The sequence below is a fragment of the Protopterus annectens genome, chromosome 2.part1 (genome assembly GCF_019279795.1).
Source record: "Protopterus annectens isolate FY-2018-M chromosome 2.part1, PAN1.0, whole genome shotgun sequence".
Lineage (NCBI taxonomy): Eukaryota > Metazoa > Chordata > Ceratodontiformes > Protopteridae > Protopterus > Protopterus annectens.
The window spans coordinates 411,060,172-411,132,260 of record NC_056729.1 but is presented as its reverse complement, the minus strand read 5'-3'; positions in this window follow the sequence as shown (position 1 = coordinate 411,132,260).

The following is a 72,089-nucleotide window of genomic DNA, read 5'->3' as shown; positions in this document are numbered from 1 at the left end:
AAACCTCCTAAGAATGTCTTTAACTCAGATATTCACTTTGAAGGTGTTACATTTTACAAAGCTAAGACAGTTGGGCATCATACTTTGGTATCATACTTTATGATAAAGAATACTAGCTGCCATTGAGATTTATTTCTTCTTAGACTGTGGATACTCTTTTGTGCACTGTTGCCTCATTATAAATGCAGCCCACTGAGAAGTTCATAGTGCCCAGACAAAAATCCATCTTTTACATATATTTTTGTATGTATTTCTGGGCAGTGCAAGATAAATGTCATTTTCATATAAAGCACCTGTGTGTATATGTATTATATGGGGACAGTCTGTCATTGGAAAATTCTTTTTCCATGTTTTTGTTTAATTAACTCAACATTTTTTATTTGGATCTAGGTCATTTCCTCAAAGGAAACATAATTAACACTGAAATATATTATACTGGCTGGGAAAACTACGTGGCAACTGATTCAAATGTCACTGACTTCAGTGATGGAAATGCCAGTGTAAAAAATCATACTCCAACCCATATAATTTTTAAGGACACCACCTGCTCCCTTAGATAACAATGCTATTCATAATGTATCTTACAAATTTTGCTCAAATACAGGCATTTATTCAAATTTGAGAGACATCATCCAGACTCACAATACAATAAGTTTGCCACTTAAAGTCACACTTTCCTAAGCCTATACAGATTTTCTTTTTATACTTCCATTAGCTGATTTTCCACAATCAATAATAATGTATCTGCTGCAACTCATGTAGTTTAACTTATAGGAAACTCAAACCAATAAACATTTTTTTAAAAATTGCTATTTTGTAAGGAGAACAAGCCTAGTACACCCTCCACCTCCACCCATAATGTATATATATCAAAACAATTGTCATACAAACAGTGAAGAAAGGAGAAATTCTGAAAACAAAAGTAATTACTGCTCTGTTGCACACTTCAAAACTGTATTAGCAGGGATTTGCTATGGAAAAGAAGAGATCATAGAGTTGAACAGTGGAGACTTGAACTCAAACCCAATGAATCTTGTCTGTTTACACAAAATGAGGTTAAGGGAAGCCACAGTAAAATAGTATGCACAAGACATGTATGACCTATTTTATCCTCACAGGTTTTTTTTTTTCTAAACACAGTGACAGTCAGCTTTACCCATTCACGAGCTTATTAGAATCAACTTTTAGGTCACTGCCAGTTTTGAGAAAAATAATATTCCAGCTGCAGAAAATGGCTTCAGGGTACACATTTGCTCAGTGTGATTGAAAAAGTCATTCCTGTTTTTGGTCACTGAGCTGGTTAATCAGAAACAATATTTTAAGTTCTACTAATGGCACTATTCTAGAGAGTAGCATTATTGTGGAATTGAATGACTACTGTGTTAATATATCTGTTGTTACAATGTCTAAAACGGGATGTCAAAATTAGAGGCAAAACTAGAGGAAAAAATAAACTAAAATTGAGCTAAATTGAATGGTTTGCCCAAGTGCTAAAAAATGTGAACTTTACTTAGTCATGTCCACATAACAACTAACTTTAGGGCAAAGTGTGAACTGTAGATTTAACACCACACATTGATTTGGTTAGAAGTACAAACTTTAAAAGTGTACATTTTTAAGGAAACACCACCTCTAGACTGATTTTCATTGTAAATGTATTACTAGTTTTCTGAGTGAATGCCAAAAAAAAGGTTGGTTTGAAAGAAAGCCAGCCACAAGACCAGATGATAGTGGCATTTTACAAAAGTAATGTTGCATGATTGTTTAGAGGTAGATTCAAATTAGTAGCAGTACTTTGAAGTTGTTCTGCAGTTTTTTTTTTGACAGGAGAATCTATCAGAAATTAATCCAAAATACCACAAAAAACAACATTCACTGAACCAAAATATCATAAACAAACAACATAGAAGGCAATGCACCACTTTATTTCCTGGTACCACTGCCTTTCGCCTTCAAGAGATAAATCACACAAAACCCAACGACCTCAAATACACTCTATAATTGAATAATTAAAAGCTTATATAACACAATTTTTGTGTGATTTATCCTTTGAAGGCGAAAGGCAGAGGGACCAGGAAATAAAGTGGTGCATTGGCTTCTACATTGTTTGTTTACTAATCCAAAATAATTTTACCTTGGATTATACTACTAGTCACAACTTGGATTATTTTTTAACAAATAACCTAGGAATTTTTTTGCATTTTTCTGTTTAACGTGGATATTTGGATACCTAAGAAAAATAAGGTCTTCAAAGCCAACTTCACAGGAATCTTCACTAAGAAAGGACATTTGTCCATTGCTTAACACAGGAATCATCTTAAAAACTGATAATTTGATCAATAACATGGAATTTGATCCAGATTAATAATACTGAGCCTTCTCTAAATGAGATTGAAGGCAGGTTGGTAGAAGAAGAAAAAAATAGTTTTGCTAAAGTAAAATGATTGTCTGTTAAAGAAAGTAGACAATCTGAACAACAGGAAATGCAGAAAGAAACAACCTTAGTACATTTTGTTTTTTTTTTAATTTCACATTTGTTAACCGGGTTAGTCCAGCTGAGTTTGCAAACAAACCCATTTTCAGTGGAGACCCAAGGGGAAAAGCCCCAGCAAACATAAGTAAAGATAAAGTGACAATATACAAATATTAGACAACTACAATATAAAATAATTGTAAAACAGAAAAGGTTATTTACTATTTGCATTGCATTGATAGTAAGCAATCAATTTTCAGTGGAGACCCAAGGGGAAAGAGCCCCAGCAAACATAAGCAAAGATAAACATACAGGACTAAAACTATTAAAAATAACACTGCAAATACGAAATTAATTATAAAGAGAAAAACAAAAGAAAAAATTATGAACATTAAGGGCTGCACTGAGAGCAGTGGTCTAAAATTTACTACATATGAGAGTAAAAAAAAAAAAAGATAATCGTTCAAAAGAAGGACAATGTATAGACATTGATAGGAAGTGGAGGGAAAAAAGATAAATAGTGTGGAGAATGGGAGGCGGGAGAGAAAGGAGGGGCTATAGTCAGGCTATAGTAGTACAGCTGAGGGTTTAGGAGGTTCTGGAGAATTTGGAAAGAGAATATAATTAATTTTCTCACTACCTGGATTCCAAAAATACAAAAGTTCAAGAGACTTTTCCAAATGACACCAGATGATCTGACATATCATTTATAAATCAACCTACCAAACATTATGGTTTAAATGTGTATTCTACTTAGGCAAACAGCATATTCTAAGAGCTAGTTGGTTAAACCATCCGCCTAAAGTGGAATCTAGTGTTATACAATTTAACAATGATTATTCAGTCAAAATAATGGAAAGAGAAAGGCTTGCTGGTCACTAGTTCAAATTATTTTCAGTAGTTTAAAACATTACAGAATGTTTGGGAAGATAGAGCATCTACTGACAATCTGTTTCCTAATAAGAAGGAGATAAAGAATATTGTTGTTCCTATCCATTATAAGAATGGGCAAAGCAGTAAACAGTTATAGAGATTAAGAATCAAAACAAGTAGAAGATAAAATAATTAGCACAGACACTACAAAAGAGACTGAAATCTGGTTATGAGTAGAAAGTAAAAAGGATGCGTTTGTTGCATGCAATTTGTTTCAGCAACGGTTTATAATACATGCATAATGTTCGTTTGTTTACTATTGCCCTCATGGTACAGGCCTTACTCAAAAAGAATTCTTGGTCCATTGACCAATAACGAAATGGTAAGTAAGTTAGTAAATGAATAAATAAATAAATTCAGGCTCAGACAGGTAGAAAAAGAGAATACATAATGACTTACTGTCTTTTCCAGCTGTACATTTCATGTTTGAGTAAGAAGTATGGTTTTTGATGATGAATAATTTATTTTTCTAGTAAGTGGGAGCCCAGAGGATGTCAGGGCCCTGATTAGTTGCTCAGATTACACCCCCCCAGCAACGTCTCTGAGAGTGTACAGTGTTAAATTTTGTCTAAGCCCATGTCTAATACTCCACACATTTAAAGTGCCAAGTTTATATATTGCACAGATGGTTTCCACTTAAATTCTTCTCTTCTCCCTGCTCTCTACACACACGTATCTTGTTCTTCAGGACTTTTATCAATTTCATTTTTTAAGATAGCATACTTAATTTCCTAATCAGTTTGTCTTTCCAGTTTCACTTCAAAATTTTTGTTCTTACCTTTTCGTTTTTTAGGAAAATAAATGTTCGATCCTTCTGTAATATGCCATACTGACTTATAACCATTTCCCATTTTTTCTGTTTGTGCAGATTCATTCATATTCCCCTAATTATCTGCATTCTCAAGAACATTTTTCCTTTCTTTTGTACAAGCATTTCCTTTGAGATCTCATATACCTTGTTGCTTAAAATATAATTATTTCTACCTTTTTAGTATTTTTTCATTTCATCCTTATTAAACATTTTAATACCAGAAGTACATGTCCCATGTCTGTAATCCATGTATGCTGCAAAAATAAATTAACCAATACCACTTTGCTCTTTACTAGCATTCACTAAACTCCCAAAACATATATTTAATATTCTGAAACATACAATTTCATCACCAAATTTCAAACATCTACTGCTGCCTAGTGCACAGACTGGTTCCTGTTCTTACCCAATAAATATTATAGTCAGAAAATTTGTATTTATTTATATGTGTGACTAGTTATTCATGTCTGTTAGCCATATGCAGTTTAAAGGTAAACTTCATCCCATGCCTATCTTCTGAAACCAACAGCTAACTTAGACTTAATTAAAAAGAATATATTTTAATTAGCTAAATTAGATTATTAATATCTGTCCTTTCACTGTAAAACAGGACAGGAATCATTTTACTGAAAGGTCATGACAGGAAAAAAGGCATAAAATGTATAATCACATTATCACTTTTCATTTCTTCCCACATCTGCAAGAAATAGTTACAACAACTGTAAAGACAACATACTTATTTTAGATAATGTCCATTGGCACACCTGCATATGCATAAAGGTCATTACATCTAAACTAAATAAAAAAGTTGAAAAGCTCTGTCTGAAACAGCTGTATAACAAGTCAGCTATTTCTAGTGAAAAGCATTAACTATTGCTGCTGTTATGATTGTTCACTTTAGCTTTAAATTTGATTCTTCAACAACCTGCTCAAATGTCCAGTGTGTGTTGATCACATTCACTAGCCTAGGTCATAATCTAGTCTGCCTCTTTAATGCTGTTGCTATGAGTCATTCTACTTCATTTTGTCCTCTGAATCAAAAACCACAGTGTTGATGCCATTGCAACTATTTATTATATACAATAGACAACATTAAAGATGCCACAGTATTTGTCATATAACCATAATATAAAAATAACCAAATAACCATTAACTCAGAGCCAGTTAGTGTGACCAAGCCTAATCTGCTTATGCTTTACAAGTCTGAGTGCCTAACCCAAGATACCTCAGACCTGGTTGTAAGGTCCTTTAAGTCTTGTCTACCAACATAAACAGCTCTCACCATGACCAATGGTTAAAATGAATCCAGCTGCTGTGAGTGATGAGAGCAAGGGGTGGGGGGGGGGGTGGGGGGGCACAAGGCAGCCACCAACCCAGCATGCCCACATACTATTCCCCCCAGTGGCCTCATTTCCATTGTACCCATGAATACTAAGGCGGTCAGAGCAGTTGTATATTAAAAATTTCCTGGCTGGCCAGGGAAATGTCAGAATTAAATAAACCTAAATTACTGAAATGTACCCTGTTACTACTTTAAAAATCACAGTCTAACATGTCAAGATATTTGTAATGGGTGACTTGAAATCTAATCTGGCTGGCCACACATGACACTCTATGGCTGATAAAATGCCCGGGCCTCTCGATTGCTCCTAAACTCCTGGCACCTTCCCAATGGATTACTGTCACAATCATTGATCAAAATAAAACCAGCTCTGGATATAGTGTGTGGAGACTGTGTAGATCAGAGAGGATTCTAGCTAGCAAAATTTTTTTAGGGACCATCGTCAAGTCATTTCCCCTGAGGAGGATCATGAGTGCCTTGGACAAAAAAAATCTGTTGTAAGCTGCTGCTAAATCTCTCAAAACTGATGCCATAACAACCCTGAAAAACCAAATGAATGAACTAACTAATTGTCCTGAATTAAAGAACTAATGAACCTGGCTGGGCAAACCAAAGTTTGGACTGCAGATCTCTTGATGAAAGAATGTCCCACCATCCTTATAACCTCTTTCCTTGAAACAAGAATGAAGTGAGAGTTAATTCCTGATGTAAGACAAGAAGGAGTCAGACAGCCACCTTCCTGTTCTTTACAAGACCTTGGCTGAATGACCATCCCTAGCTAAATCAGAGGCGCAGCCTATTCTAAAGGGGTGGGATGAATACCGCTAGGGATGTATGACTTGCCCATAAATAGACTTACATATTAGCAGATTGACCTCTGGCAACCTAAAAAGTTTACCGCCCTCGCAAATAAAATCTAAGCCTTTCTGGGAAACCCTGGGCGGATCATGTGGAGTGACCTGAACCAATAAACTGGAGAAGTGGCTAGGATCTGGGACTTATATAAGCATACTTGTTGCCCCTTGCGCCTTTGATCTGTTTTGGATTTCTTAACCCATATCAAAATGAATTAATTGTGAATCACAATGTCATCCCAGCAAATAGAATTTAATAGCTTGATAATATGAAAGGCACCGGAATATAAAGTAGCGAGCAAAGCAGCCAAACTAGAGAATGTACAAAAATCAGTAACTGTGTTAAACAACAGCTTAGCAATGATGATAAGGAAGTCCTATCCTATCAGCTTCCTGGCATCCTTTGTAGCCTCTCTCATATTCTCCCAACCTTTGATCATCCTGCCAGACAACCAATGAGTGGAGAAGTTCCTAAGACCAAATAACTATGCCACCCAGCCTAAAGCCAGTGAGTGGACCCAAAAGGTGTTTGGGGAATCTCCTATTGAGCACCTGAAAACCAGAAAATGCAAAACCAAGTGCAGCCCCCAGGCTCTACTGCCAATGGGCAATGACATATGAAATCTCTTGAAAATCTACACAGATGATGAATAAGCCTTCCCAGTGCTTCAGGCCCATTTGTCAGTAATAATGCTGCTATTCTTGCCCAATCAACCAGACTTCAAGTGGAATTGAGGTACCACTCAGTTCTACATTCTTGGCCAAGTGCTAAAACCTGGTGAACTGAAAAAGGGAAAGGCTAACAGCCATGTAATTGCAGTGGCTAGGAACATGCAAGCTAGAAAAAGACAAATTAATCCACAAGATCAGTAAAACTAGGAGCCTAATAATTGAATGGACCTATTTGGACTTAGAAGTACATTTGTTGAGTGCATGGACAAACCATAAAGTTGTCCAAACATGATGAAACCTTGCTATTATGTAATTTGTCCTTCCACACTAAAGTAGCTACCCATATAGGAAAGATTTCCAGGAAGGTGATGTCTTTCCTCCTATCTGCTGACCAAGACTCAGGCCATTTTTTCATGAACCAGCTGCCTTAGAAGTAAGCTCCCATGTTGATTCCCCAACCACATCAGTAAAAAGTTTGATATCACTGCAGGAAGCTCACAGTGACTGCCATAAGGGTACGTCATTGAATTGGTTCAAAAATGTGAACCAAAGATGGAGGTCTTTCTTGACCATTGTGGTCAGGTGAACCCAATGGTGCTTATATTTGTTAGCTTTCAGTAAGTTGGAAACAGACCAAAAAGAAGGTCCTGCCCAGCAAAATTGTCCTGTAAGCAAAATTCAGCAGGCCATGAAGATGCATGATACCCCTCCTTTGCTGCTATCCATTTTTTTTTACATTTTTTTAATATCTCCTTAGTTGAGGCCTTTTTCCCAGTGGCTGTAAGAGCTGCCATCAAATCCTTATTGGCCAAATTATCAGCACCCATAATGCACCAGATTCCTTCAGTATATACCAAGTCAAATATCTCCATAAATTCTCCTTTGCTAATCTTTTAACACTGGTGAGCACATGAGCCGTAATGTGGGACTCACGGGAGATGGGGACTGCAAGGGTTAGAGATGCCATGGGCAAAAAGAACTGAGTAACACTAATGTCCAGGTCAGCTGCAATGATGTCCTTAGTAGCAGCAACCATCTTGGAACCACTCTGTAGGTTGTGTAGTGGTGAAGATGAAGCCTAACCCATGTTAACCCCTCCTGGCCACCCAGACTAAATCAAATAATCAATACCTCTCTTCATCTGGTAAAGAATTAATAAACTCCTCCCGGTACTCCTCAGCATTATTACCTTCACTTTCTGGTGAAGTCTCTGTTGGGTTGCTGGGTTATCCATCAGACTGAAGACATCCCTTTCTGTCTTCCTTCTTGACCTCTTGGAAGGAGTGGGGCTATTAGCTTGCTCTTCCTTGGGATATGCCAGAACTCTCTTGTTGGTGTTCAGCCCTGGCTCATTGGACTGGGCCACCTCCAAGTCAGAAAGTAAACCTTGGGCTTCTTGTGAAAACCAAAGCCATCTATCCTTAAAAATCTGCAATGAAGAGTGACCTGCAAAATAAAAAAGAAAATGAAAAAGAAAATGATTAGTGCCATATTTACCAAACTGAAGCAATTGAGAAAAAAATATATATATATATATATATATATATATATATATATATATATATATATATATATATATGGGTCTACTTCATATGACCTAAATTTCATTTGACTGAAATTCATTTGACTGAGACCAAAACACTGAAATTTCAAAAGACTGAAAACTCATTTGACTGAAACTCATAACACTGACACATTAAAGTAAAAGGTATATGTCCCTTTCCCCACTATAGTGCGATCCTGGAGTTAGTATATATATATATATATATATATATATATATATATATATATATATAGTTGGGGGGTGGGGGGCACAGCCACCAACATTGGGGGTGTGGGGGAGAAGACCCCCACATAGTTTAGGTAAATATTGTTTTCTGCAAAGAGTTATTAATTGCAGTTATAAATATCCATGTGTATGGTTTAAAATGTATAAAGTATGTGGGGGGCTTCGCCCAGATTTTTGCTTGATATTTTTGGTCCATTTCTCATAAAATTATGGTTTTCTAGCAAATAGTTGGCAAATCATTGAGTATTTAAGTCAGAAAATATTGATAGAGATTTGAGTTTCAGACTTAACACTGTTCAGAAAATCTGTGTTAATGTAAAACTCGTTATTTTATCAACTTTCTAAGTTTGTAAAAATAATATTTAAAAAGTGTCCCTATTTTTGGTCCTTTGCCCCACCCCCATTATTTACTACTCTGTGACCTTTCCTCACCCAGTATCACACCATGTGGATTCCATGGAATGTGTTCTGTGTAACAGACACACTGGTAATGAACACAGAAGAAAATGATTTTCTCAGCAAATTATCAATATAGTCAATTCCCTTGGTGCATAGCATACCTCTCAACTGTCCAGAATGCCCAGGTTTTTGTCTCATATTTTTGGGATGCGTATGATCCTCATAAAAATTATGGTTTTCTGATAAATCACTGAGGAGTAAACAAACTAAATAATGTCATACTTTTGAGTTGTAGGCTTCATATCCTTCAGAAAATGCATGCTAACACAAAATACTGTCATTCTAACAACTTTCTAAGGTTAGAAAAGGAATTTTTTAAATCTGTGCCTATTTTTGTAAAGATGTCCCCCAGAATCTTTGACTTTAGTGTTGCAAGGCATGTTCCACATATAGGGTGCAGGGATTAGTGTAGGGCTGTAGGCCTATAAATAGGCTGCAGCTTAAGTTTCCCGGTTTAGGTCATGTAACAAAATGGCCACCTTGCCTTACCTAGTCCCAAGCAACCCCACTGCACCACTGATGGAAAAGCCAACAAGGTCCATTTGTAAAGGAAATACACGACTCCTTAATAAAACTGAACTGTTTTATTATGCAAACTGTCTTATAAAGTGCTTTTCATCTCACTTAAAAGTGAGGCTTCTTCAGATAAAATACAAGCATAGTAAAACCATGTATATACTAAGATGTCACACATAATTAACCAATCATCTCCCCTCCCTTATCCTGACTAGTCTTTAACCCTTACTAGTCCATGAATCTTAAGTAAAAAATATATAAGTATATATGTGCAAGTAGTACATACTTAAAAACTAGAAACACATTGCATCCTATACTTCTACATCCTCAATAAAAACTCAAATATGTATTGGGGAAAATATTTTTACCAAATGTGAAGAAAGTATTTGTAAAAGTATGCCTGCAGAGATCTTTTCCATTCCACACACATACTTTGTGCTATATGTACATATGTACTGCTTGCACATATCTGAAGAAGTCTGACTATTAAGTGAGATGAAAAGTGCTTTTTAAGACAGTTTGCATAATAAAACAGTTCGGTTTTATTAAGGAGTTGTGTATTTCCTTTACAAGTGGACCTTGTTGGCTTTTCCATCAGTGGTGCACAGTGTTCATGGTTCTTGATATTCCATTTAATTGTCCATTTGCCAAAATTCAGTCTTGTATACTAATGGAAAAGGTTGATATGAGTTCACCATCGTTTCTTCAAATACAGTAGCCATCCACAAAAAGAATTAGATCTTGATTCTGCAATGCGACATCTTTTAATCTAACCTAGCAGGAAGCATAGTGTTAAAACCAACTACACAGTTATGAGGGTCCTCTTCATACTCTGGAGGTATTAAAGAACAGCTCTGGAGAAGCTCTATTCTCCTACAAGGTTGCAAAAACATGGAACGCCCTCCCTCCCAACCTCAGGCTACAAAATCGCACAACCATATTTAAAGACCTTCTTAAATCATACCTTTATGCTAACCCTCTTTGCAACTGCAAAGACCCCACCTGAATCCTCACCCCACTGTTGGCAGCTTAACCCAAAGCCTCTGATGGTCACCCTACACTATCACCTATATGCATTGTACAATTTTTGTACATATTGTTAATATGTACTTATTTTTGAATGCCTTACATACACCTGCTGTACTAGTGCTGTATGGTATGTGATCTCCTGATTGTACTATTTAGATTGTTATTCAGTTAACTGTTTTCTGCCTTATATGTTAGCAGTCAGTCTTATGTAAGCCAACTCCTTATCTGCAATCAACTGTCACTCCATAATAACCTATGTATTCACACTGTAACGTCCTGGAGCTTTTCTCCTCAGGACTCCACTGAAAATGGACACCTGCTGTCCAGTCAGATTTATCCTGGTAAAATAAATGTTAAATAAAAATAAAATAAATAAAATAAAGAAGCAGGTTTGAGTGGTGGACATTAGTCAATCTGTAAAGTAGGGTTATTAAGTAAAACAATGCATATTTAGACAGTTGCATTGCAGATAAATATTGCATGTTTATCTTTAATAGCAGTACCTGTTTGGAATGTAGAAATGTCACATAAGTCTTGAGCCAGAGAGTTAGAACAGCCATCATTACCACTAAGTGCACCATCGCAGCCACCACTCTAAGGCAGTGGAGGAGAGCTGCTGCTACAGGATTAACGTTCGCCCTGAAATAAGCAATAGATCTATAACCATCATTTCATCATTTTGTTAATAGTCATAATGCTAATTTATTCCATTCACTGCAGAACAAGAAAATATCTTTTAGAATAGTCGGGTAACCCAAGTGCAGGAGGGTTTAAGAGTAATGTTTTTAATTGTATGAAAGCTTGTTCATGACAGTCCTGGCAGACTAAAGATTTAGGAGTTCTAATAAAGGTTTCCGTTGTCAACATTAACCTTTAGTGTCAAGAAGGCTCACACGTGTTTTAATGTAGTCGGGTGTGGTGCAGTTGGTATCACAACAAAGCATGAAGGCAAGATCTGTCTACCACCTTCTGAAATAAGATACTTCAGTTATTGAACCTGCTATTTCCATAACTGCAATTTGTTTTTGTTAATCGTAAACTCTAACTCTGATAACTTTGTCAGAAGGAAAGTAGTATCATGTTTGCAGTCACTTTGGTTTTTTGAAGCCAGAAGCAATTCATCTATATGTTGAATTAGAATAGAACCACACAGAAATTTAATCTTATGCAGTTATTTTTTTCCTTTCTATACAGAAAAGAGTAGGTAATTCCATATATCCCTGCAGTAATCCAGTCCAAGTGTACTGTTGCCCTCTATATGTACATGCAAACAGATATTGGATGTATAGGCAATTAGGGATAGAAAAGAATGCAGATGAAATATCTATCACTGAGAAGGATGTGGCATTTGATGGAATTGAAATTAGTATTGTTGTAGGATTGTAGAGGTGGCAAAGGTGGATGAGTTTAAATACTTGGGATCAACAGTTCAGAGTAATGGTGAGTGTGGAAGAGAGGTGAAGAAGAGAGTACAGACAGGATGGATTGGCTGGAGAAGAGTGTCAGAAGTGATTTGTGACAGATGAGTACCAGTAAGAGTGAAAGGGAAGGTCTACAAGATGGTAGTGAGACCAGCTGTTATATGGGTTGGAGACAGTGGCATTGACAAAAAGGCAGGAGTCAGAGCTTGACATGGCAGAGTTGAAGATGTTAAGATTTGCACTGGGTGTGATGAGGATGGACAGGATTAGGAATAAGTATATTAGAGGGTCAGCTCAGGTTGGAAGGTTTGGAGACAAAGCCAGAGAGGCAAGATTACGTTGGTTTGGACATGTGCTGAGGAGGGATGCAGAGTATATTGGGAAAAATATGCTAAGGATGAATCTGCCAGGTAACAGGAAAAGAGGAAGGCCTAAGATAAGGTTTGTGGATGTGGTAAGAGAGGAGATGCAGGTGGTTGGTGTGACAGAGCAAGATGCAGAGGACAGAAAGAAATGGAAACAGTTGATCTGCTGTGGTGACCCCTGACTGGAGCAGCCGAAAGAAGAAGAAGATTGTTGAAGGATTAAGTACTATAGGAAATGTTAGTACTACTATTACTGCATCCACTGCTTGTAAATCTTGTATAATCTTTGTATAAATTTTGTTGCTCATAAAGTGGAAGGTGTTCAGCATTTGCTGATGTAATCATAGATTTAGTAGCTCCTGTATTGAGGAGAAATAGGTTAGATGAATTTTGCACTGTAATATTAACAAAAGGATTGTTCCAATCAGTTGGTACCAAGTGAAATACCTGTGGTTCCTGCTCATGAATGGCTGTCCTAATGGTTTGGTTGCCATTCTGATGGCTGCCAATCAGTATTCTATATAGGAGGATTTATTTCAACTTGCTGTGGTGCCTGAATATTTGCTGAATGTGTTTGTTGTACAGACAATGGACACTCACTTCATCAATGTCCAGTATGGCCGCAATTAAAACAAGTACTTAAATGTTGTACACCTTGCAGTGGGTCAATATTAGCATGTCGACAGGGCAGAACAGTGAACACCCTTACATTGACACATATTAAACGAAATGCTTAAATCTGGAATGTCCAGAACAGCGATTTTTTTTTTCCAGGGAAAAAATCTCTGGGCCGTTGTCAGGAATTTGCCATTTCCTCCACTGTAGTGCAATCTCGGAGTTGGTATATTTAAGTAGGGGGGGTATGGGGGGCATAGTCCCCCCATTTTATTTTGTCTGTTTTTTTTTTTTTGGCCAAGTGATTTTTTTCCCTGGGAAAAAAAAAATCACTGTTCTGGCCATTCGAGATATTGACATTCCGTTTAATATATGTCGACATTAGGGTGTTTGCTGTTTTGCCCTGTCAACTTGCTAATATAGACCCCCTTGTGGTGACCATGGTGGTGCAGGGAAATAACTTTCTTGATATTGTCTTGTGGGTTTTTGGAGAAACTGGTATCTGCCTCTTCCACCACGATTTCTTCTTCCCTTTCCCATCCCAGTGAGTTGGTATCAAACTGTTGGAGCTGAATGTCAACTAACTTTTTCTTTTGTTCCTTTTCTTCACTAAGTATATTGTCATCTGCTACATATTGTGCCTGAGTCACAGTTTCATGAATGCTCAGACTTGGCCAGTTTAAACAAAGCTTTTTAATTTGTTCTTGTATGGAAGGTAGCAAGCCCTCTATAAAAGCTGCTGACAACCAACTGGTTACTGCACCTTTTGCAGATTCTGGATGTCCAGAAAAGGCTTCAAATGCATATATAATGTGCTGCAAATATGTGTCAATAGATGCATTTTCATTTTGTACAATAGTTTAATTCTGACCAAATTAGGGTTGGAGGGACATGCTGTGGTAATGTCTTTTAATAAGTTATTCCTGGCATCCAGAAATCCATCATCTGTGTGTTTTGGGATGTTATCACCTATATTCGATTTTTCTCACATTTTTCTGAAAATATCAGGTAGTGTAGAGGCTTTTAATACTGCTCTCAAGTCTTCAGTAGCTGAATTTTGTAATTGTATATGTTCTTCTAAGATCTTTGCATATTTAGCTGTGTGTCTCTAAACAGGAGGGAGAGAATATACAATGATTTCAAAATCTACTGCAGTCCATGGGTGTACTACCATTATGGTGGGTTCAGTGTAGTTATCTCTTGCGGTTGCTGGATTTGGTACTTTTCATAATGGGTGCATTTGTACAGAATGTATATCAAAATCAGTGGAAGAATCAGAATCTGTTTTCTCCTCTGTAATTTGTTTGGCAGGGGATGTCCACTGATATTCTTCCCCATCTATGACAATTGGAAATTGAGTAATGATTTGTCAAATCTTTTTCAGAGAGTTAGCTTTTGATGAAGAACTTTTATAAAAGAATCTTGTTAATTTTTCCTCATAATTAGCTCTAGTTCTGTATTTATGTTGTGAAACATTTGTTTTTCTTTCTTAGTTATTCATATTAACATTTGATCTGCTGGTGTTATGATGGGTACTGAGTGTCACTGTTGAGGAATCTAGTGTTATAAACCAACCCAAAGGGATGGTTAGAAGGGCTGAAAGTAACATGGGTTGTATCTCGGGAAGTGGTAGTTATTTCTCCCACATTTACCTCTGCCAGCCCTCTCAGAGAGGGAGAACCATTAGCTTCTTGAGGCATAGGTGGGGTCATAAGGTGGACAGGGCTGCAGAAAGCAACAGAAGCCAGACATCATCTGATGATTTTGTCTGTGTAACTGATAACTTTTCTAATTGTCGTAACCAAGTTATACCCCAGGAATGGGATTTCTCACTTGCACATTTTTGTGGGTCTATATCACTTAATCTTTTTAATTTTTAATTTAAGTTTTTCCAAGGGAAAATCAACAGCTGGCACCATATGGAATTGGTTCTTTTCCCCACTGTAGTGTGATCTTGGAGTTGGTATATTTAGTTAGGGGGTGTGTGGGGTAGGTTTTAAGTTTTCTGATTTTTCTGCTGTCGCTAGGATGGCCTACTGTTGGTTTGCCTTAGGAATAATTTTGATTAAAAGTCTGTTCATTTATTTGAGAGTACACTTAAAAGGTATTCAATGAAAAGGTGTTCAATGATGTGAGATTTGATAAAGTGATATAGACCCCATATTTGTATTGAGTTTACTGTTCTATTAGCTGCCTGCAGCTGTGACTTTAATCTAGCTGAGTTATATTTTAGACTTCTAACTACAGATTCCTTTTCCTTATTTTTAGCTACTTTCTGACAGTCATTAAATACTGATCATCAAGAAGCTGGTATCCTATTACCTTTTTGTTTCAGTTTATTTCTTTAGATTTTCTAAAATTTTCTTATTAAAAGTTCTCTTTTCTGGAAACTGTAAAACACTATGATTTTAATGAGTTCAGACCAATTTACCAAATAACTACAGCTGTCTCCTCCAAATGTATTAAACATATACCTGCTGGGAGTCCCATACTCTGGCTCTTTTAAACCACTTTTACTGGCACCCATTACAAAAACCCACTGTCATACCAAAAGGATAGATATGTGACTATAATTATAAATTCAGTCTGATTCTCCATTAAAGAATTCTCTCTGTTCCTTTTCTTTGTATTCAATTAAAACCCCACTTTTTTATTTGACAAGGATACTCTGTCCTTGTGTTTTATTGATTATAGTCCACTAACACACAATTAAATAACCCTAATCCCCTATTCCTACTCACCCCTGACATCATTTCCTTTATAGTTAATCAGTTGCTCCAACCTACACCAGGTCACTCCCCCTATTTCTCATTATAGCAATACAGTCATCTACACTTTGTTTCACTACCCTTGTCCCCATTACCTTTCAACCAACCAAAGTCTCTCACTGCACTCTTCCTATACTTACTTTCCATATTGTACTACCTTACTTTAATTGAACATAGCCTCAAGCCACAACTGTCTCCTACCTGTACTTTAACCTGTCAACCCTCATTTAACCCAGACTACTTTACTATCCAACCTATCCAGCCTCCTCCCTATACCTACATCCTCCTAACCTGCATTACTTCATCCACCACCTCCTACCCTTACCTCATCTACTATCTGTGCAACTCTCACTTACTCCACTACTCTATCCTCTACACCTCCAAATACTACTATTCTACACTTCATCTACCCTGCTCTCATATTACTTCCTCTCACCTCACATAATTCATTTTGACTTACTCCTATAATCCTATCTAACTCTACTCAATACTCTACCTATCCTATCCACAGCTACCTATAACACCATCACTGCCACTCACCTTATTAGTCCTACAAAATTCATATTCACACATATAAGAATGCACAGCCCTATAAAAGGTCTCTTACCTCCAAAAGTATTCTATTTTTGCTCTGTCTATACTTCTATCTCCTTCTACAACTAACATCTCATCACACAACCCACATACCTTACAAACCTACTTCTACAACAACAATACTTATACAATCTCTTCCCAGCTATTCCTCAGTAGGCCCTACTTTATATGCCACAAACTTAATCTTACAAATAAAACTAAAAATCCTCTCCCATCTAAGCCACCACAACAAAAACTCAATTCAAAACAATCTCTTCAATATTAAAAAGAAACTGCAACCTGTAAATCTCCCCACCCACCGCAACCTAAGTCAATGCGGCAATATACATCCAAACTCTGGTCCCCCTCTAGCCTGTTATAACCACCCAACCTCCTTAAAGTCCCTAACCTTCACCACCATCAATCTCCAAAGCATTAGAAATAAAATACCACACTTACATGCCTGGTTAGACAAAAACAAACCAGACTTCACTGCCATTACTGAGACATGGTTAAAACCTTATATCAAAGATGCCACATTCCTACCCCCTAATTACAACTGCCTCAGAATAGATAGACCACATAAAAAGGGGGAGGTATCACCTTGATATACCCAAACACCTTCACTGTAGTTCAATGCACAAAACCTGTCCCACAGTTCCCAGCAGCAGATATACTAGTATCCATTCTAAAAATGAATTACAGTAAAAACCTTTGTATCATAGTCATATACATCCCCCAGGCAACAACGTTCCTATACTTGAAGACATTCTTGCTTGATCAACTAATAACATTACAAACAAAACCATCATCCAAGGGCACGTTAACATTAACTGGCTTGATATTTCTAATCAGGACCCTTCCACCAGCATAAGTCTATATAACTATAAGCAACTAATAACCAATATAACCGGAGACAACAATAAAACAGGCAGAGGCTCAATTCTGGATTGGATATTCATCTCCGATCCTAACAAAATCTCCTCCTCCAGCACACTACCTTACAGTATTAGTGACCACGTACCAGGCTTTATAACTCGTAAGACCACATCAGTCCTAAGCACACACCAAGTTAAGCAAACCAGATATTTATCTCACTTCTCCCCCAACACCTTTAATGAAATCTTACAAAGGATCAACTGGACCCCATTCAAATATCTCCCTCTCCATGAGGCTGTTGAATTCTTCAATTCAACATTTCTTAGAATTTTAAATAGTTTAGCCCCACCTCGACTAAAAAGAGTAAAAGCTAAACAGGCAACCTGGCTTACCAAACACAAAAAGCAAATTATGTCTGCTAGGGATAAAGCTTGGAAAACTGGCAAAAAAATAAAAATCCTAATGACTTCATTCAATATAAACAATTACACAACCAGGCAAAATTACTAGTGATTAAAAATAAAAAAGAACACTTCCTAAGCCTTCAAGACCAACACAAAATAAACCCAAAGACATTTTGGAGCACAATCAATTCCCTGCTCCATCCAGGTAAAAATAACAATCCTTGCCCTAATCCAGATAAAACTCCCACTGAGATAGCCTTGATCTTCAATTCATATTTTATCAACACCATAGCTAAACTCACCACTACCTTCCCACCTATGGACCCCTGCCCGCCTGAACCTCCAACTTTACACTCCTCTACTAGTCCTCTGTTCTCATTCTCACCTATATCAACTTCCACTATAAAAAACTACTTCATAAACTCAAACCTTGTACTAATGGACCAGACACCAGACAATTTACCTGCTGAATTTCTATAACTATCTGCAAACTCAATTGCCTAGCCTATCAGCATACTCCTCAATATATCTATTCAGGAGTCCAGTATGCTAAACATATGGAAGAAAGCATTTGTTCCTCCACTACATAAATGTGGCAACAACTCTGATATCTCTAATTTCCAACCCATCACTATGCTCTCTCCCATCTCTAAAATATTAGAAAAAATGTATTCATACTCTCTTAAAGTACAACTGCAAAAGATGGGTTATCAAAGTTCTACACTGTCATGGGAATTTATGATTCTACACATTCCTCCAAGAGAGCTTTCCAGATCGCAAACTATTATTTGTATGAATATTTTTTTGCTGATGAAACTCTATATAGCCACAAATTGGCTAGAACCACATAAGACGTCATGGAATAATTTTAAGTTTGTGGCTATAAAACATATACTAGCACATAAATTACTTCTGAAACAAACTAACAAAAATATTAATAACCCGAAAATATGGGAAAAGGTTTTCAATATTATGTTAGCATGATACTGATTTTAGGAATATATTAAATATAGGAAGCATTTCATGTAGATATTGTATAAATGGTTTGTAGTAGTTATAGTGTATTATGTGTGTGATGGTTATTGTATTTTTGTAATGTTTTTGGAAAATATATTTCAATAAAAATTTATTATGGAAAAAAAAAAGAAAAAATGTATTCACACTCAACTTTTTAATTATCTTGTCCATAACCAGATACTTTCCCCCATGCAGCACAGCTTCAGGCCAGGTCATAGTACCTGCACTGCTCTCATATCCTTTATGTATACAGTAAACAGAGTTTGTGATGCTGGTTACATAGTCTCCTCACTGTTCCTAGATCTCTCTAAGGCCTTTGACACAGTTTCACATCCCATTCTGCTCACAAAACTCACCAATGTAGGTCTCTCACCCCATACCTTAAACTGATTCTCAGACTATCTCACCAATAGGCAACAATCCACCAAATGGCAACACTCCTTTTCACCTTTTCTTAACACAACTACAGGTGTACCTCAAGGATCTATACTAGGTCCCCTCCTTTACAGTATATTCATTAACAACTTCCACACCACCCTTACCCATGGCACAGTTATCCAATATGCAGATGATTCTACAATCATCTGTACTGCCAAATCTATATCTGAGTTACAACGTCTTACCCAAAATGCTTTCACTTCAACCGAAACTTGGATGTCAAATAACCATCTCACTCTAAATCCCAATAAAACCAAACTTCTAATATTCTCCCCCAAATAACTACCACTCTGAACGAGAAAGATTTTTCTGTCCAATCCCATAATAATACTCTCACTGAAGTTGTTCCAGATACCAAACTGCTAGAAGTTATTATAGATGAAAATCTAACACTTGACTTCCATATCCATAGCAACATCAAAAAAACACATCAAAAATTTGGTGCCCTCTATAGGCACAAATCCTACCTTAATATTACTGCTAAAAAACCTCTGGCATCATCCTTCCTGCTACCATCTCTACTATACGGTGACCTAGTCCTCGCCAATATCCAGTCCTCCCTGAAAACCAAACTGGACTCATGTTACAACAAGATTTCCAAATTTGTAACAAATTCAAAAAACACAGCACACCACTGCTTTTCTCTACAATAGCTAAACTGGCTCGAACTCCCACACTACCTCACTTACTCACAATTAACCACTGCACATAAACTCATATACGAGCCTTCAACTTGCCCCCTCCCTCTCCTCCTTATTGACTACATACCACCCTAATAGGCCACTAAGATCCAAAAACACAATGATGCTGAAAGTTGAAAAACCTAACCTTGCAGCTGGTCAAATACTGTACTCTTTTACTGTCTGAAAACTATGGAATGCCCTCCCACCTTCTATCAGAGCAATCAGTAATCCTGGTGTCTTTAAGAAGTCTGTCAGATCACACCTCTCGTCTCTCTGGCAATGTACTTGTGCCAAAATAGCACCTCCTAACACCTGATCCACAACTATATCCTGCTACAATATCACTACTTAGGAGCTCTGTCAAAGTAGTACCTCCTAACACCTGATCCACTGTTATATCCCTCTACAACATCACTACTTAGGAGCTCTGTCAAAGTAGTACCTCCTAACACCTGATCCACTGTTATACCCTCTACAACATCACTACTTAGGAGCTCTGCCAAAGTAGTACCTCCTAACACCTGATCCACTACTATATCCCTCTACAACATCACTACTTAGAAGCACTGCCAAAATAGCACCTCCTAACACCTGATCCACAACTATATCCTGCTACAATATCACTACTTAGGAGCTCTGTCAAAGTAGTACCTCCTAACACCTGATCCACTGTTATATCCCTCTACAACATCACTACTTAGGAGCTCTGTCAAAGTAGTACCTCCTAACACCTGACCCACTACTATATCCCTCTACAACATCACTACTTAGAAGCGCTGCCAAAATGGTACCTCCTAACACCTGATCCACTACTATATCCTTCTACAACATCACTACTTAGAAGCGCTGCCAAAATAGTACCTCCTAACACCTGATCCACTACTATATCCCTCTACAATATCACTACTTAGGAGCTCTGCCAAAGTAGTACCTCCTAACACCTGATCCACTACTATATCCCTCTACAATATCACTACATAGGAGCTCTGCCAAAATAGTATCTCCTAACACCTAATCCACTACTATATCCCTCTACAATATCACTACTTAGGAGCTCTGCCAAAATAGTACCTCCTAACACCTGATCTACTACTACTATATCTCACTACAATATCACTACTTAGGAGCTCTGCCAAAATGGTACCTCCTAACACCTGATCCACTACTATATCCCTCTACAATATCACTAATTAGGAGCTCTGCCAAAATAGCACCTCCTAACACCTGATCTACTACTATATCCCTCTACAATATCACTACTTAGGAGCTCTGCCAAAATAGTACCTCCTAACACCTGATCTACTACTATATCCCTCTACAATATCACTACTTAGGAACTCTGCCAAAGTAGTACTTCCTAACACCTGATCCACTACTATATCCCTCTATAATATCACTACTTAGGAGCTCTGCCAAAATAGTTCCATCTAACACCTGATCCGCTACTATATCCCTCTACAACATCACTACTTAGGAGCTCTGCCAAAATAGTACCTCCTAACACCTGATCCACTACTATACCCTTCTACAATATCACTAATTAGGAGCTCTGCCAAAATAGCACCTCCTAACACCTGATCCACTACTATATCCCTCTACAATATCACTACTTAGGAGCTCTGCCAAAATAGTACCTCCTAACACCTGATCCACTACAATATCCCTCTATAATATCACTAATTAGGAGCTCTGCCAAAATAGCACCTCCTAACACCTGATCCACTACTACATCCCTCTACAATATCACTACTTAGGAGCTGTCTCTGACTTGCTGAATTTAACTGCTTATGCCTACAAAACTCCAACAAGTAACAATCAAAACTGCTACCCTGCCTGACTAACACCATCCTCAATGATCAAATTGTACATAATGTTGATATGTAATGTTTGTAAATAAATTGTACCATTGTGTTTAATATTTATTTCCATGCATTGAGACTATTTATACACTGTGTATTGTGCTTTTGTGCTTTTTCGTATATGTACTATTAATATTATGTGGACCTTTTCTCCCCGGGCCTCTACTGAAAATGGGCTCACCTAGGCGCAGTAGACTTTCCCGGTTAACAAATGCAATAAAATAAATAAATAAACATGAATAAATAAACTTTATGCTGTTAGTGCAGATGATCACACATGCATACGGTTTCTCAGATACGTACAATTTACCCACCCTCGTGCAATTAAATCTAATGGAGACATTATTAGTAAAGCTTACCTGCAGAGACATTAAACTCTATGCTGAGAGTAAGGAAGGAAATTATGTATTCGTACACCTGAAACTTGCCTGACAGAAAACCTGTCACAATGTGCCCAGTGACGATTTCTAATGTAGCAACACACAAAAGGCTTAGAAATCCAAGTATGCAGCATTAAACTGTTAAGATACCAAATAAATTTCACACAACACAGTACATCAGAGAATAATAATCTATTTTATTCCAAAGAAAGGCACATATGTGGGGACTAGAAAATCAAGGTCCCATCTCTTCGAACAGTAGAATCATACATTCTTTATACCTTTTCTGATTAAAGGCAAACATATTGTGACAATCTTAGAATAACCACTGAACAAGTAAAAATTAATAATACAGAATTAATTCTGCTAAGATTTCCTGAGTCTTTGTTTATGACTTTCCATATTAGGTATGAGTTCCGAATTCCATAAAACTTTCTACAAAAAAACAGATTTTCTAGACTTTACCATGCCAGCATTTTACATATTTGGTAGGTAGTAAATAATCAGAAACATACTTAAAACACTCAGGAATCCATCTTGAAATGGAAGCCTATTTAAAATGAAATACACACTCTAACATTTTTCCTTCTCTGTATGTCTCATCCTTCACAGGTATGTCACTGGAGGGAAAGCTCTGACATAAAAGTACTGCTAATGTCAGTCAGGTTGTCAGTAGTGCACAGAGCATACTTATCACACACAGCATGAACCAGATACATAGACCCACATATGCTGAGTCACTTAAATGCAACCTTCCCTAACCCCAAAGACCTCCTAGATGAAGCACACAGCAAATGCTATTAACAGCCCCAGATGTATACTTTCAAATCAGTATCCACATCAACACATGCAGCCACATCTCATGGAGCTTCTACTTCTAAGCCAATAAGGCAAGCCACCATACAACCCAGCACTCTAGTCATTGGAGACTCCATTGTGAAACACATGGAAGTCCCTCTCACCAGGCTGAGTAATAAGAAAGTCACAGTCACTTGCTTATCAGGGGCCAGGATCTATCAAATTATACAAGTACCTGAGTCATTGGACTACAAATACGAGTATGACTCAGTCATAGTCCATGTGGTGTAATGTCCTGAAACATACCTCACTAGACTATATTAAGAGAGATACAATGAAGATCTTGGAATATATGTCCCAGGCTGGTGTGAGCCTAACATTGAGAAGCAATCTAGCTTCTCCAAGGATGATGGCAGTATACAGGTTACTGACTTTAATAACTGGCTTAGTTTCTGGTGTCATTCAAAGTGGAGTGCAGTATTTGTCAGCATGGAAAGAGATGATCGGTAGACCATGCTGACTTGCCAAGTATGGTCTACTGCTCTTCTCTAGGCTTTCAAACATAGGTTAAAACATTCCCCTCCCCCACGGTGCCATTTTTTGCAATGTCCACCTGAAAATTCTTCTAACATAGCAAATCAAAACCTAGAAAATGTAAAGGTGTTATTGCTCAATTGCCAGGAGTCTAAACAGGAAACTCCACTCCCTACAAGCTCTTCACACCTGAGAGAATGCTGATGTCTATCCAGTCACTGAGACATGGTTTAAAGCCGCAGTGCAAGGCTATAATGCCTTTCTTACTTTTAGACCAGTTGCTACACATGCAGGGATTAAAGGAGGAGTTATCTTAATTTACATCAAAACTAAATAGGGTCTATATTATATAATCAGAAACTCAGTTCAGCGAATGGCACTTACATTGAACATCAGTGAACTGTTCTTAGTGAGATTGTGGTACAGTGAAGATCAGAAAATTTGCCCTTTCCTCACTGTATTGTGATCTCGGAGTTGATATATATAATTAGTGGGGGGTAAAAGCGAATTCAACGAATGGCATTTTCAGTGTAAGTGCCGTTCCCTGAACTGAATTTTTGATTATATAATATAGACCCAAATAAATATACCTCAAGGATGGTCAAACAGGATGATGCCCCTGAGCTTCTCCATGTTCAAATCACCATAATCAAAATCCCATACCACTTTCTAGCAAACTGTATGTCCCCCTCTATTATCTAGGAAACCCATAACATGTAGTTCACCCTGGTAACTACCATACTGACAACATATCCCTAAAGTAGACCCAGTAATCAGGGAGTTGGGGACACACATAGACAATAATCTAGTCTTTGGCTATCACATGTCTATGGTAGTTAGGAAATCATTTTATGCTGCAGAGTTCATAGGTTCATAGGTTCATAGGTTTATACTAGGCTATCTGCCCTAAGGCATTTATAAGCCTAGCCCAGATTTTTGTGGCTTACGCCACCCCATATATGAAAAAATACTGTGCCCATTAGTTTGTTGTGCCTCTGTCCAGCAGTGACACAGATATGATTCCCGGGGTAAACCTACGATCTCCCATCCACAGGTCTAGATTTCTCTTGAACAGAGTCAGCGAGGTGCTCTGCCTCACATGGACCGGGATTTTATTCCACAGCATAGGGAGTCTCTGAGTGATAAATCTATCCCTCCAGCACGTCCTATTTATATCCGTGCTAAGGTTTAAGTCGCTTGCTCTAGTGGTTTTGGTGGATTTGGATTTTTTGAGGTGGAGCATGTCCATTTATAAACAAAGGTATAGAATCTTGGTCCATGAAGGTCATTGTTCCACTGTATTCAGCACTCATCAGACATATCATTGGTACAATGCTCTCTTTGGTATGCACCTAACCAGGCACATTCAACAACTGGAATATCTGTAGAGGTTCCCCACTACAAAAATACAGGGCATAAATAATATGTCCTGTGCAGACCACCTCAAAGCCCTATCCTTATAGTCTGTCTTCTTTAGGCTGTTGAGTGGAGATCTATGCCTGACATACAAGGCATCTCCAGATTCCATTCTGATGGACCTCCTTCATATCTGCAAAACAAACAGCACCAGAATTACCTTTTCTAAAGACTTAACCTTTGCCTGTGATATAAGTAGGACCCGCCAGAAAAAACAAGTATGTATCCCATAGACTATCCCTTCTATGAAACAAGCTGCCATCCATGTGTAGTAGAATTCCTACCTAATCCAATTCAAGTGTAACTTGTCAACTGGATGGGGAACCAGAAATGTACCCCTGGTTTGGCACCCATGTCTCTAACAGACACAGGCAGCCTGTAAATGGTTCATCTCCCAGGCCCCTGCTTACACTACCAAGGATACAAAAACTTTGATAAGTTTGGAGTGCATGGCTAGACTTAAAAAGGCCCCAATGGTCATTAGCCTAGTACATCTTTGAATCTATTAGCCTGGTTCAGTTTTATGGGTATGCCCAACATTTTCACACACCTGTCTTCCTAAAATACCATTTCAATTTCATTAGCAATTCATATATTCATTTTGTACTGCCAATACATCTTACTCTAGTGCTGACAGCATTTGCTTATCTATAGTTAATCCTAACAAACCATCAGGATATACTGCACACCTCAGAAGCTCAGTCCTTTGTATCCTCATCTACTGGCATGATACCTTGCTGCTTCTGCATCTGGGGCAGAAATTTCTCATCCTCCTATCAAAGGGCTGCACTGTTTTCATTTTTTTAAATTGTAAGAAAATGCAAAAAAAAAACACTGTACATAATAAAGAAATCAAACATAATAAGGCTATGTCTCTTAAGCAAAAGTAAGGGAAACTTCTTCACATTAAAATGAAAAATGAATTTAAGACTCATTAAGATGCATCATCCTTCATATAGGTATTTAAAACAAAGCAAACAAAATAATTAATGCTGGCCATGGATTATTTTCCCATGACTTATTATTTCAACTTTTTCTACACCCTGTGTATTTCTTACATTTTTCCTGTATGCCCCCAGAGTAACCTTGAGATTTTTTTTTATTAAACAAGAAATATCTTTATTAACATAGGCGATCATACATTTATATAAATGAAACAAACTATATTAACATAATTTTAGTTGCAAACATTATACATCACTTAAAATCTATTCAGTCACTGTCAGGCAAACATTACATATATCATTCAAATCCTGCCTTCTTTTAAACCTCATTCCTCGCTTGAATGGATTGTTCCCACAATTTCCATTTTTTTTCTGTGTAATTTGCTCCTACCCTTTTCTATAGATCTCATTTCCTGTTGTTTTATCACTGTTACTATATTCACTACATCTAGTACAGCTTGTTTAGACATTGATTTCCATTTTCTAGTAATTGCTTTTTTGGCAGTCATCATAATTAGATTCAGCAAGGCCTTACTATGTCTAGGCAATTCCGATTCTGTATCATAGCTCAAAAAAAATAATTTCCTTAGTCATACCAATTTGTTCACCCAGTATTTCTGTAGAGTAGTCTGCAGGGAGTTTTACATTCACAGAAAATATGTTCCCAATTATCTCTTTCTTCCACATAATGTCTCCAACATTTGCTAGATGTCTGAGAAAAAAATTCTTTGGAGTCCACATATGGTATAAAAATACCTATATAAATACTTCCAAGCAAAGATCCTAAGTCTTCTACACTTAGTTGCATATTTGGGATAGTTTTATTTCAAAACAGATATTTCCCTGTTATCTGTCTAACTCATAACATAGCAGCATCTGTTTGGTCATATACCCCATTTGGCAACTATAGAAACAGCACTATAGACCTGTTTACAAAAACTCCATATCTTACACTAAACACCCCAAAATATGACCACAGGTCGTTTTTTTTTTTTTTTCACTTTTACCAAAGGTCATTTCTACTTCCTATTAACCAAAGCACAAAAAATGTTTTATAAAAAGAGCAATCAAACAAAAATATTTGCTAGTTCTTTTCCCATTTAAACATTTCATTTAGATGGAAATCCTGTCATTCTCATGTATTGATTGTTTATTTTTTTATTTTACTCTGTTTTAAAAAGGAATATATTATATGATGCTCATGAGTATATTATCAACTCCCTTCACAATATTAATATTTTTGGTGCCAGTTATTTCTTCCACAACTTACTTCAAAACTCATTCATAGTCTTGTCATATGTTTTCTTCCATTCTAAACTAAGAAAATAATATTTTATTTTTACATTTTAAATTTAGCCAAAATATTTCACAGAATCACAATTTCATCTCTCTTGAAAATATTAAGTGTAAATAAGGTACTATAGGCAAAAGATCTTTACTGCTGACGGTGCCTTATTTTTATTTGTTTTGTATCCCAAATTTGAGGTCTATTTCCAATATATCCATTTTATTTGTCAGTGGTATTTCTCATTTACAGTTTTTGTTATCAGATTCATCTAATTACATCTGTACCAAATGATTTAACCAACTTGTAAATTAACTAACTTGGAGCTTTTCTCCCCGGGCCTCCGCTGAAAATGGACCTGGGTCCAGTCGGACTCTCCCGGTTAACAAATGTAAAATAAAATAAATAAATAAAATAAATGATGTATTTTCCCAGCTGCTTTTTTAAAGCATAAACCAGTCATTGTATATTCCTCTTGGGCACATGCTCACCATTTTTATTACTTAACGCTGTTTGCTTAACACTTATTTCATATTCTATGCAAACATGGAAAATAAGACACATTTCCACCTTATTTCTTATATATGCACTCATATCACCCATGTACACATGTAGTCTCTTAAACATTCTTCTTTTCTCATTGCTGTAGCCATTCATTCTAATTTTTACTAATATTTTCTGTCTGTTCCTATTAGTTAATATTTTGTCTCACACTGATTTGTTTTATACTTCCTTATTTGGTAAGAGAGCTTTTTGTGTAGAGTTTATATGTCCTCCCCATTTTTTTTTTTTTTTTTTTGCGGGGGGTTTTATCAGTTGCTCCAATTTCCTTTTACTTCCCAAATATCTTAGCCTTAGATCATTTAGAGAGCATCCAATTTGCCTACAGCTAAGTTTATCACATGTGACTGAGTATGTGTTTATATCTCTAAATAGACTGTTATTGCCTCCAGGGTAAATTTCTTTACATTGGACCTATGGACTGCCAGGATAAGGTGCTGCTCTGTATTTAATGAGATAGATTAACAGGTAATCAGAGGATGAATGAAGAAATTCTCTTTTAACAGAAAAGAAATCCTGCATCTGCAAAGAAGTCGAGGAAGCCATAAAATACAACTTCCTCAGATAACAGTGACACTCACAGCAAATAAAAAAAAATAATAATCTGTGCAATTTATCTCATTGTGTCACTTTTCTCCATGGCTCTTTGCTGACAAAGGGTTACTGGCTAGTTAGACATTCATGGTAAAGAAATGTCAGTACTTACGTTGTAAATACATATAAGTGTACAATGAACTTTTAGCAAACTAGTCATGACATTTCTTGTGAGCTTTAGCATCTTATATTTTGGGAGATGCTATATTATTTCACAATGCATGCATTTTCAAGATAGCCAGCTAGTCTTGTTCCTATGTTCTAAGCCAGGATGAATGCTGATTCTTTAAAATGTCATCAGTTTTACAAAGTCACACTTAACACACCTTTATAAGTTTAGCACCACTTTAACTACAGTTGTCTGTGCCAGAAATTATAAATAAGGTGGGATATAAGACAGAACACCCTAGCAAGGAAGAGGATTGTTAATGAGCACTACAGATTACATTCAGAGAATTAAAAGACCTAGTGAAAGATTCCTTTCTTGTTTTTTTTACTATCAAACTTGTAGTGTTGTCCAACGAGGTTTTACTTCATGCCTGGCTGCCTTTAATCATAGAAATGGGATTGCATTTCGGTTTACAGAATGAGCTACCTTGACTAGCGTCTTATTATGTGGTTGTGATAATACGTAGGTCATTTTTTACATATTATCACATGAATTGAAATTCGTTGGATAACACTAAAAGTTTGACAGGAAAATGACAAGAAAGGAATCTTTCACCGGATCTTCATTTCAGAGGGCTGCTACACACCTTTTAAGGATTGGGAGTACCTGATGTCAGTCTCTACCATCCTAACATCAAGTCACACAGTGGTTTAGAATGTGGTTGCGATAATATGTAAGTACCCAAATGGATATTACTTGCTTTCTAAAATCCCACAAATCACGAGGTACTCAGCAGTAAGAAACACAGCGCTTTATTTTCCTCCACTCCAGCATTAGTGAATGAACCATTGTTTCCAGGAGTTTTGGAGTAGATTGCAGTGATCCAACTCATTTGAATATGAGCTGGGAACTGTGATGAATTATAGTTTCTCTTGGTTTAGCATCAATAACATTACCTCACCACTGTTCTGCAAGAAAATGCTGAATTCCACCTTGATTCATTACACGAGTCTCATAGATGGCTGATCACAGATGACTTTAATGTACATGTTGATGAGAATATTGGTGAAATTACCCTGGATCTCCTCATGCTTTTACAGAGCATCAGCTTCCCTGAGATAGTGACCGCTGACACAAGCAAATCTGGTAACTCAATGGACTTGGTGTTCTAGCTTGGCCTTGAAACTAGGGAACTGAATGTGGAACCAGTGTCCTAGACAGACCACTAAATGGTACATTCCAAGCTTGGTATTCTCCAATCATCTCTTCAAAGTGTGGTGTTGTTTCTTTTTGTGTGCGTGTGTGTGTCTTCTGACTTGCAAATTTAGGAGCCATGTGTCTGCTGTTTGACCAGCATTTACAAGGGATTGTACAAATGATTCAGACTCATAACGTGGTTGTAAATAATAAATTAGATCCCAGTTTGGAAATACCGACAATTTTAAAGAATTTAAATCATGATGCTAATGTAAGCAATTAAAGGAATATTTTAGAGATTGTGACATTGTTTCTAAAATTGCTGGGGACTTAAAAAAAGAGAACTATAAATTCTCCAAAACTGGCCATTTTCCTCACTTATACCTGTTAATTAACATACTCAATGCCTTTCTTTTGAAAAAAAAAACTGGAGAAAACCACTGACAAATGAAATAACTATTTATTGCAAAATGTTATCCTTAAAACAATATGCTGACCTGGATATCATTCTAAGAAGTTTGAGGGCTTTCAAAACCCCAATTTTGTTTTTTAATGGAGGTGAAAAGACAGAAGAGTGTTTCAACATGGAGGGTCTTGGCCCCCTACTCATGTTCCACTGAATAGTTCCAACATACCTATCGTGAAAACTATTGTTAGATAATCCTAAATCACCAGTGAAATTAAAGACTAAAATTATTGTTTGATAATCTTAAATCACTAGTGAAATTAAAGACTAAAGCTATTGTTAGATAATCTTAAATCACCAGTGAAATCAAAGACTGATATTTACAGCTGTCAGTCTCATTAGACAAACATTATTTTAATTCCAAGGCTTCTGAACTGAATAGTAAACTGACTGAGCTGGAAGCTGCATTGATCTGGCATAAGAAAATTAAGTTGCAGTGAGTCATGATTGCTCATGCATCAGATACATGTGGTCTTGTAAGCACTTAGCTGAGGAGAGAGATATGAGTGAAGCATTTAAGCATCAGCATCAAGGTTCCAGGGTCGTTTTTATACTTTGAAGCACCAGCTCTTCTAAAAATGTCAGATAAAGCCTTTTGCAGACTTATCACTGCTTTTAGTCTGAAATATTAGCAGAGGCAATTATGTATACAGAATGGCCATCATTTTTTAGAAGAAGTTGGGAATTCAAATGACAAGCATTCCAAAGGCATGCGTCTAGAGCGTTTCTTCCTGTGTCTCCAATGAAAATAGGCTCTGTCCCATTCAGATTTTCCCGACAAACAAATGATAAATAAATAAAAATAAATAAATAAACATGACAGTCAGGGACAATATATTATGTCTCTGAGGAAGGATTCATTTCAGTTTATTAATGACAAACATTGTGAATGCTGTTTGTATAAATTAAAATTAGAAAATCACTTTCAAGAAAAAGCAAACCATTTTTTTTTCTTTTTTTTCAGGAGGCATTAATACCAGACATGTTTGGAAGATATCCATGCCTCTAACTTATGTACACTAGCTTCACAGCTTAACAGCTACAAAAGCAGTGGGGAAATAATTGCTGAAAGTGGTTCTCAATTATTTGATTTGCACAAATGGCAAACAAAAAGAATGAAACAGTGAATTGACTGATTTCCCTGAGGAATAAGCACTAAAAATAAGAAAATATAATTAATATAAGAAAGTGCAACTAAATTCTGTACCCATTGTTTGTCTTGTCCATCTGGAACTCGGTTTGCTTTAGACATTGGTAATATTAATGACAGGACATTGGACCACGTATCTTTTTTGGCATAACATTAGAACCTACCATGATATCCGTTTTAAAGCTGAGATCTATCATGACAAATATTCTCAGAAAATATGACACTTGTTGATATTGTGAAAGTAGTTGGGACAATATTTGACAGATTTTTTTGAAATGGTTGTTCAGGACATTTTTATTCTGAGGATTTCTACTTTAGCTCTGACTTTGCTTTTTTGCTTTCAGATTTTATACATACTCTTCTAATGTGACAGATATTTCCTTTAATAACTGTACCAATTTGGATCATCTTACATGTCATGCCATGAGTGATTTTATCCTGCTTTAAAAAGTAATAATATTATAGTTTTTTGGCATTGTTTGAATTTTGAAGTGTCAGAGGTTTGTAAAGAGTTTTTCTAATACAAATGTTGTGCATATTAACCTTACAAAATAAGAACATTAAGCCCTGAAACAATTAACTAAAGAAATGAGTTAATTGTTAATTCATCTAAGGAGGGGAATGATACAGTGATTTTTAAAAACAGCACAATATGTTTCTATGTGTAGACAACATTTAAATGACACTTTAACCTATTTGTCAATGACTATGGAGTTCTACACTGCTACCACTCAAGAATTGTATAATTCAGTTTGCAAATATCAACATTTAGCTTTTTTTTTTCAGTACCATATCAGCCAAGAAATTGATTATTCAGAAACATAGACTTCCAACCTTATATTGTTTATTGAAGGCACACAAAAATATTTTTCCATTTTCTAACAGACCTATTAAGTCTGAGTGTAGGGATTATAGGCAACATTTATTTATAACTTATTAGAAACAAGAAATCTCCATGGTATCTCCTAAGTCTCAAATAACCACTATACAAGTATAGTGGGTCCAAAACAAAACAGTGTAAGAAACTTCTCTATGTGGAAGTTTTTTTAAATTCCTGTATGTCTAATCACTATATATTAAAAAGCAGAAAAAAATCATAAAATGGTAATAGAAGTAGTGAACTTAAAATCATTGTAAATCAAAAAAATATACATTTATTTTGAAATACTATTAATATTAACTTTAGTAGGTATTCAGAAGCAATCCAAGCAGGGTAGACAGTCTGTTTACAGTCAAAAATCCTTTATTAAGCAAACAGACAAGCGATACAAGCAAAACAAAAAATAAACAGAATGATAGTTTCATACCAAACTTTCTGACTATATACCTGCTATCAAATATGGGAGTGGTTTATTTTGTTGTAAAACAAAGTGTATTAGTATACATGTTAATAAATTGACATCCCTGCTCCCATCCTTATCAGTGTGATATTCGAGCTGGTACTGCCTTACTTACTAAATGTCCTAAAAATTTAAACTTTATGCACTTTAAATAAAATTTAAAAGAATTAAAAAAAAATGTAAAAAGATTCCACATCATTATCCCCACTGAGTATCCTCTGTGGATGTCCCAGGTATGCAGATCTATTTTTCAGTTATCAATACCTGCAGCACATATTTACCTCTCAGCCCCTATAAAATTCAAGTAAATCTTTCTGACTTATAGTATGCAGGTCCATTGGGGATTCTACTGTAATAAACATCAGTTCAAGGTATGGACCTGAGTATTTATTTATTTATTTTTTGTAAAACTCTCAGTTGTTGCATGTGTACCTTTGGTTGTAGGTCATACTTAACACTGGGTATTTTGTGTTTTGGTATATTCATATGCTATTCATTATCTGGCACCAGCATTAAGGAATGGCCCCATATGATGTTGGAGGATCAATAACCTCTAACAATTATGGCAGAGATGAATTGGCGCAGTCCAAGGGTACAGAGTCTCAGTTTGATGTAGGGAGTGTGACTACATATCCCCAGCACAGACCATGGACACAGTTTATATCCCTGTGGATACACAGACTATGCAAACATCAGAGAAAGAACAGGTAGATGGGGAAACTACAGATCAGGGAAATGTGCTGGCCCCCATTAGACAGATTCATGCATCTGTCCCTAGTACTCATGGGCATATGGGTACACACAGGGGTCATCATTAATGCTGTTGACGGGAGACATGGCTACTCCCCCATCCACACTGAGGTTGGAGTATCAGTGGCCATAACCCAATGTATGTGCAGGATCATTGTGGAGGCACAAGATAGTGCCACCATCGCCATATTTGTAGGTTCATAGGTGTTTACCAGGCTAACGACAACAAGGGCCTTTTTTAAGCCTAGCCATGCATCTCAAATATCTGACAAGTTCTGATACACTTGATAAGTGTAAACATGGGCCTGGGAAATGAACAATTTACAGTTTACCCGTGTCCATTAGAGACACAAGTGCCAAACCAGGGATGAATTTCCAGTTTCCCATCCAATTGTCAAAGTTGCACTTGGATTGGGTTAAGGAGGAACTCTGCTTCACACGGATGGGGAGCCTGTTCCATAGATGGGGTAGTCTCTGGGATACATACCTATCTCTACAGCAGGTAGTATTTATATCACAGGCAAGGTCTTTAGAATGGGTAATTCTTGTGCTGATTGTTTTGTGGATATGCAAGAGATCCATCAGAGTGTGGTCTGACAATGCCCTGTATGCCAGGCATAGATCTCCCCTCAAAATCCTGTAGGGGACAGGGTACAGGGATAGGGCCTTGAGGTGGTCTGCATAGGACATTTTACTTATGCCCTGTATTCTTTTAGTGAGGAACCTCTGTGGATGTTCCAATTGTTGGATATGCCTGGTTAGGTACATACTAAAGGGACATTGCACTCAGTGATAGGTCTGATGAATGCTGAATATAGTGGAACAATGACTTCCTTGGACCTAGATGCCATACGTTTGTTTATAAGTTGAGCAACATAGAATGATTTCCTCACCACTGTAGTCACATGATGGTCAAGACTAGATTACTATCTATGTATTTCCCTAAGTCCCTGACTACTGGGTCAACTCTAAGTGGTGTGTTGTCAATATGATAGTTACCAGGGATGGAGGACTTCCCAAAATATACTATCAATGCATTTCTTGGCATTTAGTTTTAGTCCATGGCTCTGACACCAGTTGTTTGTCTGTGTCAGCCCTCCTGAAGAACATTTGTGTCAGTGTAATTCAATGACGGCTCCTAATTTGCAATCATCTGCAAATTCAGTCAGCCAAAGACCACTGATATTGGCTATGACTTCTGAGACATAAATGCCAAAAAGGAGCAGTCCAACAACTGACCCTGATGGAATCCACCTGTGACTAGCCTCTTTGTAGAGATGGACTCCCCAGTTCTAACTTTCTGGGTCCTGTCTGTGAGCCAGTTGGCTATCCACTGCATGACATACGGGTTTGTACCTAACCTCTTGAGTTTATCAACAATGCCAGAGTGGGTTATTGTGTCAAATGCCTTGGCCAGGTCAAGGTAGGCAGTGTGAACAATTTTGCCCTCATCCATGGCTTTGGTGACCATCTCAAAGAAGTCCACCAGGTTGAGTAGGCATGATCTGCCCTTAACAAAACCAGACTGGGTTGGGTCTAGTGTCTGGAGGTTTGCTATATCTCTATTTATCATCTCCATCATCATTCTTTCCATGGCTTTACATATAAGACTAGTAAGACTTATATGTCTGTAGTTTCCTGGGTCAGTTGATGGCCAAACTTTGTACAGAGGGATGACTGTTGCTTTTCTCCATTCATGAGGCATGAATCCTGTTTGGAGGCTACAGTTAAACAGTAATTCCAAAGGCCCTGATAGGTCATCTTTCATGCTATTTAGAAGGCATCCTGGGATATTTTCTGGGCCCATTGATGCAGTGATTTGGTCTTAGAGAGAGCATTAAGGACCTGTTCCCTAGTGATAGTAGGGGGAGTTATATTTGATGATATTTCCTGAGGGAAGGTTGAGGGGGAAGGGGTAAAGTTGAGCTGAATTTATCAACCAAGAGGTTTGCTATATCTTCTGGCTCAGTATAGTTGGCTCCGTTTACAATGAGCTCTGCACACAATTGTGTCTTGCCTTTGAGGTTGCAGACATAGCTAAAGAGTGCTTTGTGGTTGTCCTTGGCCTGAGAGGCCAAACTTACTTCAAAGTTGGCTTTGGTAGACTTAATTTGTCCTCTAAGTTGTTTGTTTAGTTTAATAAGAGTGCTTTTATCTTGCTGGGTGCTCCACCTCCTAATGTTTGCCATGATTTTCTTCCTACTGTTATACAGCCTATTGATTTTGTGATTCCACCAGGGTGGCTTGTTTTTCGAGTTAGTTCTGTATTTCTTCTTCTTAGTGGCTACAGCTGCCTCTATGCAGCTATTAACATGCTTGTACAGGGTTTCTATGAACAGTTCTGCATAGGCAGTAGTGTTCTCAGGGTTTATGGGGGCTTGAAATTTTGCCAAGTTATCACTTAATAGCAGGAGGTTAGCCTGAGAATATTTCTTGAATATTCCAGGTTTAGCTGGAGGTCCGGGTTTTATTTTTATTTCAAAGGAGACCATTTGTGGTCTGACCTTACCAGGGATGGCATTACAGTAGGGGATGTGCAGTACTCTCCCATATTAGTGAGGTCCAGATCTAGTATGGCTGCTATCCTGGTTGGTGTATTGACTATCTGGTCCAGGGAGCTTGTATTTACAAAATCCAGGAATCTCTGTGCATGTAGGTTTGGTATTGTATAGGATTCCCAGTTAATGGTGGGATAATTAAAGTCACCTATGAGTATGGTATTGGGTTGGATGGTTAGTGTTTCTAATAAGTTTAAATACATGGTATGGGTTTCCTGGGTCATAGAGGGGGACCTATAGCTTGCAAGGAAGTGATTTTTGTTTTTACCTACGGTGATTTGAACATGGAGCAGTTCAAGTGCATTGTCCTGTTTGACCAGTCTTGAAGTGTATTTATTTTTGATGTAAATGGAGACACCTTCACCTTTAGCCCCTGCCTGTGTAGTAGCTGGTCTAAATGTGTGGAAGCCATTATAACCTTGCACTGTTGGTTTGCTCTCCGCAGGTTTAAACCATGTCTCAGTGACTGCACAAATGTCAGCATTCTCTAGGGTAAAGAGAGCTTCTGGGGAGTGGTGTTTTTTTTGTTTAGACTTCTAGCATTGAGCAGTAACACCTTCAGATTTTATTGGTTTTGATTTGCTATGTCGGAAGCTCTTTCAGTTTGGCATTGCCTAAAAAAGGCACTATGGGAGAAGACAATGTTTTAGCTAATATTTGAAAGCCTAGAGGAGAGGTGCAGACCATCCCTGGCAAGGCAGCATGGTCTGTTGACCATCTCCTTCCATGCTGATAAATATTGTACACCCTTAGAATGACACCAGAAACAAAGCCAATTATTAAAGTCAGTCATCTCTTGTTCATATTGTGGCATCATCTTTGGAGAAGGTAAAATGCTGCTCAATGCTAGGCTCAAACCGGCCTGAGACACATATTCTGAGAGCTCCATGATGTCTCTCTTCATATAGTCTAGGGTGGTATGTCTCAGGTCATTTACTCCCACATGGACTATGACTGAATCATATTGGTAATTATGGTCCAATGACCTGAGTGCATGCATAATGTGATAGATCCTAGTCCCTGATAAGCAACTAACTGTAACTTTCTCCTTACTCAGCCTAGTGAGATGGACATCAGTGTGTCTGGTGATGGAGTCTCCAATGACTAGAATGTTGGATTCTGTGGTGGCTTGCCTTATGGGCTTAGATGTAGAGGCTCCATAAGATGTAGCTCTATGTGTTGATGTGGGTGTTTTCTTTTTTGAAAGAGCACATTTGGGGCAGCTGAAGGTATTTGTTATGTGTATTTCTTCTAGGAGGTCTTTGTGGTTTAGTAAGGTTACAAGTAAGTGCCTCAGCATATGTGGGTAGACATACCTGCTTTGAATTGTGTGTGATGGGTGCAGCGTGTGTACTACTGACAACCTTATTGACATTAGGAGTACTTTTATGTGATAGCTTTGCCTCCAGTGACATTGTGTAAATACATCTTTCACATACCACATCAGTTTGTTTGAGAATAAACTGGTTGTCAGTAAATATGAGGCAATTTCTACATTGCCTCATGATCCCCATATCCACTAAGCCAGTAACGGAGACAATAGGAAAGTTCATATCCATGGCAACAGACCCTTTTATTGGACAGTTGGAGTGAAAATATCAATCACTGTGAGGAGTATCTGGTTTGCACCTACGTGGACAGTGATTGCCACTGCAAACTTGTTGTCCTGTGTGCAACTAGGTACTGGAGAAATTTCAATTGTGCTTTTACAGGAGAAATGTCACTCAAGGTGCCTGAGTCTGTACAGATCACTGCCAAACACTTGAAGGGAAACTAATTTGTAGACCCTGAAAATTTAAGGATGAAGTATTTAGGCAGAAAATCTGAAATTAGAAACAAATCAAGCAGTAATTGCTGAAAACAAAGACTTAATTTCTCAAGAATGATAAAAAGAGGGGATTCACATGAATGACTACTGCCTGTCAACTATTGACGCTGGTCTCACCACAGCTTCACTCTATGTCATACAATGCTCCTTTGCTTCTTCTCTAACCAGCAGCAAAATGTTAGCACTAGTCCCAAGAAGCGAAGCAGGCCACAGCCTGTTTGGTGATCCACAGTCTTGTCCCAGATGATGCAAGGTTCTATAGGCTTGTACACTTTTTCTGGTAGATGCCTTGAATAGCAACCAGACCAATCAGGAATGTTAAGCACAAACACAAACTCTACAAACAGAAACAGTCAGGAGTCAATGCACTCTGTTCCTTTTCTCACCAGGACCAGAATATAAGCACAGACTCCAAGCTGTCACCTATAAAGCAGTTATTAGGCTTTCTGGTGATCAGCAGTCTCCAGGAAATAATGTCCCTGTACTCTTTCTTTCACCAGGAGAAAGCAGAAGCACTAATCCCAAGATGACTACTGAGAGGCAGACTGCTTGGCTCTCCAGTAACTGGTGGTCTTGCAATAGATGTTTAAAGGTAAGATGAAAACAATGGTTTGTCCTAAACACTGCAGTGTGCACTAAGCAGTTAGATATAAAAGGAGGTAACTCACTTTAGCTGTCTAGGTGGAGAGCCACTATTTTGAAATGCGCAAGATAGATTGAAAGACGGTGGGCACTTTTGTATTCTGGTACTATGGAATACAGTGGGATGGCCAATAAATTTAAATAGTTGAATGGTAGTGATTTCACAAAATGATAGTTTTGTGCTTACTCACACCAGCCAATGAAAGGAGAGAGGGAAGGAGATATATGGTCATATTAACATAAGGGGCTGGCAACTACAAAGACAGTAGTGTTTAAGAACACAGCAGTAACAGGGTAGGAGGGTCTGATTCACAAGAGACATAGCTGTGGTCCCTTTTTAAGTTTTAATATGCAATTAAAAGCAGAATACAAGTAAAACACAGAATAAAGAAAACAAATCACAGTTTACAAAACAGAAAAAGGCAATAAAGTAGTACAAAATACAAGAAAACAAATGCAAACTAACCTTTCCCTCACAGCAAGCTCAGGCAGAGTCTAGGTGAGCTTTTCTAGTAAAGCGTCAGAGATAGTATGGTTGACCCAGGATGTGCATGCTGGCCATACCTCTCAAACTCTTAGCTCAATAATTCTGGACAAAACCGAACATAATAGGACAAAGGCCCAAAAATAGGGGCAATTTTTAAACACTGCTAATATAAAAAAAAGTTGATAGAATAATAGATATTGCATTAACATGCATTTTCTGAAGGGTATGAAGTCCAAAACTCAAATGTCAAGTCATTATTTAGTGACACCTGGCTTGAGCGAAACAAACAGTAAATTTCAATCCTCTGGCACAACAATGACTCTCCGATTATATTAGATAGTTACAGAAAGGAAAGGAAAACTACAACAACAAAAGAAAAATAAAAATTAAGGGACAATGATTTGATCAAATTAGGTCATGTGTTCACTTGGCTTAGGTATAATTAGCAATAATCGAGCTGATACCAGTTATACTATACCCCTGTAATCATGCTAACATTATGAATGATAATGTTGCCAATGATAATAATATGTCGATGTAATACATATTCAGGGGAAGATAGCAATTTATATCCTGTGGTGAAAGTATAAAAATAAAACTAAAATGGATGCTGATAATAATATGGTTGTCTATAGTTGGTTGTCAGGCGGAAAGATACACCATGTACACCAATGATACCATTTTACATTCCCTTCCTGTGAGGATGGAGAAAGGGAGGTGAGACACACGCCAACACCACCAGCGCTCCGGCGTGAGCGAAGGAAAAAAGGAAATGATCTTCCACAGAATCAAAACATTGAAGAAAAAATGAAAAACTCAGTGTATAATTAACTCGAATATCGTATTAGTATATAGGACGGAGCAATTAGCTTTTATTAAAAAAAGGTATGAATTTATACAGGGGTAAAGTGTTATTACAGAAACAGTAACAGACCTTAAAATTTACCACAACAGAACATCTATCTGTATATGAAAGAAGAATCTCAGACCAATAAAAAAAAAATAGGTATGTTCTTAGATTTCCAAACAGTTTTACTTGAACCTATATGCTTGCATTGGTGAACAAGTTGAATGTATATTTGTGTTCAATTGTTCATAAAATATCCAAAATGTTTTGGGGCTTATATATCTCTATAGTAAGTAAACAGCACTAAAAAAATGATGATAAAGATGATTTAATTATAAAATTTTGAATTTTTAATTTTAAATATTATTAATAAATAATTTTTGTTTGTTTTTTGATTTTATTTACAGGTGACAGGGTGATGGTGTTTACAGCACACACCATGTTAATTAGTAATACAATTTTTTGTTTTTGCTTGGAAGAAAAAAATGTCTTATGCAACAGAGCTATATGAAAAAGTATGTAATACTGTAGACATTTTGTAAACTTTTAAAGGTTTTAAATTCTGACTGATTTTGATTTTTTTACTACGAACTACTACTATTCAGTGAACAAGATTTTGGATTTATATTTATTGAAATAAAAAAAATGGAAATAGTGATACTATACATAAGAAAGAGAAATTGCTACAGCAATTCTTTATTAATGAGATCCGCTACATCACTTAGTGTTTTCTATTAATATCTATTAAGGATGAGATAATGAGTATTAACAAACCAAGAATTAGGAGATAGAGAAAACAGACCATGGGGCACGCCCAAGAGGGTTTAGACGAGAGAGTAAACCAGAAATATCTATTACCAAGACTAAGAAAGAGGAGAGTAGAAACAGATAGATGGTAAAGAATTATATATAGTATATATCTTTATTATATTATATATATTGAAACATAGTATTACATTACACATTATGACATTTATCTGATAGATTTTTCTTATTATTATTTTTAAACATGTTATCATCAGTGAATCGAGTCATTGTTGTGCCAGAGGATTGAAATTTTTGTTTGTTTTCGGCCAAGCCAGGTGTTTCCGCTTAGTTTTATTTAGTGAGATCAATCCTCAATGATTTGTCAGAAACCACAGATTTTATGAGGAACAGACAAAAAATATAATGCTACAATCTTGGCATTCTGTGAAAATCTTGCCATTTGTGAGGTATGATGCTGACCTATGAGAGTGTATGTGTGATCATTTGGATAGAAAGAATGACAGAATGGACAGTGCCATGTCTCTCTGGCTCAGCTGCCAGTGGTGAGGGGCCATCCTCAGAGGTGATTATCTACTTCATCCACAAATGTTAGCCATCATGGCCATGGATGTCCAAGATCCTCCTCCCAATGTGCTAGCACTTCCAGATCCACATGTATTATGGAGGTGTCTACTCCCCCGAGAGGCTGACCCCATGGTCCTGGATATTGTTATGCTGGCACATATCTTAGATGTCACTCAAGGTCAGGTAGCACACCATCAACTAGTTAGGCTTGCGGTACAGCCAGTTGAACCCCTGACAGAGCCAGTTCTTATGGGCAGAGCTATGCTGAACTTTCTGCCATGCATGCCCTGGACCTGTCCAGTTGGCTTGAGCTGCATTGTTTCATCAGCTGCTGAAACTGTACCCTTGTAGACCCACAGTCATATCACCACAGCCCCTAGCACATCACTCATCTCCACTGACCCTGACTTTTCATGCCATTAAACCCACCATTCATGCCAGTTCTTACTCTTCTCTTAAAAGCACATTTTCTTTTTATGTATCTCAACACACACATACGTCTTTGTGAAAGACTTGCATTGCTTTACTCACTTCTCCACTTGTGCAAACGATGATAACTGTGCCTTGCCTTTTCTACATTGTTACTTGGATTATCTGTGTCTGTTGCATAGAGTGGCCACCTATGCACAGTTAAGCACATCCTGGTGTTGGTTTTGCGTGCATCATTTTTATTGTAGTGTATCTGATTATCTCTTGTTTACTGTGTTCTGAAGCTGTGTGCAGCCTCCTCCCTCTTTGCTCATGCCATGGGACAGTATCACCACTTCCATCAGGCATGATCATCACCTGTTGCTGGCTCGTCCTCTGACTCCACTATGTGGGTGTCATACTGGACATGAACTTTTATGCAAATATGATAACTCTGTATCTCTGATGATGATGTTGACCACTGTTGGGCATAGCGTCTGTAATTAGAGCCTCTTGCTGATACACATTTACAATGGCGGTGGCAACCTTTAACAGTCTTCCATGATTTACTTTTTCTAAACACGGGCTTATGGCCCAGCTCTAATACACTGTGGGTAATGTCCCATTGTGTGGCATGTAAATGTTTCTGAATTGTTCCACCATCTTGTTTTGCCTCCTTATCATACACAACACCTCATTATATGGTCATTAGTCTGTACCATGCCCGTCCTTGTTATTTGTGCTAACCACATCGTGTAGTTTAGTTTTCTGAATCACATAAAATGTGCCTGTCACATCTTGTCATGCAGATTTTCTTAGCATGATGTGAGCAAGTGTTCTGAATCCAGCTGATTATGTGTCTTATTATATGGTAAATCTTAAAAAGCCAGCCAGATGAGCATGTATTTATGGATATTTCTTCTCACTGAAGATCAAAATATTAAGACCTAATTTATGCCAAGTGTTACAATATGATATATTTGATACTTACTAGAAAGTTTGTGATTTGAATAGAAATTCACATTTTTTTCCAAATCCTTAATATATTATGGTAAACTGATCTCTATAAATATAAATTTGATATCCAGTGATTTTTATTGCCTGTTTAAGTAATGCCATGGTTGAGGTCATCAAAAAAGCACAGAACATTTCATTTGCTGACATTAACCTGAAATCTGTTTTACCTCCTGCCCTAAGTTTGCTTTCAAAAGATGCACAACATTTTTGATTATCTTTTCATAGTCAGTTTCAAAGACCTAATGCTAGCTTGTCTTCTTTAGCAGAGTACAAGAGCACTATTCCCTGTGGTTAATGCATGTGATTTTTTCATAAAAGAAGCTGGTAATATAAATGATTTGCCTTTTAAAGTGTGGTCTTCATATTGATCGCTGCTGTAGTAGCCGTAGTTGTATGGATTATATCCTGCCAAGCATATAACAGCCAACCAGTTTGTAAAGCTTCAGGGCACCTTCCATCTGCCTAAACTGAACTGACTAAAAGACAAGTATGGGAGTGAAGCCCTTCACTGCCTTCCTGCCACTGAAATGTACACTCCTCTGGTGCTTGTGAAGGTCAAAGGGCAGCTTGTGCTTTCCTGAACTGGGCAGATAAGTTCCCTTTTGGAAAAAAAATTCAATTTCGTTATTTTTTACCAATATTTTATTACTTTTCTCTTCAGGAAAATTATTTTACAAATAGGAGTGTTGTGTTTTAATGGATTGTCTTGAGACTGTAATGTACTTTTAAATGGAGCATTAGTTTTTGTCAGTTTAAAAGTAGTGTTAACTAACTGATGAAATATTTTCTGTGGAGAAATTGTGCTTGTTTTTCCATTGCTGGGCTGTCAAAGTATTTGAAAGTGCTTTTTACTGTGTTTTTTTTCTGCCCAAAAAAAGTAACTTTTGTGGACTGGTAGTTTTTGTTGTTTGTTTTCCCCAGGATAGAGGTACTATTTTTGCCTTGACCATGGAACAGATGGTCAGTTGTCAGTCCCATGCTCAACTCAAGCTGATTGACAGTTTGGGTGAGTGGAATGTTCCCCTGAAGCTTTGGAAGCTGGCTGGCTGCTATATCCTTGGTAGGATATAATCCATATTGCTAAGGCTACTGCAGCAGTGTCTATTCAAACATCTACTGTTATGGTAAGTTCAACCTAAAACACAAGTGTATTTTTAATATATTTTTAATACGGCACATTGTATATGCCCTCAGATATCCCTGTGATTTTATTTCTATTGGCAAAACCAAGGAGAAATTCAATGTGAGGAGACAGGAGAATGCGCAAGACACAGCTAAGTAATGATAATATCCTAGTGGCTCTGCATTTCTTTCGGTATCATGACAGTACTGTTTGTAATCCTTCCACTGTTTTGTATCAAATTATTAATAAAGGTGAAGTTGTGTTATTGCTAGACAACTTCAGAAATGGAAGGAAACAACATTGATTTTGAAATTTAAAATGATTGCATTTAGTGATTTGAATTTAGAATTTGATTGTCAGGTTTTCCTGACCTAATATTTTTTTTTTATTTTTTTTATTGTTTTTTTTTTCAAAAAACTTTTTATTGAATTATTAATATATGCATATTTACAATACAACAAGAACACAATAACCAAAATGAACATTGGATATAAGAGCATGGGAGTTCAAGTATAAATGCAAGACTATAACAATGTAAATGCAAGAACTCCAAACAGGACAACTATAACATAACTATATACAAAGTATGAATGTGTTAAACCAGAGGCAACAACGTATATAAGTCTGTATATAAAGGAGTATGCATGTAAATGTAAGTGAGAGAGAGCTAGGTTAATAAAACTATAAAAAAAAAATGACAGAGATTATTAAACACTATCCAAGATGTGTAATACCTTTTCTAAGACTTTATTGTTAAGAGCTAACTTCTTTGGACTCTTCACCAGTAATTTCTGAGCTGAAATATAAGAGTAGGCTAAGGTTCTAAAGTTATTCCAATTTAGTTTGGTGCGGTCTAACCAATTTTTAGTAATATAAAACTTAATGAGTGAACAAATATAAACTAACACATGTGTATCAAATTTTGATAGATGAATAATAGTAATATGAAGGATCGCTAATTCCCAGGATAGTGTGGATTTTTGGTATCCCATTTTTTGTAATCTGATTTTAAGGGAGGTCCAAAGTTTATGTGAGTGCTGACAGGACCACAAAATATGTAAGAGATCAGCATTAAAAGAAGAACAGCAAGAACATGAGGAGGGAATTCTGGAGTCAAACTTGTTAAGTTTGGAAGGAGTATGATATGCATTATTAAATATCATTAACTGGGTATAAAAAAGCTTCTTGAATGGGGAATAGTCTAAAGTATCCTTGATGGCTGAAAGTTTCTGAGTTAAAGACAAATGGACATTCTGTTTATCCCAATAATCAGAAAATAGACAAGTATTATTATGTATTATCTGATTAACCAGATTATAAGATTTAGATAACATCTTCTGTGGTAATGTTAGAGCTTGTATAACAGTGGTAAGATTTGTAAAATCATTTATACTTACTTTAATGTGAGCAAATTTCACAATGATGCTATCTCTCAATTGACGTAGTATAGTAATGTAATTAATATTTGCTTTCAGCTTTATGCGTAGGTTAGTGAGAGATAAATCGTTATATTGTAGCAAGTCCCACACAGTGAAACTTTGAATAAGTGGAAATTCAGAAAGATTAAAAGGTACATTATTAAACTGGATATTAGGATTTAAGTGTAAAGGTTGTGTTAGTTGAAAAATGCTATCTAGATTAATGAGTTTTATTAATTCTTGACAATAATTGATCTTTTGTTTTAAGGGTTTGGAAATTTTCAGAATGTTAGCAGCTTCCTTAGAAAGGAAAGGAAGAGCAATCGGGTTAATATTTTTACTTGAAATGTATTGATGCCATAATTTGGTCCAAATGGGGTACTGCCTATACCTATCAGTTTTCAAGTTCACAATGGTGAGTAGTTTGTTAGCCGAAATAATTAAATAATACATGTAAAAGTTCGGAAGACCTAGGCCTCCTTTATTTTTAGGACACGTTAATTTAAGATATGATATTCTGATTGACTTAGGAGACCAGATAAAATCTAGCTAATTCCTTATTGACTTTTGTAAAGAAAGATTTAGGAATAATCTGGTCTATGGCTTTAAATTGAAATAGGAGTCTAGGGAGTATATTCATTTTGACTATTGCTGCTTTGGATAAGAGTGATATATTAAGTAATTCCCATCTATGTAAATCTAAAACTATTAATGACCATACTCTGTGAATATTATTTTGAAATGTAGAAAGACCATTATGCTCAATTTGAGTACCTAGGTATTTAATTGCATAGGTGAAAGAAAAAGGGGAATCTGAAAATATGTGAGGTTTATGGGCAGATGGATTTATAGGAAATATGAAAGTTTTATGAGAATTCACCTGATAATCAGAGGCCTGTGAAAATTTATTAATAATATTGATTATTTTCACAAGGTCTGTACTAGGTGTTTGGGGGTATATCACCAAGTCATCCGCAAATGCAGAAAAGGGCACCTCAGTGTTTAAAATTTTGGGAATCTTGTGAAAAGTGTTTTGTTTATATATAATAACATTGGCTCTAAGTATAGATTAAAAAGAAAAGGAGATAATGGGCATCCCTGTCTCGTACCATTAGTGACTTTTATAATCTTAGAGGCATTTCTATTGATATGAAGAAAGGTGGAAGAATCCTTATATAAAACCTTAATAAAATCAATAAAAGCATTAGGTATTTTAAAGCAAGACAATTTTTTATTGTTTTTACAGTTTCTATTGCATGGAATGCATGTTGAGGTAATTATACCCATAGTTTATTTTGTGTCAGTCTTAGCATGTACTTAAACTGATAGGATTTTTTTGTTATGTAATTCATTGAAGGTCTTCTTTATTAAACTAACATGAAGCTGTACTAAAATTCTGAACTTTTCTGTTTTGTTTATATAATCAGACAACTTAATACCAAGGTAATATAGTTTTCTAGCCTTAAGGGAAGTGCATACTTTCCTTAAGGAAAAACAAAACAAAAAAGTGAAAACTAATTTTACAAGAAAATAGAAAAGGATATATTGCTTGCTATTTCTTTGTATAACTTAGATCTGATGAAGCTCTGCCAAGGGCGAAAGTGCTCATCTCCTGTTTTAACTTAATAAACTATGGTTTAAACAAGCAATACCAGCTTGAATTCTATTTTTTTATTTTTAAAATGAATGCAAAGTGATCTTTGGCATGGAAATGATATAAGAAGTTTTAACAACAGTGTTTTTTTAATAATTCAAATGCTGATAATAAGAGTAATAATTCCTGCCAACAAGTTTTTCCTTTTTTGTTTTATATATATATATATATATATATATATATATATATATATATATATACATATACATACACACACACACACACACACACACACACACACACACACACACACACACACACACACACACACACACGTGCTGGATTTATTTTGTCCTTTTCTATGTACATCCCTGATTTGCATGTCATGAACCATTGTATTTTAATGAGTTAAGATCACTCTGAAGCCAGGAACAAAGGTAAGTGTATAAATCGCATAGGACTTGCCCCCTTGAGGATCAGCTTAGACTGGATCTATGGTGTGCTAATTATCAGGCAGAGATCTCATATAATATGGATCCTTTGTATCCAATGAGATCTCCACTAGGTCCAAACATCTTGATGCACTCTTATAGGTGGGGAATTAGGTTGTGTAACCCAGTTTCTGCTGCTCAGACAGCTTTACCCTCTGGAAAAAATGTTAGGAAGTAGCAAGGTGCTTCACTAATATGTTGTTGAAGATTAGGCAAATTTTCTCCATTAGTTCCTTCACTGACATATTATGTTTTTACTGAGATGAGTTTGGTTCTTTACACCCTACTACATGCAGATTGGACTTTGGCCCTGTGATGCTGACAGCTCCTGCCTACAGTCATTAGGGACAGTCATTTCCCTGATTGTTCCATCACTATTGTGAAATGTGAAGCCTCCATATGTGTTAAAAGAAGCCTCAATCAATCTGATCCTAGGAATAAAAAGAATATTTATTTGTCTTTTGTTTACCAGGAAAGTCTGACTGTGCACAAGTCCCATTTTTAGTGTGATCTTTGGAAAAAAAGCTCCTCATAAAATATACTGATACAATGAACAACAGCAACAAATTAAACATTTTAAGCAATTGCTTTGCAGGTAATATTGAGACATGAATAGTAACATTTTTTTGCTATACACACACACATATATATGTATATATATATATATATATATATATATATATATATATATATATATATATATATATATATATATATATATATATATATATATATATATATATATATATATATATATATATATATATATTAGAAGTCATATTGTTGTGTCTTTCGGCTTTTCCCGGTTAAGGGTCGCCACAGCAGAACTCCGGTCCGCTAATGATTGGCAGTTGATTTTTATGTACTGAGTTTCCAGCCCTGACACACAACCTTCAACGAAGGAATGCCCATTCACACATGTCTCCATGCAAAAGACGCTCTAACTGAGAGTCAAACCGGACAGCATATTACTGTGAGGCGACAACGCAGCACCACTACCGCAGTTATTGGTCATAAATCAAAGACATAGTGATATGATAATGAACATAGGTTCAGTATGTATTCTGAGATAAATGAGGTTAGATGTCACTAGAGCTGGGATAGAAAGTAGAGCATTAGGTGAAAGGGCATAATCAGAAAAATCAAGAGAAAACTTAAGTAGAAAAAGTTCTGATAGTGGGGAGGTTGCGATAACAGTAGATAGGTAAAATGATGAGGTGGGTATGGAGGGGGTATTAGTAGTAAATGATTATGGATATAGGCTAGTTGGAGGAGCAGTTGTTGGAGTGAAAGAAAGAGAAAAAAAGACAAGGCATAAGAAAGGTGAGAGTGTCAGGTTGATTTGATAGAGGAACTGAAACAGAAAGAAGGGTGGGTTTATTCAGGATGGGAGGATGAAAATAGTTCTGAGGCAGTTTGGTGTTCTAGGTTGTGCTTCAAACTTGTTGTAATGCTGAATTCTTTTAGGGAGGGTGAGATGGAATTCCAGTGCTTAGCAGCATAGGTTGAGTATAGTGAATCTCCTGCTCTGTTATGAGACTCGATCGTGGTCTGGAGATATTTTTCTGTGAGCGAAGATTCCTAGGAGTGGAGTAGTGTTTGATGATATTTTGTAGTGATGGGCAGGTAGTGGGTTTGTGTATTATTTTGTGGCAGTAAGCAGCTGGGAGTAGATAATGTAATTAGGTAGTCTGATGCAGTACAGGTGCTTTAGTGCTAAACAGTAGTGTGAACAGTTTGGTAAGTTGAATATAAACTTCACAATTTCATTGTAGCAAATGTCTAGCTTATTTTTTTAAGGTGGAGTGAAGATTAGTCAGGATGCGTGCTGCATTGCTATGCTTAAAAAGGTCCAAATAGTCATTAGTCTAGTACACACCTATAAGCCTATGAACTATGGAGAAGTGAAGGGAGGAAGTAAGATGTTGCTAAAGAATTCCTAGAAGAGTCAGTGAGAAAGGATTTGTTTTGGTCAAGTAAGCCCAGCTTTTGGCGAGTTTTCTTCAGGGCTCGAGGAATGTATTGATCATATTTTAAGTAACTGTCAATTGTGACACCAAGAAGTTCTGTGCTGAAAACTAATTCACTTGTGGTATTATTTGCTAATGTGATGTTGAAGGATTGTTTCTGTGAGGACAAAGACTTGGGTAAAAACAGCATTCATTTTGTTTAGCATTTAAAAGTAGTTGGTAGTTATCTAGACTAGACTCAGTAGACAAAAAGGAGTCCTGGGTCATCTTGTGGAATAGTGGTAGACTTGGCACAGAGAATATGAGAGTTATATTGTCTGCATATTGGCCTTTGGTAGCTTTGCAAAGGTTATTAGTGAATATGTTGCATAGTAGAGGGCCAGGAATAGATCTTGGAAGCATGACAACAGAGACAGACAGAAAGAGGGGGAGATATCATTTCTATTTTACAGCCTGGGTGCTGTTGGTGAGATAGCTGTGAAATCATTTAAGGGATGAATGAAAAAGTCAGATGGTGGATAGTTCATGGAGCAGGCATTGGTGTGAAACTCTGTCAAATGTTTTTGACATGCCTTAGAAGAGGGAGGATGCTAGTTTGCCACAGTTTCTATTTGTGTAGAGCAGTGGTGGTGATATGGTAAGGTTGGAAACCATACTGAGTGTAAGAAAGGAGACTATCATTGTGAAGATGGAATAAGAGTTGGGAATGAATACATTTTTCTAGTATTTTGGAGAGTGGAGGTAGTATGGATATAGGTCGGTAATTGGAGAGGTTACTGGATGTTTCACCTTTGTTCAGAGGTATGATGTGGGACATGTTCCAGATGGAGGAGATGTAGCTTTCTGTAATGGATTGGTTTATGAGTATAGATACAGGGTACATGACAGCATCTGCAGCAATTTTGAGATATTCTGGTGGCAGGTTGTCAGCAACTGGGGCAGAATTTGTTTAGTTTTAGGAGATGTCTTTTGATAGACGAGGTAGATTGGAAGGAGAAAGGATTTTGGTAGTGATTAGTACTGTTTGTGATAGTGAGGCTGAAGGGTGGGTTGTTATTAAGTAAGGAGAGGGCAGAGTGTACAAAATATGTATTGAACTGGGAAGCTATAGGTCATAAGTTGCTGGTAGTTGGTAAAGGAGTGATAGTTTGGCCAGGGTGTAATAGTCTTTTGATTGTGTTCCAGAAAAGCTTGTGCTTCTACTAATGGTTTGTCTTGGACCTTGGAAAAGTGTTTATTTTTATTTTAGAAAAGTTACTAATGTGTCTAAAATATTGTCATTTTTGTGGTGTTTTGTCAGCAGATCATGCTTTCCAAGCTTTATCCTTGTTTAGCATGAGCTACCTGGTTTCTCTTGTGAGCAATGGGGCCGGGTTGGATTTGATTAATTAGGATCTGATGGGAGCCAGTTCATTTATAATGTTAAGAAATATACTGTTAAAGTAAGTTACAGTGTCATCTAGGTGCAAGTATTTTTAGAATATTCCAGTAGTATGTTTTGAGGTAGCTGAAGTAGGTGTCATTAACGAAGGAATAGAGTGTATGCATATTATTATATTGTATATGTTTTTATGCATGATTAGGTTGATATATATATGATCATCATTTCTGAAAAACAATTGGCCGCCATGTTCTTTTTTTGTCCTCTATTGAGAGGGTTTTAGGAAGTGTTTATGCAGAGATGCATTTCACCCACCTCTTTTCAGTTTTAGTCCTATGGCCTAAGCACAGAACTGAGATGAGACTCATTGAAACACTTTTGTTGCCATTTGTTGCTACAACACCGCCTCTCACAACAGGACACTAATTGAAAAAGTCAAACCACCGTTGCTGTACCATAAAGGGCTGCCCTCCAAAACATTAAAAGCACAATGCTATCACCAATACTGTAGCTGGTGTAATTCCAAAAATGTCCAATGCACAATGGCAAACTCAAAAGATAAATTTAATATAAATCCACAAGTCGACACAATAACATAAATAACATAAAAATAGTAATGATTGAGCGCTCTTTCGTCTTCAGTATGTAGACTTCATCAGAATCAAAAATTCACACTGAATGAATGCTTTAAATACCAAAACAGGAACAGCACTGGGTAATTGATTAATTGTTACACCAGAGAGTATTATATTAATTGTTACATCCACGATCTATTCATATCGTAAAAACAAAACAAAACATTTTGTGTAACATGGAAATAGCCAGAATGTCTCAATTAATCCCAAGAACCATGAATAATGAAGAATAAAAAATATAAAAACTATGAACATGAATTAAAGTGTGTAAAATCACATAAGGTCAAGAGGTCAATATGACCCAAAACAGCTGTACTTCAGAATTGATGTCAGAAAATAAATAAAAACCTTCCTATATGCATAATGGTGTTACTCTGACTGTTATGAAATGAAATAACAACAATAAATACAATAAATAAAGTATGCAGTTAATTAACCTATTCTTATTATGAACACATGAATATATAAAGATATATATATTATGTTGTTAAAACCATTGGTGTTTAAAAATATATATGTATGTGTTTAAAATATATGTATAAATATGTAATAAATAATATTATTTATTACATATTTATACATATATTTTAAACACATACATATATATTTTTAAACACCAATGGTTTTAACAACATAATATATATATCTTAATACTTTTTATATATTCATGTGTTCATAATGAATAGATCGTGGATGTAACAATTAATATAATACTCTCTGGTGTAACAATTAATCAATTACCCAATGGTGTTCCTGTTTTGGTATTTAAAGCATTCATTCAGTGTGAATTTTTGATTCTGATGAAGTCTACATACTGAAGACGAAAGCGCGCTCAATCATTGCCATTTGTTGCTATTTTAAAGGCACTGTACTCGGATGGTTTATCTCTTACTTTTCAGGTCTCTCCTAGAGGGTGCTATTAGGACTCAGTTCCACTGGTTCTTTCCTCTTAGTATGCAAAGTGCTTCAGAGTTCCATTTGGCACTATCTTTGCTCATCTTATAGATGCTGCAACTGAAGGAGGTCATTAGAGGGCGATAATTGTTTATCAGTTGTGCTGACAGTATCATACCCCTAACAATGCTGTACACCATAACACTTTTTGACAACCTTTCTTCAACACATAACCACAGATGTCCTCACCTAAGTTATATATATCCACCACATTAAGTGACAACCTTAACCTTTTGTTCATCATAAAACCTATATACTGGAACTAATGGTGACCTTGCAATCCCTAACACCTTTAAACTCCAATTCAGAAAGCTATATTTTACATTCCCTAGCCTATCCCCTCCCTATATCAGTCCTACAAATAATATTAGAAAATGTCCAAAGACCACCCTACAGATTGTCAATAGCACTACAAAAAGGGTATGAAATTTGAAGACTGGCTACAAGAGAAAGTACATGCCATGACCATAACAGAATCATGGTAAAAAAATGACTTTGCCCATCTTTTCAGGAGTAATGATCCAAAACACAGACTAGGTGGGGGAACATCACTTCAAATTAACAGAAGTAGAACTGCTGCTGTTAACATCAAATGTGCAAACTCAAGAAAAGATGATGCATCTGTCTGGCCAGTGGTTGATCTACTGCAGAAAAACTACAGCAGATTGCATACAGAAGTTATGCAATGACCACCATGCCCCAAACTAACTTTATAAAACAACTAATGCTACATATGTGCCCTTTGGGGGCCCCAAAACAATACCATAATCCTTGGAGATTTTACATTGAATACAACAGGACCAGACGGTAATCAACTATTTTTGTTACTTAGGAAAATGGGCATAACTTAAGTGGTAAATAAATCCACTAGACAAAATAAAATTGGAGTTTAGGATGCCTTGCTTGATCTGATTCTTAGATATATGCCTCACTGATGTAGAAGTCTAGTTCTGCAAATAGTTTAAATAACGTCTGCCCAGTCTTATACACTTGGCCCTTTAAGGCATATACATCCCACTTCTGTATTATCTCTGTGCTATTCTTCACAAAGGAAACCACTCTAATGACACATTTGGGGAGAATTCCTTGATCACCCCGCAACAGTGAAAATATCCCATATGTGACTCTGTGGCATTATTTATTTGTTTATTCATTCATGTATTTATTTCATATATTTACCATGTGTTAACTGGGGTAGATCAATGGCCAAAACTGACCATTTTCAGGCCTAGACCAGGAGAAATCAAAGTACAAAAGTAGTAATATACAAAATATATTCAACCATCAAGTGTACAATTTATATAGTGAAGATGTTTGCAAATAATAAAGAGAGAGTTAGTACTTAATGCAAACAATTGATTTGTGCCAAAGCACATGCAAGAATATTTACTATAGTCCTGCTTTACATTATTGGTAGATACTGTGGTTTAAGAGGAAGTGGAGCTGGACGTGGATAGTTTGGAAAGAAGGGAGAGATGTGGAGGAATGAGGGGGTTTGGAGCGATGAGAAGGACAGACAGAGGAGTGTGTTAGGATGGCAGTGTAAAGGTACGTACCTTTGTGAGAAGTTAGTAATGAATAAAAGACTGATCAACCAACCTCAACAAAAGTAAAACCTACACTCAGCTAAACAGATATTCTATAGGGTCAAAGGTGTGACTGTCTTAACTCTGATATAAAGTCATTGCTAAGGTGGAGGGACAAATTATAGATATCTTAGAATAATATTCCTCCAGAAAATAAGGAACTACATTCCATTATAGGTTCATGGATTCTGGCCAACCATATGTAGCTTGGTCATGTATCCCAGATAGTTTGTTGGGTACATTTGTTACCCCACTCATTGAAGACATTATGGTGCTTGCTTGAAATACACTTGTAGATAGATGCTCATCCCATTGCCAATACAACATTTGAAGGAGGCCAGTGTGTTACAACGGTTGACATGTAAGAGGGGCTTGTTCCAAAGAAAGAATCCTTTGGTAAGGAGCCTATTTCTTCAAGAGGTCTTGTTTAAGCTGTAATAAAATGTTAAGTCTTGGAAATGTAGCTCATTAGTGCTGTCAGCATTTCTTAAGTGGAGAAGGTGTAGCATGCCAAGATGTTAAACATCCCAGTAGGAGATGGAGAGGTTACCATGTAAGAGCCAGTATGAAACAAAGAAACATGAGACATTTTCTTATCTGTCTTGGTAGCTAAGCAAACTTGGCTCTTTGATCTTTTAATTAGAAAATATTGGAGAGTTTCTTGTTGGATAAGGTGTCTGGAGAACTACATTCCAAAGGTTTCATTGTTTTCAATAACTGGCCTAATGAGGGAAGAACTGAATGGGATTATGTCAACTTTGAACATGGAAGATGTAACATTGGCAATGAATTAGGCAAACTATAAAGATTCCCTAACTATAACTGATTCATGATGATCAAAGGATAGATTATTTTCAGAAAAGGTACCTAGATGTCTAATGACTGTGTCAGTCTTATGTGGGGTCCCTTCCATGTAGTAACCAGTAGGTTAGATCTGTTTTGCAAAGGAGGCACATGAGATTTTTTTGCCATTCAGCTTATGGCCATAGTCAGTAGACCAAGTGTTAGGTCTGCCAAGTTTCTCTTGGAGAATATGGATGTCCATGGGAAGAGTCTGTCATAATGTCCAGTTTGTAGTCTTCTGTAAACTTGGTAAGCCATAGTTGACATATGCTTTCACATTGAATTAAATTCAGAAAAGGAGGGGACAGAGGAAAGACCCTTGAGGGACACCACTACCCACATGGCATTTAGATCAGAAGTTACCACCAATTATTTCTGCATGCATTTGATCAGAGTCAGCCTGAAGATAGAGATTTTGTTGGTAATATAAGCATGTAGTATCATTCTAAAAGTTTTATGGAGGTGCAGTTAGGCAGTGTGGACAGAACTATCTTTGTCAATGGCATCCATTTGATTTTTGAAGAAATCAGTGTGATAAAGGACACAGAATCTTCCTTTTACAAGGCTGAATTGAATAGTGTCAAAGGGGTTTGGGGTAAATGATTTCATTATTTTGAGGTACCCAAGATATGTTCCATGTTTTTACAGAGGATGAGATTTGCTAATGTTTCTGGTGGAGCTACAACTATAGTACAATACCACATTGGCTATTCTCCCATAGTGATTTTTGGGAAAGGGGACTGACTGAAGGTAAGTTGGTAGGGACAGAACACAGGGTGACAGGCAGAGGTGAAACTGGAATTGAATTTGTCAGATTTGGACATTGACTGTGGACTCAGGATCAGAATAGGCAGTGGTAACTGATTAGAGCTTCACGCAGTGCTGAGTATTTGTTTCAGTTCATAGCCTTCCTTAATCTTCTTAATGGCATGTTGGAATTCTTGGCTTTCCTGGAAGGGAGGTGGTGAATCTTTTATATGAAGAAATAGGCTTTTGCTCATATTCCGCAGTTTGTTTATTCTTTAGTTCCACCATAAGCATTTATTTTGAATCTCCCATTATACTTATGATGAATTGGGATGGAGCTCTTTACATTGATTTAGAGGGTCTATATTACTTGAACGAGTGATCAAAATGTCGAGTACAAGATACTCGACATACTTTGATCGACTGTTCATGTAATCGGAACCTCCAAATGTTGAAATTTGGAGTTCCGAAATATTTTGGACGGCCTTCCTGGTGAGTGTAGCATGTGATGTAAACACGCTACACTGTCAGGAATGGTTTTGTAAGAGGCTGCTTTATTTAATATACCAACACCGAGATCGCTGTACATTGGGGAAAGGGCAGTATCCCCATAATCGCTTGCACGATTATGGGGAAATTGCCCTTTCCCCAATGTACAGCGATCTCAGAGTTGGTATATTTAGTTGGGGGAGGGTGTGGGGGGTGAAGTCCCCCACTTTGTTTTAGAAGTATGTGTGTTTGTGTAGGTGTTTGAGTGTTTGAGCGATGTGAGTGTGTAGGGGTTTGTATGAATTGGTTGTATGTGCGTGTGTTGTATGTTTGGAGTGGGACGAACAAAATCTTTCAATTTTGTTTTTTTCAGTGTTTTGGGGTTTCGATGACCTGATAGAGCGATCAAAGTATGTCGAGCATGTTGTACTCTACATTTTGATCACTCATTCATGTAATATAGACCCGATTTAGATGGGTGTAAAATAAGAGATATATGCAGCAGCATTAGTGACTGGGCCAGTAGTGGGGTTTGATTTTAAATTTCTTCAGGCTATCAGACAAGGATATTAGGTTGGATTTGGAAAAAATATCTGAATATGGTAGCATGATAGAGAAAGACAGCAGTTGTTTTCAAGGAGACAATGATAGTTTGGTGGTCAGATTTGATCACAGAGGGAATGAAATTAATAGGAGTGCAAACAGAGGCAATATTTGTAAGAATATGGCTAAGTATGTTGCCATCTTTGATGGGGAATTACAGAAAAGAGAAGAATATTGACTACTATAGCCAAAGCCACCTTCTTTAGAAATAAACAGCTTGCCATGGCAACCTTCCCCTGATCTGGAGAGCAATAAAGTAATTAACTGGGCATGCAATTAGTTCCACTAATCAAGTTAACTGGGCATGCAATTAGTTCAACTAATCAAGTTAACTGGGCATGCAATTAGTTCAACTAATCAAGTTAACTGGGCATGCAATTAGTTCAACTAACTAATGTAGCCACTCACCTAACAGCCCTTTTACATCATCATCATCATCATCATAGGCTCCCATTTCCCTTTTCCCATTTCTACATGGTGGTGGGTTGTTGTATCAACTGTCACAACATGTCTTGATTCACAGCCACTCTCCTACCTTCTTTGACAGTCAATTCTGACTGTTGCAGGTCTCTCGCAAACAGTCCATCCATCCCGTGGCTACATACCCTTGTCTCCTCTTACCGACTTACTGGTTTTCCCAGTTTTTATCTACTATACCATTTTCTGTTTTCCCCGCACATGTAACCTAACCTCTGTAATCTGCAATCCCTGTCCTTCTCTTCACTAGGGGCTACTTTGACTTCTGCTCTGATGTCCTCATTTCTACATTTGTCTCACAGTGAGCATCCCACCACCTGTCTCAGACACTTCATATCTATTATGTCAAGCTTTCTCAGCTACTCTGCCTTCATTGCTTAGGTTTCTGTACCATACAGTAGTACTGCTCACACCACTGTTTGTACACCTTAATTTTCAGCTTCTTTGGCATTCTTCTGTCATACACTACCCCTGCCACTCTGTGCCAGTTGGCTACATCACTTCTGATTCTAGCTTTTAGTTTCTCATTAGGACTTTCCTTCTCTTCAGCCATACCTCCCAGATACTCAAGTTGTTACTTTTTTTCCACTACTTTCTCTTCTGTCTCAATTTTCAGCTTCTTTTTAGTTCCCTTATTTGCTGTCATGGCCACTGTCTATTCTGCAGTCATTTCAGCTTAGTGGAATAGAAAAGGTTTGATATAAAGGTCTCACAAGGAAATGATTTTCCTTCTGCAGTCTTTTGTGGTTTCAGTGTTAAGGGTTTTTGGTAATACAAATGTTTGAAATGGTTTGTATTCAGCATTTAGACATTTCAATCATTCTTGCTCACACACTCACATTCATACACAGACACACTCACACATGTATATATATATATATATATATATATATATATATATATATATATATATATATATATATATATATAGGAATATGTGAGATAATTGGTACTGCAGAACACTGCAGCACATAATAGTGACACAAAAATAACTGAACCTAAAAATGCCAACACTGAAACATGCAGACTATAAGACATAAACCTGGAACATTCATATAAGAAGACATGTTTTTTGAGAGAAGGGAGGGTCATGTTTCCCAGCATTCCCCTTGCTTGTTAAATATACCAACTCCAAGAATGCACAGTAGTGGGGGAAGGGCATACTTCTCAGATAGATTGATACATAGAAATATGTAGATATTTTTGCATAACTGCATCTTTGTTATTAATTTGCTCATGGCGGGTTAGTACAAAGTAGTGCTGCTTTAACAGAAAAATGAACAATACCGTGTTTTGTCATTTGCAGCATCATATTCAACAAAGCAACAAGAAATTGTGTTAGGATGTAGGCCACAGCTGTATAACTTCTGAAATATGGATAATCTGTTGCATACTGCATACTTTCTGTGAGACTAGAGACATGATATTGCACATGACAGGTTGAGAGTGTAATAATAATTAAAGGAAATAGCTCTCAGTGAAATGCTGTCCCTTTCACGCACAGTGAGACAGATGGAGTCATCATTAAATATAATTTCATGAGATACAGGGATAATAATCTCCCATGCATGAACCTGGCACTGGCAGAATGAATGTCTACTTTGAGCTACTGTAATTAGTATTTTTAAAAGAATGCAAGCAAATATTTGCCATTGTGTTAATTTCATACCTATTGATTCATGATGCAACAGGAGAATGTAAGTATGTACCTAACTTTAGGTTTGTAAATTCATATACAGTTTATTATTCTTTGAGAAATAGCATGTCATTTAAAAGCTCAAGCAGCTAATCTTAAAGCATCAAATGCAGCCTTCAAAATACAGAGATAAGGGGTGATCATTTGGTTATATATAATCTGAAATACTGTACTTTTTTAACTAAAAGCATATAGACACACAGTGTTGCAGCAGGTAGTGTTATCACCTCACAACGGGAGGCTCCCCGGTTTGATTCTTGGCTGGGATACCTTCTGTGCAGAGTCTGCATGTCCTCCCTGTGTTTGTGTGAGTTTTCTCTGGGCGGTCTGGTTGCCTCCTGCATTCAAAAGACATGCCGTAGGTTGATTGGACACTCTAAATTGGCCATAGATATGAGAGTGTGTGTGGTGTGGAAGAATTACCACAGCAGGGCTAGCCACATGGCAGTGAAAACCTTGGATCTAGATGGTTGTCACTATTGAAGTGACACCCCAACCCCATGTCCAAAAATGGAAAAAAAGGTTGTGGATTGATAGATACAGACAAACATGCAACAGATTTCTCTGCAAATAAAAACAACATTAAAGGAATAGACATGTATCTCTTAGTTTGCAAGATTTTTCAGTCTATTCCATGTCCACTTCTGAGGGACCAGCTGACTCTATAGTGACGTTAGTTACAAGGTTTGAAAGTCAGTCTATAGGTCATAAGGGACAGTTGTTTTATTCTGTTTCGATTGTACATAGATGGTAGAAATAATACCTCATCTATCTCTATATATGTTTCATCATGTTATAAGAAGGCAGAAACATGCTCTTGTTTGACATTTTTAAATAAAATGTCCTGTAAACTCAATATTGGAAGATGTCCTTCTAATAGCATAGTATAATCATCAGGACTGATAAGAACACCACGGTAGTGAGGTGTCTTCCATTCTTAAGCAGACTATTATAGTTATAATACCTGTGTAGGGTAGTGATATGAAGGAATTTTCTGCCAACTAGCCAGGTTTCATCCTGAGGACATACTTCTCAACCTCTTAGAGCAAGAAATCTGGACAAAGCCATAAATAAAAGTAGGACAAAGGCCCAAAAATTAGTGACAATTTTTAAATGTTGCTCTTACAAACTTAGAAAGTTGGTAGAACAAGTTTTGCATTAGCATAAATTGTCTGAAGGCTATGAAGTCTGAAACTCAAATGTCTGTCATTATTTCCTAACTTCAGTCTGTATTGATTTACCACTAATTTGCCAGAAAACCACAAGTATATGAAAAACATACCAAAAAATGAAGCCAAAATCTGGATATTCTGTGAAAATCTGTACAGCTGAGAGGTATGCCTAAGGACAAAGCCATATGGACTCAAAGACATGAGACAGGGTAAACATTCTGCATGATTTCCACCTCTAGCAGGTAGAATTGCTATTTTCGCCATGCCAAGAACGTATTTTTTTAATCATTGACTAGTAGTAGTTTTGCAGTGTTTGTGTACTGAGCATTTCTGATTGTATATATCACACAAGTCCAGCAACATGAATCTTGTCTGCGCATAGGAAATTTTAGTTTAGAAAAATATAGTAAGTAACTACTGACCCTTTAATTTTGCTATAGTTTGTGTATATTTTGTGTGTGAGATAGGAGTTGGTGAGATCTTCTGATTCAGAGAAAGCACTATTGCGCATGCCTCTGCAGTCATTAAGTTTTACAGTGTGTCAAGTCTTTATCCTTCATCTTCGTATGTGCTAAAGATTAATATATTATGAAAATTAGGATGTTTTTTTTTTTCTAATTATCAAGATTTGCTTTTATTCATTAGGGTTTATGGTAGTTGTATTAGGTTATTCTTTGGGTTTTGAGGGAAGTTGGCGAAGAGTAATAAAGTTTGGTATTTTGATTTCCCTATGCGTGTCATGTTTTCTGACCCATTCATTTGTTAAATTGTATTGCTTAGCTTCTTGCAGGATGTATTAGGTGATATAACCCCTAAAATATAGAAAGTTAAAGTGTTAGCCCTTCTAAACCCAAAATAACATATTTGTTATTTTCTATGAATTTAATGCTACAACTTTTTCTGTAGCCTTAACCACCTTTTTCTCCATGAAAGTAACTCACGCATTTAAATTTGATACTCTCTTCTTTAAAATGTGGTATGTCTGTTTTGTATGCCTTGTGCACTTGGAGAAAGACTTTGAAATTATCTTGATGAGCTTGGCTTCCAGAAATGTGCATATCCATTTAGTAGAGTTATGTACTTTAGATCAGTCAGCAAATAGTTTACAGAAATGCCCAACCCAGATGGGAAGCATTTGTTAAAAACAGAAGAAATATCAGTGTGGATGGATCTGTAGAGTGTTTCAGATGTGAGTATTCCATCACAGGTAAATGTAATATATCAAAACTGAGTTATGACTGCAGTATAGGATGAGAAGACTAAAATGAAAAGATATATTTTGCTGGATTATCCAAGGAATTTATGACTAATGATTTAAATCAGTGTACAAAAAATGAAAGTGCAATATGTCTGCATCTTGTGAAATGCAAAAGCTTGAAGAAATGATTTGCAATATGTGATTGGTTTCAGCAGTTTAGTCTCATATGTTAGACGGAAAAGTTGGAGTGCCTTTAGAATGTGAGTAGGAGAATTAACAGATAAGTCAGAAAGAGGCGTAACAAGCTTTTGCTAAGCTCCTGTCACTACTGTTAAGCTATACTGTCACAGTACAGTACTGTTAGTAGTCAGCGGTTGCCACAGAAAAGTAACAGGAAGTACAAACAGCTTTAAAAGTTATTAAACATTTCATTCAGCCCAAATGAAGTGTTTAAGAGCTTTTTAAAACCTGTTTGCTCTTCCTCTTTTCTGTGGTAGTACTGTCTGTATAGCAGAGGTAAGTGTATTATAGCCTTTTTTTAGCTAACATTTGTAAATTTTATGCAATACAAAGAATTATGACCAGGTGCTTCAAAGCTGTTATATTAACATGGGTTCGTAGGTTCATAGGTAAGCGCTAGTCTAGCTACCCTTTTGGGCCATTTTAAGCCTATCCAGTTTCCCTTGTGTTCAAATTAACTTATCATAGTTGGTTAAAGATTGGCTTGCCAGTCACATGGTCAATAATTATATATTATCCCTAGTGAGAATAACTGGGATCATACCATAAATAATTTGAGGGACCCATGCATGGGATAAAGCATTTAGGAGCAGCCTCTGTCCATTAGTGGTACAGGAGACAGTCCTGGGATAAATTTTCAAATCAGAAGAGCCAAGTTACATGCTGTTTTGCTGATGTTGCAGAAGAGGTTTGGATCCATAAACTGAATATTTCTGATGCCATTTGAATTACTGATGTGCAGTAAATCCATCAGTATTGGATTGGAGGATACCTTGTATGTTAGACTCAGGTCACCTATTAGCAACCAGTCAGATACTGACAAGCTTGAGGTGAACTTCTTGACATCCATATTTTAAACATATAACAAGTTGGTTATGGCTAACAACTTGATCACAATCCTCTGTATTAGGAATTATTTAATGTTAGCTAAAAGAATCATAGAATCATAGAATATACAAGGCAACCAGGCCCAGTGGCTATTTATGCCTTGACAGTACCCCCTCTTATACCTTACCTCCTTTGTCAAGGAGCAATAGGCCATTCATATCAGGGGTGTATTTGTGGATACTCATCCAATTGTCTCACTTCTTTTTGAAGGAAGAAAGTGTGTTGCATTTCTTAATTTAAAGTCGAAGTTTGTTCCAGAGAAGGGATAAGCATTGTGTGACAAGTCTCTTTCCACAGTGTTTTGATTATTTACTGAAGTAAGTATAGATCCTTGGTTCTAGTGTTAGGTGGACTGTTTGATTGTGGAGACATAAGAGGTCTAGGGCTACTGGATCCCTAATAGACTGAAAGACTTGTCACACATTGTTCCTAAGGAGTCTATGGGATACTTGCATAAAGGATCAGTGCTTCCAGCCTCTTCTTGTAGCTCTTGTCTTTTAACTCTGTGTTCTTTTTAGTTAGGAAACTCTGGGTTATTTCCAGTTAATTAATATGTCTCGTAAGATACATCCTGGTCAATCATCTAGAAACAAAACTCACCAAATGAATAACTTCACAACAGCTAAACATATCTTAAAAAGCAGACATGAATAGCAACCAACATTACTAAATCCATATTTTTAAGAAATGAACAAATGAGAACCACCAGAATACCTAAGCAATGTTGAAATAAAATAAAATCCCTCATTTATTTATTACAGTTTGATGACCGGGGAAGTTCACTGGGCCAAGAAGAGCCCGTTTTCAGTGGAGGCCCGGGGGAAAAGCTCCATAAGCGATATAATACACTATATGAGTTCTTAGACAATAACATAGACATAATAATCATAAATATAAAGCAAGGTATATAATATCCCAGTACTAGAAGATATCCTCTTCTGGTTTTCCTCTAACATTAAAAATGAAACATATCCTAGGTGACACAAACATAAATTGGGCCACAATAAATTCACAAGCCACTTCTCACTCAGTCAGCCTCTACAATTTCACCCAACTAATAAACTACACTACCAGACCTAACAAAGATGGGACCTCTGGCACCATCATTGACCACATCCTTACATCCCAACCCAACCTTATCTCAAACTCAGGAATCCTTCCAGACCCTGTTAGCAACCACCTGCCTGCTTTTGCTGACCATCACCCCTCACCTCTTCAACAGCAACATGACTATATAAACACTCGCAACCTCTCCCACTTCAGAATGTCTAAAAATTACTGACTGGATCCCCCCTAAGAACTCTCCCCCTTGACAATGCCATTTCCTACTTCAATGATACATTCTTAAAATTACTCAACAACTATGCTCCTCTAAGTAATAAATAAGTCAAAGCCAAAGCCTCCCCCTGGCTACCAAAACAAACTAAACTTAACATGTTACAAAGAGATAAAATTTGGAAATAATACCAAAAACGCAAACAACATAACTACTTACTTGAATTCAAACAACTTCAAAACTCCATAAAAAAACTAATAACCAGAGACCGTAAAGTATACTACCCCAAACTTAAATCCAAACACTCAACTAACCCCAAAAAATGTGGGGACACAATCTCCTCCCTCCTCCACCCTGGTAACAAAGAAACCCCCTGCCCTAACCCCAACCTTACTGATCTTGATACTGCCACCCAATTCAACTCCTTCTTTATAGATTGCATAGCTAAATTGTCCTCCTCTTTCCCCCATCCCCTCCAACCCCAATACCTCCAGCCCCCCCCAACCCCACCGATCATTCACATCCCTCCTCCTTCAACCTAAAACCTATCCCCACAAGTACTATAAAAAACCTACTCCTCCAACTAAAACCTAGACACAATGCACCTGATAATCTCCCATCAACCTTCCTAAAAAATATCTGCTGACAGTATTGCCTTTCCCATTTCCATCTTAATCTACAGATCCATCCACGAAGCATATGTCCTTTCTGTCTGGCAATATGCCTACATCATCCCATTTCACAAGGGAGGCAAAATCGCAGACATCTCCAATTTCAGGCCTATAGCCATCCTTTTCACAATGTAAAGCCAAACACAAGCACCTCTTTGCAAAATAGAAAAAGAACAACAGCCAGTATATCCAAACAATTTATTCACAGTACTACTGTGAATAAATTGTTTGGATATACTGGCTGTTGTTCTTTTTCTATAGCCATCCTTTCCCCACTTTGCAACATCCTGGAAAAATGTATCCATACACAACTCATGTCTTATCTGACACATAACAACCTTCTCATCCCTACGCAACAAGTCTTCCGCCCTGGTCACAGTACCACGACTGCCCTCCTATCCTTCCTCGATACCATAAACCAAGCATACTGCTCTGCCAAACTCGTATCTACTCTGTTCCTTGACCTATCCAAAGATTTTACACCATCTCCCACCCTTTACTCATATCTCAACTCTCATCTGTCAACTTCTCCACTTCCACCTTAGCCTGGTTCTCTAGCTACCTCGCTGAATGACAACAAGACATTCAATGGAAATCCTCAACCTCCCCCTTCCTGCACACTCTCACCGGGGTGCCACAAGGTTCTGTCCTAGGACCAATACTCTTTGATATATTTATCAATAACTGTGACTGCACCATCCCTGACTCCTCAGTAATCCAGTATACAGATGATTCAACAATCATCTGCTCAACTTACTCTCCCTCTGACCTACTTCTAAAAACTCAGCCAGCCTTCTCTAAAATTGATTCCTGGATGCAAAACATTGACCTGGCCCTAAAAGCTAATAAAACTAAACGGATGATCTTTTCCCCCTCTAGAAACTCCCCGATTGACAAAAACTCATTCTCTGTACTCAGTCTGGACAATGTCCCCATCAAAACTGTATCTAATACAAAACTCCTTGGTGTCATCATTAACTAACTCCTAAAATTTGACACCCATATCCAAACCTCCATCAAAAAACCCACCAAAAGCTAGGACTCCTATACAGACATAACCGCTACCTCTCCCCCTCTACCAGGAAAACGCTAGCTTCCTCCTACCTTCTCCCCTCTCTTATGTATGGCGCTCCTCTGCTAAACAATCTCCAACTTGGCATACAATCCAAACTGGAATCATGCTACAATAAAATAAGCAAATTTGCTACCAACTCAAAAAACTCCTCCCGCCACTGCCATTCTCTCCATACCCTACAATGGCTCGAACTGCCCAATCACTTAATCTTCCTTAAACTCACCAATGCCCACAATCTAATCTACAAACCTTCCAGCTGTCCCTCTGTCTCTCTACCACATTAACCACCTACAGTCCCACCTGCTCACTCAGATCTGAAAACCAAAACCTCCTACAAATCTACAAATCTTCACAACCCCCTGGCCACCTCCTGCTATCCTGCTCCATACTTAAACTATGGAACTCTCTCCCTCATTCCCTTTGCAAGACACCTAACCACACCAAATTCAAATCTCTTGTTTTTTCATCTTACTTCAAAATGGTTATGCCCATGCCAACCCACAACTTAACTTCCCCCTCTAGCCATCCACCCTCTACTACTCCTACTTCTCTTAACCTCACTCACCTACCCCAATACTCCATTAAAACCTTACTGGATAGTCTCCTACCACACCTTACCTCAAACACTCTCATATGGAATCTGTATCCTAACTCTGTATTTACAAAACTTCCACCTAAATCGCATTATCGGCATTTCTTTGTACTTGTTTATTTTATCACATTCTATTTTTATATTGTATTTCTCTGACTATGAAAATGATTGTATAGATCTGCATGTCTGTAATTGTCATTGGAGCTTTTCTCCCTGGGCCTCCACTGAAAATGAGCTCTTCTTGGCCCAGTGGACTTCCCCGGTTATCAAACTTAAATAAATAAACTTACTGTTAGCATTTTATCCCTTAGCAGACGATGCAGCAGCTTTCTACTTCACTAAGATCTCTGTTGAGGAAACAAACAACTTACTAAAAACTTAAAAGTTTTTGCTACAAACAACAATTCCCTGCTCTCACTTTCTTTAATAGACATCTGAAAACATTGCCAACCCCCTTACCTTTATCTTTAGTCTTTTCACTTATCACAGGAATAGGACTACCAATGCTCATTATTCCACTTCCAGAGGTACACCCCCCAAACCCTAAAAGATTATAGACCAATATCCAGTCGCTGCCCTCTAGCTAAAATATTTGAGGAAATTCTGTGCAAACAAATGTTAAAGCATATTAATAGCTATGGCTTCATCTCAGAAAAGCAATATTATTTGAGAACCACATTTAGTACCATGAAATCTATCTTATTGCAACAGGTATGATATATAGTAATATCGACAATGACCTCATTACACCAGGTATATTTGCTGACATGCCTAGGGCATTTGAAACTGTAGCCACAAACGGCTCATTTGCAAGATCCAAAAATTCAACTTTGGTACTAATACAATAAAATGGTTCCAACGCTATCTTTAAAACAAATCCTTTCAAGTTCTTTCTAACAATCAGCTTTCATCAGCTGGCAATCTAAGCACAGTTTTCAGACAAGGATTAATGCAAGGATCTCTTTTATTCTCATTATTCATTAATGAAATGACAGAAGGCTTTCTCTTACTGAACGCTACATTATACACTGATGATATACTACACTTTCATCAGTCATCATCTTGCCTATAAAAACAACTCCCAAACTCCTTCTCTAACCACTGCATCTGGGCAGAAAATAACAACCTCCTCATTAACCATAAAAAGACCAATGTGATGCTTTTTTCCACCCTTCACAAACTTCCACAACACCCACAATTAATGATAACTAATAACTCTGTTATAAACTATGAAATTGAACCTATTTCAATAAACCCTACATAGCTCGATAAAACCATGTGAGTGTCATGCCACGATGTGTGCATGACAGCATGCTGATTTGCATTCAGTATGTGGCACTACACAATGTTTTGAGCTGCTCAAACTTGGTAAATATCATGAAATGCTAATTAATTCATTTTCTTCTTCTGGCTTTTTCCCAGTTAGGGGTCACCACAGCAGATCACCTGTCAGCTCATGATAGGCAGTGGAGTTTTACAGTGTTGAGTTGCCAGCCAGGCACCCAACCTTCCACAGAAGGCACACACATGCACACACTCACACCTAGGGCCAATTTAGAGTGTCCAATCCATCTACAGCATGTCTTTGGGATGTGGGAGGAAACCGGAGCACCCGGAGGAAACCCACTCGACCACAGGAAGGACATGCAGGCTCTGGCAGAAGGCACCCCAGCTGAGAATCGAACTGGAGAACCTCTTGCTGTGAGATGGCAATGCTAACCGCTGCACCACCGTGGCCGCCCAAAATGCTAATTAATTTATAAGCAGTTGAATTATATGCTAAATTAACCAATCTAAGATGGCAGAGCTATTCAACAAGCTATAAAGCAATCATGTACACTTTGTGTAGCCTTTTGTCTTGTATTCCAAAACCTATTGGAATACAGCCACTGAAACTGCACTGGAGGGAAAGAATGTTAGGGACTGCTGCTGCACTTCTGCATGTGTTTGTGCAACAGGCTCAGGTCTATGCTGCTCCTGCTGCTGATGCACCTTGGGTAAGGAGGAGAAGGGTATTTAGACCCTGTTTAGCTTTTCATTGTCTGCATGAGGCAGAAATAGCAGAGCATTACAGGGTGGATAGAGAGACATCCTGGAACTCTGCAACCTCTGTCATCTTTACCTGAAAGCAAGGACAAACCTAGGAGAAGCAATACCCGTGGAGACCAAAGCATGTATAGCATTTAGAATATTAGCTACAAGAACATTTCAGAAACCCACAGGGGCATGCTGGGGATGTCACAGGCATCAGCATCCAGGATCCTACACCAATTCCTTAATGCTATGCTATAGCATGTCAGTGACTACATATATTTCACCCATACCCCTGAGGACAGCGCTAGAACTATGCAGAATTTCTACCCCGTAGCACACTTTTCTGAAGTCTTGGGTGCCATATATTGTATGCACATTGAGATAAAAGCACCACCCAGGAAACAAGGAAGGGTGTATATCAACAGAAAGGTATTCCACTCCACTAACTGCCAGGTTGTATGCAATGTTAAGGGAATCATCCTGAATGGGGGTGCTGGCAACTGCAGCAGGTCCTATGACTCAGATATCTGGTACAACTCATAGCTCTACCATGGGCTTTCCAGGGTTGATATCTACAAGGCCATTGGGGGATGCAGGGTATACACTCGAACCATGGCTGATGACACCTATCAGAAATGCACACACACACCCATTGAGGAATGCTATAATGAGCCACATGCTCAAACAAGAAATATTATAGAGCATGTATTTGGGCTGCTGAAGTAATGGTTTCAGTGCCTATATACAGCAAGGGGTGCTCTGCAGTACGATCCCAGTACTTTTGCTGAAATGATCACAGTCTGTCCTATTCTACACAATATCATCCTGTGAAAACAACTGCAACAGGAGCACAAAGGGATATGAGCAAATGTTCCACCACCACTGGCCAGGTCACCATATCCACACATAAGTAAGGAGTCAGATGAAGAAACACCATCTGCTGTGGGTATAGGTAGATGTAGGCATACACAATATGCCCTTGCCCTGGACAGCATATAAAAGTCAGTTCAAACTCTACTTATTCTTGCATTTGTACAAGTGGAACAATAAGCATGACTGCCATATCAATGATTTCAAGGTAGGAATCACAACACTAACATGTTGTAAGAAATCTGAAAATAATTCCATATAACATCACCAATACATATCCTACATACTCATTTAGCTATCCATACTGTGCATCAGACAATATACACATGTAACCCCAAATCCAAAAGATACAACCAAGGTGATGGCACAGTTATCTTCATTTGTAAAGGGTGGGGGTAGGAGGAGCAGGAGGCCAAGGCTGACACCAAAGTAGTGACTGTGTCTGAATAAGAAACACAGGCAGGCAGAAATGTAGATAATATCAAATATCCACTGAGACAAGATGACCTACAACCCTTATTAACACCTCATGGAGTTGGTATGTGGGTGTCTGCATGGACAGTTAATGTGAAATGTGTGTGGGTGTCTGCATAAACACAGACAAGCTCCAGGCTAGCTGTATGTCCTGGTATGTTAGACAGGCATGAGCCATGCATGGTAGAAGTGTTAGTTCGTTGTCATCACACCAGACCATGAGAACTGGCTCTGTCAGGAGTTGCACTGGCATGTTCATGCACATAGTCAGATGTGGTGCTACCTGAATGTGAGCAATGTCTGCTGGATGAGCTCTCCTCATGTCTACACCCAGGTCCATGACCCCATAGCCTACCATGTCTGGGTGAGTACACCTCAAATACTGATGGATAAGTAGAAGCAGTGCTACTACGGGACTGGGATCAGGCATGGCCATGTTGGCTAAGACCAGCTGATGTTGCAGCTCTTTGGACACATAGATGCTGCCCCCCCCCCCCAGCAGACATTCCAACACAGCCAGCTGTTCTTGGGCAACTGCAGCCACCCTTTTCCATGTTGATGAAATCATATTAGCTGGCCCGATGCCACACCTGATCATAATTGTGGTCAAGACCACCAACTGCATTCACATCAGAAAAGTCATTTGCAGTGGTTGTTTGTTCTGAGCACATGTCCCGGGCCATCTTGAATTAGCAGAAGCCTTTCTTCACCTTAGTGAGAGTTTTGAGTTGATTGGTTGCTGGCTGGTAAAGGTTGGCTGGTTTAAGACTTGGAGTAAGCACTCATTAGTCCTTCTGAGCTTGGAGTAAGCACTCATTAGTCCTTCTGAGCTTTTTTAAGTTGTTTCAGGTTGTACCTTCTGGTATTTAGGCTCTACCTTTGAGAGGAATTCTGTTTATTCACACTGAGCTAAATGGAGGAGAGACACTGACCACAACCCTGATCTGTGATATATAATAATAAGTATCCTGTTTTTGTTTATTTTTACTAGTTATTGCTTATTCTAACAATTTATAGCACTTTTTTATTGTCTGCTGCCTACTATTTTTACTGTATTTTATTGCTGTAAACTAATCTGCACTATTGTACTGAAATTGTCTGCCTTACAGGGCCTGTTAACTCACTTTATTATCGTCACATTGTTTGTAAAGCTTTTTTAGCTAGTTCCACTGTGTGAAATGCATTAAGTGGAAATTTTCTCTGTTTTTTAAGCATCAGTTTGTTCTGATTTCCTACCAAGGAGTGTATCATATAACTGATTTATTTGCAGTTAAAAGCATTTTCTAGAGTATCCTTGCTCCTTTATCTGTTTAAAACTTTCATTTAGTGTCTCACTGCTGGTTTTCTGCTGTGATAAACATTTCTGTAGTGTTTTTCTGCCTAAAATAGTGTAGGTAGTAGCTGTAGCATAGTTTCCCACCCTCCCCTCCTATTGGTGTCTTGTTCTAATACTTTGTAGCTTTGCAGTAGCTTGCCCCTAGTGTAAATTTGATCTGAGACACTCCTCCCAGTCCAGTGTCATTATCTCATTCTACCTAATACAGAGAGAATATTTGGGAAGGCCAGCCACCTTAGTTTCTTAACCTTGAATTATCTCCTTTCTCCCTTTCCATTTTACTAAAATAAAAAAAGATACTCAGCTGCTTTTACTGTATTTGTGTTTCCTCCTCCTACTCTATCACTTCAGCTTGTTTTTTCTGCTACTTGTTCTCTAAAGTGTTCAATTGCATCTTCTCTGCTGCATTTATTACTGCTTGTTTTTAGCCTGCTTAAATTTTAAGTGTTATTCTAAGCCTCTTAGTTTTGGTTTAAGCACTTGGGCTTTAGGCCTACCCTTTAGCTCTCCCTGGCCTCTCTCCCTCATATGCTGACAAATATGGATGGACAATTTCCTACGGTTCCTCCTGCAAGCCTGGTTAATATGGGCATCTGGAGACAGTGTAACAACTGTCTCATGTACATGGATAACCATCTACTACTACCACCTAGGAACACAATTTGTGAGAGATACAATTACATAAACAAGTTAGAGTCTATGCCCTCTCCCTCACAAGCCAGTATATCTGGCACTAAGAAGGTTGTCAACACAATCACTACACTTCAAACACCACCCACAACTACACAACACACACCCACATATGCGGAGGTGCTCAACAAGAGCAAACCCAAACAAAGGAGACCTCAGAGGCAAAAACACATGAGAACTCCACAACCCTCCTCACCACATACCACGCATAGTCCATGCACCAGTGTCTCGCAACCACTAAGGCCTAACCATAAACCCAACATCTTAGCCATATGAGACTCCATTGTGAGACACACAGATGTGCATCTCACCAGGCTGGATAAGGAGAAAGTCATAGTTAGTTGTTTGGCAGATGCCAGAATCCGCCATATCACACATGCACTCAAGTCTCTTAACAAAAGGTACTGTTATGACACTGTCATAGTCCATGTTGGCGTGAACGACTTGAGATGTACCTCCCTGTGCTATATGAAGAGAGATATGCTTGAGCTCACTGAATATGTGCCCCAGGCAGGTATGTCCCTAGCCTTAAGCAGCATTCTACCATCACCCAGAATGATGCCTCAGTACAAACAGAATATTATTGACTTTAACAATTGGCTTAGTTTCTGGTGTCATTCCAGGGGGATCCAGTGCCTGACAGCCTGGGAAGATATGCTTGACTGACCATGATTTGCTAGAGATGGCCTGCATTTGTCCCACTTGGGCTTCAGGCTTCTGGCAAAGGCCCTTGCCTCCCCATATTGTCTTTTTTAGGAAAGTCATGAGGTTGATACTACCAACATAAAAATCTCAACAAAATGCAAATTAAAGGTCATGCTGCTAAACGCTAGGAGTCTAAGCATGAAACTGCACTCATTGCAAGCATTCTTAACCCTGGAAGATGCTGACATTTGTGCAGTCACAGAAACCTGGTTCAAAGCTGTGGAGAGCACCCCAGCCTTACCTGGTAACTCATCCTATCATACACTCAGACACCAAAATGTGGGTGCCAAAGGAGGTGGAGTTTCAATATATTTATTA